A 72,089-nucleotide genomic window follows, 5' to 3' on the forward strand; every position below is an offset into this window, starting at 1 on the left:
TTTTTAGGCAGCTTTGTCGAGTTTTGGGCGAAATGCAGACAGGATGGTGATTTGTGATAGAAACCATAACTTTGTCATTTTTTAGAGAAGGAAAGGCATGTATAAATGGTTTATATTAGAAACCAATTTTAGGCCGCTAGGCCGCTGAACTGCTTGATCGACTATTTTTGAAAAAAAAAAACGTTAGTTGCTTAAGAGTGATTATTTGTGCATAAAACAGTAAATATATCATTGGTTTCGAAGAACAGGCATGTTTAATGCTTTAAAATAGCTGACTACTTTATCGACATTAAAAAAAATGTTGATAATAGCTTCAATGTGTTAATTTGAGCATAAAAACAGATACTATTCATTGTTTTAAGAGAGAATGCATGTAAACATGCTTTGAAATAGGATTCAATTTTAGGCCGCTAGGCCGCCAACTTCACGCCGCTAGGCCGCCAGGCCGCTAACTTCAAGTTGCTCGGCCGATAACTTCACGCCGCTAGGCCGATAACTTCACGCCGCTAGGCCGATAACTTCACGTCGCTAGGCCGCTAGGACGCATGGCCGCTTACTTCACGTACATGCTAAAAGTGCGCATTGTCAAGTACATGCCCGTCAGTCTGACAATAATGCAAGAATATATGTTACGTCATAGGACGTCATTTCAAACGTTTTCGCAGAAAGATCAATTGGTTTGGTTCACATTTAAACCGATCTTACTAAATCTTTGTCAAAAATTACGTCTCTAAAAGTCTAGTTCAAAGCTTGTTAAGTGGACATAAAAAAACTAAGACTGCTCTTGATGAAACTTTATCAACCACTATTGTACTAGTATATGTTATAATTGCTTTTTATGCGGTGAAAGTGTTCCTTCTAGCCCCATGAAAAAGGCGTTGAAACACGTTAATGCGGCGATGCCGCTATGCGGCGTTACACAGCTCCCGTAGTGTAGTCACTGTGCAGTCAGCTTTCAGTTTCTCGTCAATTGACGTCACGGCTAACGGTTCGAATGTTGACTTCCGTCCACAACCTGCATCATCTTCAATGGACTGTCATAACAGTGTCGATGTCACTTGAAAACAAGCGCACGGAAAACGCAGTTTTCTCCCCGTGTCAGCTTTAGTAGCTTATACGTTTCGGATCGTGTTTTCCCTATTTCTTTGCAAAATTAAATGTTTGAGCGAATTTCAAAACGTTCTTGTGACGATATATTTTATAGCATGCGTGACTGTCTAAGAGCAGACGTTGTTTATTTCAAAATGCAACGACCGATTGACGTCAAATGTTCAGATGACGTCGCGCAAACGTCGTCAAACATAATCGCGGAGTTTTTAAGATTTTCTGCAGCTGATATTTATTTCATTAAATTTTTAAATTCAGCATGTGTAAAACAAAACGTCACATGGCCGGTAGCGCGTTACTATGGTTGCATTATATTGTGTTGTTTCGTGCTATACTATGTCATGCTACTCTTATCGAGGCAGTAAGTATCATGTGTTTCCGGTACGGATAGAAAAATCCGACCCGAGGGCACGCGCGTAAGCCGGTCACGCAGCGTGCCCGAGGGTCAGATTTTTCGATCCTGACCGGAAAAACGTGATTGATATTTTTTCTTGCATACCTAAAATTATAAATTTGTGGAAAACTTGACGTAGAAAACGCAATTTTGTACATTTCAAAAAAAAGCGCGTGCAACGTTATGTACTGACGTCATAAAGCGCAGTAATTTTAAATATTTATTGACGTCAAATAGTTTGCGATTATTTATTTTCAATTTTAAGAAGAAGTATTGTCTCATCCTACATGGGGGGTGTAAGATGAGTTTTTCCAGCAACGGTCACGTGACCGGAAACACACGTCCGGTATGCAAGAAAAAGGTTTACTCTTTCAAATGGTACTAATTAGTATTTTGTAATTGGTATGAACAAAATTAAGGGACAAGTCTACGAAATTAATGACCATCCCTCGAATATGTTTGAGATTGATTAAAAGATACGTCCCCTATGCACCAGGCAATTGTAACCACGCCCCCCTCCAGGTCCGGGGTTATGCCGGGGATAGCCGGGGAATTGAACCGTGGTTTTACCTTCAGGTGGCCCTGCAGTGCCGGGTGAATGCGGCGGTTTTGTCTTCGCTCAAAATATAGCAGAGGGCCTAACCTAGGGTCCCTGGGTGTGGGGCCATTTGGCCGGGATTTTACCATCTGTTCGTCCCTGCAGTGTGGGGATTTTACCCGGGCTTGGCTGGACCGAAAGTCAAAGTCCCCGCTATTCCCCGGACCTGGGGGGGGGGGGCGTGGTTACAATTGACTGATGAACTACTGTCGTCAGCGATTGGTAAATAACATTTCATACTTCTCAGTTTAAAGGGACTTGCCACCGGATGGTCCCAAAATCGACAAATGCAAGACTTCCTCAAAACAAACCTAGAATTATCAATACGAGCTAATATGAGGCCGATTGTACGCCACTTGCAAGATTAAAAGATATTATATGATTTCGCCGTCGTTTTAATTGTGTATATTTATTATTTAAGTCATGTCATACGATACGGGTGGAGGATTTTCCTCATGGGATATTGTCCACCTAGATATATATTTCGGAAAAAGTTATTAAACACAAACTATTGACAGTTATGTTTTATTTTACGATTTTTCGTGAAAACACTTAATTATGGCATTAATGAATGCCCTATTTTCATTCAAAGCTTGTGTTACGTTTTCCCTTCATCCATATGAGTTCGACCCGGCTTGTGACTCAGTACCTTAACCTTGGGACAAAACATAAATTGAATTTTATTATAACAAACAAATATTTATGGAATTGTTCAAACATTAATTTAGTGGTGTTTAATTATGTCAGCAGTAAGCTCCCGCGTAGATTATTGTCTCAGCCAATCACCTTTGAGTTTTATCTCAAGTGGCACTGGACATCCAATCGCGATACCCTGTAGCCATTACTGATATATTTTTAGCGTTGGCGAAAGCGTCGGTCTTTTATTTTCACAAAATCCACCACCACTATCTCCACCACCTACCGTTTAATTATCTGGCACTATAAAAAGTTCGAGAAATGAGCCGATCTAACTGTTTCATGTCAATATTTGATGGTGAACACATCGTTAACGTCCATGTTTTTCTTCATATTTTCATATCATAAGTAGTGTTAAAGTTCTTTGTTTCTTTTCCCTTTACCACTTTTGTCTGGCACTATTTACAAAACAATATTTTTCTAGTAGGGTTGATTGTCCACCCTGATATGTATTTCGGGAAAAGTTTTTATACACATGCTGTCGACTCTTTATATGTTTTGGTTTACGATATTTCGTAAAAACACTTTTATGGCATTCATTAATGCCGTATTTTAATTCAAAACTTGTTTTACGTTTTCCCTATATCCATAAGAGTTAGACCCTGCTTGTGACTTAGTACCTTGACCTTGGACAATACATATATATATACAGTCGAACCCCGTTGGCTCGAACTCCCAGTGACCGGCAAAAATACCTCGAGCCTCGGGAAATTCGAGCCAAGCGTAAATGCTTACATTAAGTAAAAAAAACATCGATCCTTTAACTACAGTTCAAGCCAGCGAGGAAGTCGAGCCAATGGGTTTCGACTGTCAACACTATTTTTAAAATAACTGGTACTAACGGGGAAGACCAACCCAGTATATTTAAAATTGGAAAAATACGCCATCACTGCGAAAGCCACATATAAATATACATGTATATAGTGTCGTAAGCGATGGGATATCTGCAGTAAGTAAGATTCAATGCGTTGTACTCAAAAATCAATATTAAGATTTTGACAATTTGAAATTCTCCTCTTCTTGCAAATGTATTATATAGTGTCTTTATAAATATCTAATCTCTGATTTTTATATATTCGATTATCTGTTAGGTATCTTTATCACATTTACCCAACAAGAGCGGCGCAACAAAAACGATGCACGGCGAACGCCAACAACTGTGTTTGTATTTCTAAGAACGGGCATAGCTATAGAAAAAGCAATTTAAATATCTTGAACGATCGATGTTCAGTAACGGCACAAAGGTTGAAAATACGCAACGACGCAGATGCCGTCCGCATACGACATTACAACCGCCATACAGTGAGAAATCGGCTTATAGAGCGGGGCATACGCTGCATGAGACCTATCGTGACATGATTCCCACGTGGCGTCACCGTCAAGTTTGTCGTCAGGGGACGGTCGACAATCGTGCTCGTCGATGGCGTTTCGTGATATTAAGTGATGTATCACGATTTAATATAACCAATGCTGACAAGGGGCTGCGTTTATACAGGCGGCGCCATGAACGCAACGCACGTAACTGCATATTGCATACGTTTGGGTGGCGGCAATCAATTTAAATTAAATTTCACCTGACAGCATTATGATTAATTTGCGACTTTCTGCATAATTTGATTTCCACAGGATTGTTGTTTCATATTTTATTCATTTGTGTTTTGGTTATTAAATACAGCCTTAATTAAATCATTGTAGCGTTTTTATTTACATCCGTTTATTAGTAAGGATTTGCGAATGTGCGATGAGGCCAAATATTATTTGTTCACGGCAGATCATGCAACTAGCTTACTTTTCCTCCTGGACTGCGAATAAACCCACTCAATATATTAAGTACACTTTATCATCACCATCATCATCATCATCATCGCCATCGTTACCATGGCTTCCACCATCATAATCATCGTCTCAAGCTAAACCACCACCACCACCATCATCATCATCATCATCATCGACGTAGTGGTTGTTGTCATCATTATAATACTTATACTCATCATTCTAACACATTTTCATACTCATCGTATTAACCACTACAACCATCACCATCATCATCATCGTCGTTACCACGGCTACCGCCATCATCATCGACGTCGTCGACATCGTCTCAACCACAACCACCACAATCATCATCATCATCATCACCAACTTCTTCATCATCATCATCATCGTCGTCGGCGTCGTGGTTGTAGTCAACATCATCATACGTATACTCATCATTCTAACACATTTTCATCCTTATCGTATTAACCACCACAACCACCACCGTCATCATCATCATCATCATCATCATCATCATCATCGTAATCGTTACCACCACCGCCATCACCACAATCATCATCATCATTCTAACACATCCTCACCCTCATTGTATTAAATACAAATCAAATAATACTTTCAACGTTTAATCATATATTCTTCAATTATAATCAAATTGTGTGATATGTTAAATAATAGGCAATTATATATTCTAGCTATAATTTTGGTAACTAAATCTACTCAATGTTTGGTTATTTCTTTTGTAGCATTTGTTGATACATAATATCATTTTGTAGATTTCATAATAATGTTTAATTTATGTAATCGATTATAAACATAAAAAGTCAACGTGTTATTGGTATACTCCTCTAATACAGAATATGAAATACAGCTGAGCAAGGATGCCATTGTAAATAAAGAAAAAACTAAATATTCCCCATTAATTCATAATCCATAAGCGAAGTAAATACGTAACATTTATCAAATGATATCGCTTTAAACTAGGAAATGAGTTGCTTTATTAAGAGATTCTTTTAAAAAATGTCCAAGTTAAACCGACTATTGCACGTGTTGATTACGGACTTTTGTGTTATAATTAAAAAAGAAAGTTTTCATCCCCATCAGATATATTTAATAACGACTGCCACAACGGCATTGCTGTGTACAGTTAAATCTATTTTTGGATGCATGCAAATACACAACATAAATCAAATTAACTGAATACACATAGAAAGTGGTTGATGATAATTAGTTCCTGGAAAAAGTAACATATATTTCTATAAATAGAATGACACTTCCCCATTGATCGTTTCACTGTTTTTCATCAAATATGAATTCCCATAATCGATGCTAACATTTAACTTATTGTTCACATTTTGGTGAATTCGAAATAAAGCCCTCTACTCGTATCGTCAAATTTGAGAACCTTGAATGACGCCAAACTGTCCATATGTTCTCGGATGTCTTTCATCTCACTGGCAGGTTTCACCGTGCAGTCCCCCATGTCGCATGTAATGGTGTGTGGTATGTTCTTCATCGTCTCTATCAGACTCCGCACCGCCTCCGCTGTCATTGTCACAAACACAAGTGTAATATCGGTGATGGAGGCTGGAGGGAGGAGGTGGAGCTCACCTAGATCTGTAAACCGTATGTCAAGGTGTTGTAACGGAGGGAGACTTGGTAGTGTATCCACAAGTAACTGGACATTCTTAACTCTCTTTAACTCAACACATTGTAGTTTACTCCACCTTTGATCGTGTTTAAATAATCTAAATATGTACATTTCAACATTCGATGATACATCATGTAAGTGACATGTTGTAATATGTGTTGGATCAACCTGCACACGTGTTGTATTGTCTCCCCGTATACGCAGATCTTCCAGCCTGTGACACTGGGACAGGTCATACTGCCCATCACGCTTATACAGTTTCACTGCTATGAGGGAGTCGGAGGAGGATGTGATCACCTCCTGCAGCTCTTCCCCATTAATTTGATCATTGCATACCCAGATGTCTAGTGACTGAATACGTTCCTTGTTTATCATCATCAGCTTTTTTAACACTACGACATCCTCGTTACTATGAATAAAGAAGTGTGCGAGATAGAGCGGTATGTCACCATAGTTGTTCGCCTTGGCTTCACGGTGCCCGGAGAGAATCAGGGCCTGAAGTAGTTCAGCCTCTCTATAGTAGATTGATGGTCGGTATGGTGGTATAGAACTATTGATCCATGAAGACATTTGCACACCGAGCTCGGGCTTCATTCCACATATGAAAATAAATGTCTGAGAAACATCTCCCAAGATATTTTCCTTATTATCGTGTTCGTACTTGTTTGATAGCTGACTGTAGTCGTTTTCATTTAAACATAAATGAAGAGCCGCTAAAAACTCTTGAAGTGTTTTATGAAAGAATGAAAAGTGAGATGATCTCTTGATTAATGAGTTGGATTTCTTCTCCGTGAGTAAGCCTGACTTCAATGCAAATTCAACCTGCTCCCTGCTTAACAAAGCGTTGACTGTTTTGTTGCTGAAAACAACAGACGAATCTCTGCACTCTGAATACAAAGTTGTGTATGCTAACTTTGCCAGCGCAAGGTAAACCATGGGATTTTGCACGAAGCATTCATGTTCCTTTAATACTGATGGCAGTTCAATTTCCGGAATGTTATGCCCGCTTTGCATATCACTAAGTCTACATGATAGCATGTTTATCACGCCAGCATAAATGTCACACTTTGAATCGGTTAACGATTTGCCCTCGAACCACAGGCACACGAGCTGGGTGATACTGATAGGTGCTGACAATAATCCTTCAAGATCCTTCTCTGACACCATTTTCATGAAATCCTCTGGTGTCCGTTCATCCTTATTTCCCTCATTAAGAATGTTGATGATATTTTCCACGAGTTGCCTTGTGTCTGCAGCTCCTTCTATTTCAAGATATTTGTCGATCTTTGAATCCTGCACTCTAAACTGTGACAGTCGCCAGGGACGCGTTGTCGTGAGGAGTGTGGCCTTGTTGGCCGAATTTCGGAAAGGGGTGACTTTTTCCTCAGTTGTGCAGGTACAGTTTACGTTTTCCGGATGGGTCCATTCGTCGAGGCCGTCAGCTACGATTAAACATTTTTCACTTTCCAGCACCGTCTGCAATAGCCGGAAGCCATCATCGGCATCCTTCTCGTGATAGATTTTACGTATAAGTTGATCCTTGATCATTTGTGCTAGATCACACGTTTTACCTGAATCTCGTAGGGTGACACGAAACAAAAATGCAAACTCTTTGAAGAATTCTGGGTCGGCGAAGCTTGTTTTAATACCGACGTTTTCCTCCGCTGGTAAATACTGGTGAGTCCATTCCAGGGCACACATTACGGAGAATGTGGATTTGCCATTGCCCGGTTCTCCAACAAGGAAAACGTTTCTGAGCAACTGATCTTCTTTAAAGAAAACATCTGAAAATTTTACAACATTTTGTCCGCTTTCTTCCTTGTCAATTTTGCCGATTTTTCTATGATCTTTCTCCACAATTTTCGGTAACACGTAGAATTTGTTGAGTTTGGCGTTCTTATCTCCAAGAATGGGAGATATCGGCATGTCGGCCAAAGTGGTTCGGTAATGGTTTGCCAAACGTAGTCGTAGTCCTGTAGTAATGGAAAAATAAAACATTAAAAATAAAAAAGTTACGAACATATACGTATGCATTATCACAAAACACTTGGTGAACACTTCATTTTCCGGATTGTAAAATCCGACCGGAGGGCACGTGCGTTGCCAGGTAACGAGGCTAGCCAAGTTATCGTCTACGCAGCGTGCCCGAGGGTCGGATTTTTCTATCCGGCACGGATTCCTAGCATACCGTTAATTACATTCTTTTATGAAGAAAAGACATAAAAAGGCGTATTTTTGTACATTTCACCAAAAAGCGTGTGCGATAATGACGTCATGACGCGCAGTGTTTTTATTACGTCATTCGCCAAGAAGTTCCTACAGTATCACGTCTTCAAAGTTTTTTTTGTTTTGTTTTAAGATATATTATTTTAATGCACCAGTCAATTGTAACCACGGCCCCCAAGGTCCGGGGGTATACCGGGGATAGCCGGTGAATTGGGCCGTGTTTTTACCATCCTGGTGGCCCCGAAGTGCCGAGTGAATGCGGTGGTTTTGTATGTATAATTTGCGCCAAATATAGCGGGGAATGTGCCTAACTTATGGCCCCAATTTCTCGAAACTTCTTAAGTCCCTTATAACAGGATTAAGCTAAACTCACTATTTTTGTTTTTAATTAATTTGTATGATATTTACTTCTTTGAAAGTTTTTATACTTTAGATAGGAATTATCTATATGTTAATTACATTAAACCATTTTTCATTTATCAAAACTCAATTAAAGTATGTATTTTGGCTAATTGAAATAAGCGACTTAAGCCTGTTAAGCTTAAGAAGTTTCGAGAAATTGGGGCATGGTCTCTGGGGCGCGGGAGCATTTGGCGGGGATTTGACCATCAGTTCGTCCCCGCAGGACGGGGTTTTACCCTGTCTTGGCTAGACCGAAAGTCAAAGTCCCAGCTCTTCCCCGGACCTGGAGGGGCCGTGGTTACATTTGACAGGTGCATAAAGTCAATGATGATGGAACAACTCATATATTGTTAAATCATAATTATGATTAAATTAAGTGTATTATAAAAGAAATTTAAAGTAGTATGTCAGAGCGCGTGACTCTTCTGGCATGGAGGTGCCAGATGGAATTTTCCAGCATGGCTGAAATCACCAAAAATACCTTTTCGGTGTGCTAGATTATCACAAGACACTTGGAACAGAATATAAGAAGCAGAATTATCACGAGACGCTTAGTACAGAATATAAGTAGCAGCATTATCACGAGACGCTTGGTACAGAAGATAAGAAGCAGCATTATCACAAGACGCTTGGTACAGAAGATAAGAAGCAGCATTATCACAAGACGCTTGGTACAGAAGATAAGAAGCAGCATTATCACAAGACGCTTGGTACAGAAGATAAGAAGCAGCATTATCATAAGACGCTTGGTACAGAAGATAAGAAGCAGCATTATCACAAGACGCTTGGTACAGAAGATAAGAAGCAGCATTATTACAAGACGCTTGGTACAGAAGATAAGAAGCAGCATTATCACAAGATGCTTAGTACAGAAGATAAGAAGCAGCATTACCACAAGACGCTTGGTAACAAGATAGGCAGCAGAATTGAAGTGGTGGTATGAGTTTGAAGATGTATGAGTACATACAAAGTTTCAACACTATCTTTCATTCTTAATGAAAGTTATTGGGCGAAGGCCATGTTTCTTTTTTATAAACAGTGACCAACACCCTACTTCTCATAAGCAGACCCAAGCTAGCTACTCTACACACAGTTTCATCAATATTCATATACATCACTTTGATCAAAAAGCGTCTCTTACCTTCCTTCAACATCTCCCCTTCTTTCTCAGCAATGATCTTGAAATCGTCTGTTTGCAGCTGTCAACAAAACAGATCAAGACATAAAGCATCCCATAATTCAAAGACTATGTTATAAAATAATATACAGACAGAATTTTAACGGAAAATAATTTGACTATATTAGATTTCCTATGTACTATGTAATAGAGATGACATGTGCAAATAAAACTATTTTTATCTCGTGATCACGACTAAATTACTCGTTCAAATGACTTGTATGTTGATGCCACGACTTAAAAAATTCGCTTTAGTACGTTTAAGACGTGGGAAGGTTCGTGACCCATCGGTAAGCAACCTTGGTTTTGCCTCGCTTCTAATAAGGTCAAATAGGGACTCCCACCTACACTTAAGACCGTTGATCTAATTAGATGCAAGGTCAAATAGGGTCCCCGACCATCACTAAATTCCGGTGATCTACTAGTAATTAGGTACATGGTCAATTAATTGGTGATTCAATTAAGTGCAAAGTCAAAAAGGTATCCCACCTACACTAAAGTCCGGTGATCTTATTAGGTGCACGGTCAAACAGGGACTCCACCTACACTAAAGTTCAGTGATTTTTTTAGGTGCAAGGTCAAATAGGGGCCCCAACCTACTCTGAAGTTCGGTGACCATTTTAGGTGCACAGTCAAATAGAGACCCTCACCTTCACGAAAGTCCGGTGATCTAATGAGGTGCACGGTCAAATAGAGACCCCCAACTACACTAAAGTTCGGTGATCTATTTAGGTGCAAGGTCAAATAGGGACCCCCACAAACACAATAGTCCGGTGATCTAATTAGGTGCAAGGTCAAATAGGGACCCCACCAACACAAACGTCCGGTAATCTGATTAGATGTAAGGTCAAATAGGGACCCCCATAATAATACACTAACTTCCGGTGATCTAATTAGGTGCAATGTGAAATAGGGACCCCACCTGCACTAACGTCCGGAGATTTAATCAGGTACATGGTCAAATAGGGGCCCCACCTACACTAAAGTCCGGTGATCTAATTAGGTGGATCAAATAGGGCCCCGACCTACACTAAAGTTTGTTGATCTAATTAAGTGGAGAGTCAAATAGGGACCCCGCCTTCAATAAAGTCCGGTGATCTAATTAGGTGCAAGGTCAAATAGGGGCCCAACCTTCACTAAAGTCCGTTGGTTTAATTGTGCAAGGTAAAATAATGACCCCATCTACACTAAAGTCCGGTAATCTAATTAGGTGCATGGTCAAATAGGGACCCAACCTTCACTAAAGTCCGTTGGTTTAGTTGTGCAAGGTAAAATAATGACCCCTCCTTCACTAAAGTCCGGTGATCTAATTAAGTGGATCAAATAAGGCCCTTAATTACCTACACTTAAGTCCGGTGATCTAATTAAGTGGATCAAATAGTGACCCCACCAACAGTAAAGTCCGTTGATATAATTAAGTGCAAGGTCGAATAGGGGCCCCCACCTACACTAATGTCTGTTGATCTGATAAGGTACAAGGTCACGTAGGGTCTTAAGTCCGGTGACGAGGTCAAACCATACTATTCTAAATTGTATTCAATATACGCATACCTGATCCGCACAAAAGGTAGTCCACTCGATATAATTCGCAATCGCTCCTCTTACACAAGAGTACACACATATCTTTGCACGAGTTTATCGAATCTGATACAAAAAAGGACACTGCAATCATACCTTTTATCAGCTGTTTCACGGCCTCACACTCTCGAGTTCATACCTGGTGAAGCACTTCTACGGTTTTTTGAGCTTAGGGTATGCTAGTTTAATTGTGTCCCATAACATAATAAGTCAATTCCGGGTGCACACATGTGCAGAAGTTGGCAGTCAAGTCGTCTGCGAAGTTTCACCGTGCATAATAAAATTATTTTTAATAATCATGCCTGAACTACACAAAAAATAGTACACATGTTATAATTTAAAAGTACTCTTCCAGCAAGTTAATATGTATTTCTACATGTGTCGACTGAATTTAATACAATAAAAGTAAACGTTAACTCATACCCTTTCTCATACCTGTTCTATGGCGTGTTGTGAATTACATCGGTATGCTAGTTCAGCTGTGTCATCTATCATGTAAAGTCACACCTGTTTTTAAAATCTGTTCCACGGAGTGTGGTGCCTTGCATCGGTATGCTAGTTCAGCTGTGTCATCTATCGCGTACAGTCAAACCTGTTTAAGTTCCACGGCATGTCGTGCCTAGGGCCGGTATGCTAGTTCAATGTTGTCATCTCTCTCTTTTAAAGTCATACCTGTTTAATCTGTTCCACGGCGTGTCGTGCCTTGGGTCGGTATGCTAGTTCAATTTTGTCATCTCTCTTGTAAAGTCATACCTGTTTAATCTGTTCCACGGCGTGTCGTGCCTTGGGTCGGTATGCTAGTTCAGTTGCGTCATCTATCTTGTAAAGCCATACCTGTTTAGTCTGTTCCACGGCGTGTCGTGCCTAGGGACGGTATGCTAGTTCAATTTTGTCATCTTTCTTGTAAAGCCATACCTGTATAATCTGTTTAGTCCGCTATCATGTAAATTCGTACCTTCTTAAGCTGTTCCACGGCGTGCTATGCCTTGAGTCGGTATGCTAGTTCAGTTTTGTCATCTATCATTTAACTCTTTAACTGCATTTAATTCGTACCTCCTTAAGCTGTTCCACGGCGTGTTGCGCCTTGGGTCGGTTTGCTAGTTCAGTCTTATCCTCCAGCAGGGTGCGGAGCTTGAACAGGAACTCCACTAGTTCTGTGTCCATGACCCTCTGGTCATTGGAGTGGCGTACGCGTCGACCAATGTCCCGAACCTTAAATGTTATGTTTGAAATAAGTATTGTCTAACATAGCTTGGTGTTGTGGTGAACATGGCCCAAATGGAAATGCATTTAATATGAAGAAACATGCACATACACGTTAAGACTCCGTGGTTTATGTCATAAGTCGCAAATGTACAAAATTATCAATTAAATAGTGTATTTAATAATGCACATTCTTTAAAGCGGCATTCTCACAAATTGACCGTTAAAACAACATTTTTTATATTTTGTCTGGGAATAAGCCAATGTTTGCGTTAGTGTCTGGAAACCAGTGATATAATGATAATACAGTGAGATGTTGTATGGAAAAAAGCATTAGCAAAAAATGAGTTTCTCGGCAGTTCTTAAGTAAGTTGTCTTATATGACTGAATTAAATGTATTGATGTGCGAAATCAGCTGAATTTGAGATAAAAATATAATAAACGTCAAAACTGTCAATCTGTGAGAGTGCAGCTTTAAAAAGTCAACGGAATCGTATAATATGATCATAGTGTGATTAATATGTTTACCTCTGTTAATAAATTGTGCCGTGTCGCAACGTTAAACGACAGTTTGTTCTGGAAATCCTTGCAATTCATCATGACGCTGATCACTCCGTTAAAGTCACTGTCTTTGATGGAGGGCACGGTCTTGTAGCCATCAGGAGGCAGGAAACACTTGCCTATCTCCCAGGGAATGGTGCTCCATTTGTCGGCGTTCGTATTCTTCCATGATGGTCCCGAAAACCTGTGATGTTTGACTATTTCATCACGGACGCATTCACAAATCCCGACTGGACAAGGAACATACTGTTTTGAAGGACCGTTATGAAATTTGCAGTTTTTAGTTGTTGTGCATATCTTAGGAGTGGTGCATTTCAACACGTTTTCTGTGAAACAATGTGCACATGCTGCCCCGGATGGAAGACCCTTGGATGTTCTAACGGTGCTATAGATGTCCTGGTGAACGCATGTCAGCACGTCCTCCAGAAAATCTTTTAATCCGTCCTTGGTGATGTTGAGGGCGAGGGCGGCCTTTACCCAGTTCTGGGCTTCCTTCTCCTTTAATAATTGTCTATAAGAGGCCATTGTTTTGCCATTAGATCTTATTTAATACCTGGTAAAAGAAACAAGTCACTGAGTATTACTTACATTACAAAAGTCCCCTTCGGATTCTTAAACAAATTGAAATTACTAGCATTAAAATAAGAGCTGCACTATCACAAAGTTACTGTTTGCCAACTTATTTATTATTGTCTTGGAATGAGCCATTTTTTTGCATACATATCTGCAAACTAGTGGTATAAGACTGCTGACAAAAGATCAGAATGCAGATTTTCATACTTCCATCAAACATTGATATTTTATGGCTAAAAGAGTTAATAACGGTTTAAGAAAAACGCATAAAACGTCAGTTTTTTAACTAAACTATGAAAATTTGCGATCTGATTTTTGTCAGCAGTTGTAGACGTATATCACTGGTTTCCATTCATTTCATATAAATTGGCTCGTTCCAAAACAATAAAAAAATTAAAAGTTGTCAAAACGTTCAATCTATGAGAGTGCAGCTTTAAAAAAGTGTTGAAATAGCAACCTCATTTTTTACGACGTAAATTAAAAATATTATTGGCTTGCATAATATCCCTATTTCCCTCTGTCCGCATATTACATTACATGAAATAAGTTTTAATACTTCATTATACAGGGCAAAGATCCAGTTAAGAGACTGACATTTTTCTGTTATAATAGGACCCTTTTCATGTGTAGTAAATTGATTCTTTATGTTGCCATGGCAACCACATTTTTGTCTGGCGCGTTCGACATATCAAGTTTTTAAACACTTTTTAGTTACATATGTTAAGATCGAGTCTAAGTAACATTTTCACTATTTGTCGAACAATAAAATAAAATGATGTGCGTGATATTCGGACGGATGTCCCCTACGGTGAAATCGGTAGGGGGTTAAAATCACAGGGGTTTCTAATATATATAAGAATTATTTTTTTCGAGAGAAACCCCTGTGGTTAAAATTATTACATAATATACAGCATAAAAGTATTTAAGTAATAACCTTTGTAATGGTTCACCGTTATTATATTGTTTACCAAAATAATCAATTTAATGCGATGCAGTCGCATAGCTCTTTATTTTGGCAAATACATACTGACATAACCCTTAAAGCTGCACTCTCACAGATTTACCATTTTTACAACTTCTTTTTTTATCTTGGATACAGCATTTTTTTTGCGTAAATATCTGCAAACCAATGATTTAAGATTGCTGACAAAAATCAGATTCTAGAATTTTATATTAATGTTTTATGAACCGTTACTAACAGTTTAAGAAAAATGCATTAAAAATCATTTTTTGAACTTAAATATAAAATTCTATGATCTATTTTTTGTCAGCAGTCTTATATACCTGGTTTTTATGCATTTTCGCAAATATTGGCTCATTTCAAGACAACGAATAAAAAAGTTGACAAAACATTCAATCTGTGAGAGTGCAGCTTTAAAACAGCTTAGTATTCGAGAGAATATTTTGTCTACTGGTTCAGCTACTATAACAGCTGACTGCTAATTTTCTTAAGTGAATGTACTGCAGATTTTAAAAATACTGTATAATTTCGACCTCCAATCGCAGGTTCGTTGAGTCAGAGTATATACAAATTTATTTTAGCTCGATTGTGACGAAAGTTAAGCTTATAGAATCACTCCCGGGTCCATTTCCTGGGCAGAAACCAGTACTGTGTCCATTTTGAGAGGCCATGAGAAAGTACCCCTGGTGGGGATTGAACCCCTTGGGTGAGAGGCGGGCACCTTAACCACTAGACCACTCTCACCCTGATGGGGATCAAACCCAAAACCTCTTGGATGAGAGGCGGACACCTATACCACTAGACCACTCTCACCCTGATGGGGATTGAACCCCTTGGATGAGAGGCGGACACCTAAACCACTAGACCACTCTCACCCTGATGGGGATCAAACCCCAACATCTTGGGTAAGAGGCAGACACCTAAACCACTAGACCACTCTCACCCTGGTGGGGATTGAACCCCTTGGGTGAGAGGCGGACACCAAAACCACTAGACCACTCTCACCCTGATGGGGATTAAACCCCAACATCTTGGGTGAAAGGCAGACACCAAAACCACTAGACCACTCTCACCCTGGTGAGGATTGAACCCCATTGGGTGAGAGGCGGGCACCTAAACCACTAGACCACTCTCACCCTGGTGAGGATTGAACCCCTTGGGTGAGAGACGGGCACCTATACCACTAGACCACTCTCACCCTGGTGGGGATTGAACCCCTTGGATGAGCTCAGGCAGACACCTAAACCACTAGACCACTCTCACCCTGGTGGGGATTGAACCCCTTGGGTGAGAGGCGGACACCTAAACCACTAGACCACTCTCACCCTGGTGGGGATTGAACCCCTTGGGTGAGAGGCGGACACCTATACCACTAGACCACTCTCACCCTGGTGGGGATTGAACCCCTTGGGTGAGAGGCGGGCACCTATACCACTAGACCACTCTCACCCTGGTGGGGATTGAACCCCTTGGGTGAGAGGCGGGCACCTATACCACTAGACCACTCTCACCCTGGTGGGGATTGAACCCCTTGGGTGAGAGGCGGACACCTAAACCACTAGACCACTCTCACCCTGGTGGGGATTGAACCCCTTGGGTGAGAGGCGGACACCTAAACCACTAGACCACTCTCACCCTGGTGGGGATTGAACCCCTTGGGTGAGAGGCGGACACCTAAACCACTAGACCACTCTCACCCTGGTGGGGATTGAACCCCTTGGGTGAGAGGCGGGCACCTAAACCACTAGACCACTCTCACCCTGGTGGGGATTGAACCCCTTGGGTGAGAGGCGGGCACCTATACCACTAGACCACTCTCACCCCGGTGGGGATCAAACCCACAACCGCTTGGGTCAGAGGCGGACACCTATACCGCTAGACCACTCTCACCCTGATGGGGATCAGACCCAAAACCTCTTGGATGAGAGGCGGACACCTATACCACTAGACCAATCTCACCCGTCTCGTGATAAATCCAATCCATGGAACCCATAGCATCATCACTCAGGTGAACGAGAATGATTAAATTGATGCTGATCCGTGGTCTAGTGGTACCGCACTTAACTATCAATCTATGGGTAGGAGGTTCGACTCCCTTGCAGGCCTCAGCCTATAATATATAGTAGTATCAGGTATCAGCAGATAAGGTAAATGAAATTATAAAACTATGCTTCATTCACTTTTTTTTCAGTATATGTGTAGATGCATTGTTATAATACAGTATTATTCATTGTATTTATAGTTATCCTTCTTACCTGATTTATATGTTTGTTGTATAACATTTACGTAAAGTTTTATTCTATAAGACTGTATGTTTCTTTGTATATGTTCTGATTATCATGTGTCATGTGTCTTCATATCGGAGGAAATAAAGAATCCCTCTTTACTTATCTACATGACATGTTAGAATAATTAATGTGATTGTGTTAAAAATAAGGTACAGTACAGCCTTTTAGCTCACAGAGTCACTGTTAATATCTAAATAATCCAGGGCTTTCTCTGGCCATTTTGGGAAAAAGACCCTGGACATTTTTGGAAATTTTGCGTCGTGAAAATGCCGAAATTGGGAAATTTTACAGTTAAAAGAAAAAGCTGTGTAGTCTCCTGAGAATTAGGAAATGATTTAATATTAGTTTATTTTCCCTTTAAAAGACCCAAAATGGCTGAAATATCAATCCTTGGGTTGTAAATATCTATTGCAATCAATCATGACAGATAATATTTCATACTGACCTCTGAATGTGATAGGAAAATCAATGATTTCCAAGATCTATTATCAAAAAAACTTTACATGACATGACTTATTAGGATGTTGCAAATGAACCAATACAGATAAAAAGACTTTCTAAAAAAAATAAAAAATTCTTTAATTGGTATTTTTTTCTGAAGATTGGGAAAAATACCTTATATATTTTGCTTTGGGAATGGGTCTGATAGTTGGACCCTTGGGTACTATAGAAAAAGCCATGTAATCATACACCAAATTGATGATTATGTGTTACTAATTTAGTGATGGGCAATCGGTTGAATTTTACAATCGATTATCGGTTACAATCGGAGACCATCAACCGATTAGACATCGGCTATAATCTGATATTATAGAGCAGTGGTTGCTAGTGACATACTTGAAGGTAATGGTTATCACTTCGCCTCTCAGGCTCTGTAAGCTGAATTTAATGTATAAACCAAAGAATAGAACTTAAATTTTTTTTTTTTCAGGGAACTAACAAACATAAAACAGAAAAAATATATGGGTGCTTTTCAAAATAATGAGGCTTTTTCTTTTATCTCTCCTAACTTTTATTCCTTTCACATTTGGGAAGTATTTTCAGACACATTATGGGCCAATCAATCTTGTTAAGAAAATTGTTGAGTTTCAAATGGATGGCTCAATCAGCAAAAAAGTTGTGTAAGAATATGTTGCTAAATTTGTCCCCTGTGCACCCAAAAAAGTGTGACATTTTACATGAAGACCTTTATTCAAATGAGTTTTATTTTTTGAAACTGAATGATATAGTATTTTGATATTGTTTTTTTATGTAACTGAACCCTTTCTCATTTTAAAAAACATACTTTAAATAAAAAAATATGTATTAACTTAACCTAATTTTAATGTCATATGGCGGACCCCCATTCATTTAAAAAAGAAGATAGAATATTCAATTCACATTGAGAACACTACCATTCCATTTAAGCACTATTTATATTAAATTACTATGTTATTTTAATAATTTTAACCTGTCAGCTTTATATAAATGACATAGTTTTATTATTTCATATATATATATTATTTTGTCTGTAACTCAGATGCATGTCTTATTACTCCAAAATGTCCCCTGTGCACCTTTTCGGTTGTTAGTCGTCAGATTTCTATGATTTCTTCAATAAAATGATATTTTGCTGTATTTCCCAGAAAAGAAAGTTACAACAAATGCAAAAACAGTTTTCAGCCTCTCACATACAGAGATGTGAAGCATCTGCATGGTTTAAAGTAATGTCCTCTGTGCACCCTGTTTTAGCAGTTCAATAAAATGTCATAACTGACAAATATGGTGCTATTTCCACACTCTGAGAAGTGTGTATGTTATATTTAGGCATCACTTGATAGTTTAGCAACTTGATTGTAAGTGTGTTATAAATACTGTTTGTTTATTATTTAATTATAAAGCCATTAAATGTTTACTTTTAAAGGTTTATTAAATTAATTTAAATACAGTTTCAATATTGAGGCACATAAGATAACATATTTTGTTTAAATATTCTATTTTGATTTTATCATAACAACTAAATAACATTGAATCAAATTGAAATTATTCATGTAATGCTTTTATATGTGCAAGGCATTAAATGCTTCAATTCAGTGCACAGGGGACTTTTTTATATGGATAACACATAAACCAGATTATAATTCTGTACAGGAAATAAGTACCCTAATGGAAAAGCTTGTAGTTAAGCTTCCTTTTCCATAGAGATCACATAGAAAATATGAAAACAAATGAAGAAAAGACTGTTGAAAACATTAAAACAATGAAGTCTAGGAAGCGCAGAGAATGACTTAGGAAAGATCAAAAGTTGCAGAAATTGTATGACAGAGATCAAGATACTCAGAGAAAAAGAGCAGAATTTGCCAGGTATTGCTCAAACGCTAAGAAAGAGGACAAATAGATCCTATATATGATTTACAAATAAAAGAAAAGGAGAAACTAAACAAGCAGAGGCAGAGAAGAAATAAAATGAAGAGAAATGAGGAAACAATAAAAGTCCAGAAAATGACAGACAAAATAAAAGGAGAATGATTAAAATGAGAAGGTATGTCAACACACACAGTTGAAGCAGCATCAGTTCAGAAAAAGCACAACATGCAAAACATAACCCCTTCAAAGGGATTCCATGGCATGGGCCTCCACAATTAACCGTCTGGTAAACCAAAGTGAAGGTCTTAAAATAAGTCATCATCATGTTGTAGAAAATTACACAATTGGTGAAGTCTGTCAGTCCTAGTCATAAAAAAAGTAGGCACACCAACTAAATCAGGAAAAAATTAAAAAGGCAGCTAGTATACACAAGTAATGCTAAGAATATGTGGAGTTGCAAGAAAAGTCTTTGGCAATTTGAGCACCTAAAAATGGACAAAAGTAAAACCATGTCAAAGTCAGGTGAACTTAAATCCTTGTGGAAACCACAAGTTGGGAATTTTCTTGAATTTAATTCTTGAATAATGCCTAATAAAACAGATGCTATTCTATTGAGTAGGATCCCAAAGACAAAGAGGCATCTTTTAATTTAGACATGTTCACAAAAGTGTTTAATGGTAACAGGGGCATTGAGACCAAAAACTTTATTCCACTCTGTGAACATATTTTATTCCATTGATTAGAAATTTAGTTTTGAAGGCTCTAATGTAATCTTTCAAACATTTACAGTATTGTTTCAAGCTTTACTGAAAGTACAGTTTCTCTTATTGTAAAAATGTTTACCAGGAACAGTTCAGTTACAAAAATAATTACATTATCAAAAATATTACTTGCATTATGATTTGTCCCCTGTGCACCCTTTCCATTACATAACAAAGAACTTAACATGTATAAATTCTTAGTGTAGTACTTTATATTACCATTGATGATATTTTCTTATTTTTGGACTCAATTTGAAGTAATAAATGTTATATATGTGACTGTTTGCTGTAAGTTGTTCTCTTAGCCACTATTTTCCATTTGCATCATTACATGCTGTTGAATTTTGAGGAAATTGTTGTGAAAAATGTGATACTGAAGAAATTTTGAGGAATACACTCTAACATATACACAGAAATGTCTTAAGTTGATCACAAATAATGTTTTTATTAACATAAAAGTGAATATAAATGCATATTATATTGGCTTTCAATATGTGTCCCCTGTGCACCGAAAAATAGTTCAATTTTGAAATGAAAAATTCGGCAATTGTAAATTACAATACATTCTTGAAATTTGGTATGTGGTCTATAAAGACGCATAAGGTGAAGTAAATGTAGATCTTTCCCTTATTTGATTCTTGTTTTAATTACAGCAAAAACATTGTGAGGTAACAAATTACTTTTGGTTTCAAATTTAGACAAAATGTGTTGATTTTTTTATTTTTCTTAAACAACTGAATTATTATGCACATGACTACACACAGGTACCAATTACTGATTATAAAATTCAGAAAAAGCATCTGATTTATGCTAGGTTCTTGTCATAAGACACTTTTATAGATCACCCATATTGTTAGAAATGTTTGCAATATTTGGATTTAAGGTCAAAATATTTTTTTTATTTGTATTTCCTGATACTTTCCCAAAGTTATTTCCATGTAATTTGAAGTATTTACTTTCATGTAAAATAGGTGACAATCATGAAATCTGGGTTTGAATTTTCAACCCCATGTCACATTTTTGCCTCATTATTTTGAAAAGCACCCATATATTAAAGTTAAAAAGAAAAACATTAAACTGAAATGTATACATCAGAAATTTCAAAGTCACCAGTATGAATCTACCAGTAAATGTTTGTTTATAAATATTGTCTGATCAATGAGATATGGGTTCATTCTACATCTCTTCTTGCTCATCACCTGTGATCTAGTTACCTTTTTTGCGTAAGCCTTTTTGCAAAGGCAACAATACGCCTTGCTTATGTCAAGGTTTTTTTTTGGTTGGAGGTCCTGGTTTGATTTTTCTAAATGCAAAAAAGAGCCTGACTTTGGATTTTGCTTTTCCACCCGGATAATTGTACAGCATATCGCCATTGACGTCTGCCATTCTTACGTATTGTACCCAAAGAAAAATGAGCAGAAATGTCGGCAAGATAAAAAATCGTAAATGAATACTGAGTAACCTCCCTTGATAAATTTGTTTGATATTCCGCGATAATCGATTATGATAATTTACAATCGATTATCGCCGATTTTGAAGCTTTCCGATTAATTTTCGATTATAATCGATCATCGGCCCATCACTATGATTCACAGCCTATAAATAAGTATGCGCTGGGATACCAGCATGATTTTTCATAAAGCTTATGCACCAGTCAATTGTAACCACGCCCCAAGGTCCTGGGAATAGCGAGGACTAAAGTAAATTCAATTTTGCCACTTCCCTTGTTTCGTTTTTAAAAATTCGGAGCACTTCGTCCTTTTTTATCGAAACCATCTCGGATGTTTGCTGGTACATTAGTAGAGAGTAATTCCATTTTTTATCATTAATTAAATGTAGTGTTTAAGCTTGTATTCATTATTCTTTGTTTAAATTGATTGCCAGTGAAGTGTATTATCTAGAGTTTAGTCATTAAGTTTAACTGCTAAATTAAACTACGAAATGATCTACTTGCAGCGGACTAAACATATGGATTTCTGAGTTGGTAAACCGTCCAGGTTGTTTACGAAAACATAGCCGAGGAGTTCCGGATGTCAACACGAAATAAAAATACGCCGCCCTAATACCCCACACTGGTTATCAAACACTGTCTAGCATATGTTCCTAAACTGCTTTTGCTTTTGCCTCCCTTAAGGGATTTACTTATTTATCTGTCCAATCAGATCAATGAATTGGGATTATGTAGTAAACACATGATTTTACAGACGCCAAAATTTGATTTTAAGACAAAAATTAAATTCACGTTCAAACGTTCTACGGACGTACCTATGCATACTTTAGTTTGCCCGGGGGTTATTATGCGCACTCCGGAACGCCCGGGCGTACCTATGCACACTCCAGAACGCCCGAGCGTACCTATGCACACTCCAGAATGCCCGTAAGAGCGCATGTACACACCGGATCGCCCCTTGCGTCCCTATGAATACGCGAGAACGCCCGGCGTCTATATCCATTCTCCAAAGAGCCCGGGCGTACCAATGCATACTCAAGAACGCCAGGGCGTACCAATGCATACACCAGAGTATCTATGCAAACTTCAAAACATCCGATAGTACGCATGCATACTCCAGAGTGCCCGGGCGTACCTATGCTTATTCCAGAACGGCTGGACTTAACTATGCATACATCAGAGTGCCCGGGCGTTCCTATGTATAATCGAGAGTAGCCAGGCGTACCTATGCATATTCCAGAGTAGCCGGGCGTATCTATGCATACTTCAAAGTACCCGGGCGTACCTATGCATACACAAGAGTACCCGGGAGTACCCTAGGCATACTCGAAAACGCCCGGGCTTGCATATCCATACTTCAGAGAGCACAGGCGTACCCATGCATATTCCAGAACGCCCAGGTGTACATATGCACACCACAGAGTGCCCGGGCATACCAATGCATACTCCAGAGCGCCCGGGTATACCCATACATATAACAGAACGCCCGGACGTACCAATGAATGCTCAAAACGCCCGAGCGTACCTATGCATACTACAGTACGATCGGACGTACCTATGCATACTCCGAAGTGCCTGGGCGTACCTAGGCATACTCAAGAGTGCAAGGATATACCTTTGCATAATCCAGAGTGCCCGAATGTACCTTTGCATACCCCAGTACGCCCGGGCGTACTTTTGCATACTCCAGTACGCCCGGAAATACCAATGCATTCTCCAGAGTGCCCGGGCGTACCAATGGATACTCAAGAACGCCTGGATGTATCAATGCAAACTCCAGAGTGCCCGGGCGTACTTTTGCATACATCAGTTCACCCCGAGATTCCTTTGCATACTTCACAGTGCCCCGGCCTACTCCAGATTGCCCGGGCATACCTTTGCACACTTCAGAGTTCTCGTGCGTACATATCCATACACAAAAGCACCTGGGCGTACCTATGCACACTCAAAAGGGCCCGGGCGAACTATGAATACTCCACAGTACCTGGGTGTACATATGCATACACCAGAACGCCCGGGCATACTTTAAAGTGTTCGGGCGTACCATGACATACGCCACAGAGCCCAGACGTACCTATTGATACTTCAGAGAGCCCGGGCGAACCTTTGCATAATACAGAGTACGCAGGCGTATCTTTGCATACACCAGTACGTCGGACGTACATATGCATACTCCAGAGTGCCCGAGTGTACCTTGCATACTCCAGAGTGCCAGGGCATACCTTTACATACTCCAGAGTGCCCATGATGTACCTGTTCATATTCCAATACGCTAGGGCGTACTTTTGTATACTACAGAATACGCGGGCGTATCTATGCATACTCAAGAGTACCCGGGTGTATCTATGCATACTCCAGTACGCCCGGGCGTATTTCTGCATGCACCAGAACGCCCGGGCGTAGCCGCGTATATTGCAAAACGCCCGGGCGTACCTATTCATTCTTCAGAATCCCAGTGCATACAACAGAACTACCAGTCATACCTATGCACACTCAAGAACGCCCGGGCTTACATATGCATATACCAGAACCCCCGGTCGGGAGTGCCCGACCGTGACTATATATACTAGAATACCCGGACCTATCTTTGCATACTACAGAGTACGCAGACGTATCTTTGCATACTCTAGTACGGCCGGTCGTACCTATGCATACTCCAGAGTATCTGGGCGTATCTGTGCATACTCCTGGGCGTATCTATGAATACTCCTGAACGCCGGACGAACATTTGCATACTCCAAAATGCCCGGGTGTACCTTTGCATACCCCAGAATAAAAGGGCGTACATGTATATATTCCGGAGTGCCCGGACGTACATTGGCATACTCCAGAGTGCCCGGACGTACCTATGTATACTCCAGAGTGTTTTTGGCGTGCCTTTGCATTCTCCAGAGTTCTCAGGCATACCTTTGCATACTCCACAGTTTCGGGGCGTACCTATGCATAATCCAGTACGCCCGTACATACCTATGCATACTACAGAGCGCCCGGGCGTATTCCAGATCGTCATGTTGAACCTAAGCACACTCCAGAGTGTCCGGGCGTACCTTTGCATTGCATACTCCAGAGTGCCCTTCGTACCCTTGCATACTCCAGAATGCCTGAACGTACCTTTGCATTCTCCAGAATGCACGGGCGTATCTTTGCATTCTCATGAATTCAAGGGCGTATTTTTGCATTCTCCAGAATGTCCTGGCGTACCTTTGCGAACTCCAGAAAGCCCGGGCGTATCTTTGCATTCTCTAGAGTGCCCAGGTTTACCTTTGCACACTCCAGAGTGACCGGGCGTACATATACAATCTACAGAGTTCGCGGGCGTACCTTTGCATACGCCAGTACTAGCGGGCGTACCTATGCATACTACAGAATGCCCGGGCATACCTATTTATAATCCAGAGTGCCCGGACGTACCTTTGCATACCCCATAGTGCCCTGGCGTACCTATGCATACACCGTAGTGCCCTGGCGTAACTATGCATCCCCCATAGTGCCCGGGCGTACCTATGCATACTCCAGACTACCCGGGTGTACCTCAAGAATACTCAAGAACAAACGGGTGTATCTAAACATACTCAAGAGTACACGGGCGTACCTTTGCATACTCCAGTACTTCCGGGCATACTCTAGAGTGCCTGGACGTACCTATGCATACTCCACCGAGCCAGGCGTTCATATACATATTACAGAGTGACCTTTGCATACTCCAGAACGCCTGAGAATATCTATGCATTTTCCAGAACGCAAGGGCGTACCTTATACATAATCCAGAGTGACTGGGCGAACCTATGCATACTACAGAGTGACTGCGCGAGCCTATGCATACTCTAGAGTGCCCGGGCGTACCAATGGATACTCCAGAATGCCCGGGCAAACCTATGCATACTCTAGAGTTCTTGGTCGTACCTATGCATACTCCAGAGTGCCCGGGCGTACCTATGCATACTCCAGAGTGCCCGGGCGTACCTATGCATACTCCAGAGTGCCCGGGCGTACCTATGCATACTCCAGAGTGCCCGGGCGTACCTATGCATACTCCAGAGTTCCCGGGCGTACATATACATACTCCAGAGAACCCGGGCGTAATATGGATATTCCAGTACGCATGGGCATAACTGTTCTTACTACAGAACGCCCGGGTGGACTAATGCATACTACAGAACGCCAGGGTGTATCTTTGCATTTTCCAGAGTGATTGGGCGTACCTATTCATATTCCATAGTGCACGGGCGTGCCTTTGCATATTCCATAACTACAGTGCGAACCTGTGCATACACCAGAAAGCCTTGGCGTACCTACGAACACACTAGAACGCCCGGGTTAACCTATGCATATTCCAGAATTCCCGGGAGTACCTATGCACACTCAAGAACGCCCGGTCGTACCTATGCATACTCCAGATTATCTGGGCGTATCTATGCATACTCATGAACGCCCGGACTTACCTATGCATTCTTAAACGAACCCGAGCGTACCTTTGCATACTCCAGTACACCCGGACATACCTATGCATACTCCAGAGTGCCTTGACGTACCTATGCATAGCCCAGAGTGCCCGGGCATACCCTTGCATACTCCAAAGTGCCGGGGCGTACCTATGCATACTCCAGTACGCCCGTACATACCTTTTCATACTACAGAGCGCCCGGTCTTACCAATGCATATTCCAGATCGTCCGGTTGAACCTAAGCATACTCCAGAGTGTCCGGGCGTACCTATGCATACTCCAGATTGCCAAAGCGTACCAGGTGTATCATTGCATTCTCCAAAATGCCCGGGCGTATATTTGCGTACTCAATAATGCCCGGGCGTATCATTGCATTCTCTAGAGGGCCTGGGCATACCTATGCATACTCCAAAATGCCCGGACGTATCTTTGCATACTTCAGAGTGTCCAGGCCTATCAATGCTTACTTCAGAGTGCCCGGGCGTACCCTTGCATACTCCAGAATGCCCGGGCGTACCTTTGCATACCCCAGAGTGCCCGGGCGTACATATACATTCTACAGATTTCGCGGGCGTACCTTTGCATACTCCAGTACTAGCGGGCGTACCTATGCATATTACAGAATGCCCGGGCAAACCTATGCATTTTCCAGAGTTCCCGGACGTACCTATGCATACTCCAGAGTTCCCGGACGTACCTATGCATACTCCAGAGTTCCCGGACGTACCTATGCATACTCCAGAGTTCCCGGACGTACCTATGCATACTCCAGAGTTCCCGGGCGTAGCTATGCATACTCCAGAGTTCCCGGACGTACCTATGCATACTCCAGAGTTCCCGGGCGTAGCTATGCATACTCCAGAGAACCCGGGCGAACCCTTGCGTACTCCAGAATGCTCGAGCGTACCTATGCATACACCAGAGTGACCGGGCTTACGTATGAATACTCCAGAGTGCCCGGGCGTACCTATGCATACTCAAGAACGCCCGGTGTATCTAAACATATAAACATACTCAAGAGTACCCGGGCGTACCTTTGCATACCCAGAGTGCCCGGGCGTACCTATGCATACACCAGAGTTCCCGGACGTACCTATGCATACTCAAGAGTACCCGGTAGTACCTATGCATACTCCAGTGCTCCCGGACGTACCTATGCATACTCCAGAGTGCCCGGGCGTACCTTTACATACTCCAGCGTACCCGGGCGTATATATGCATACTCCAGAATGCCCGGGCAATTTTATGCATACTCCAGAGTTCCCGGACGTACCTATGCATACTCCAGAGTGCCCGGGCGTACCTATGCATACTCCAGAGTTCCCGGGCGTACATCTGCATGATCCAGAGTTCCCGGGCGTACCTATACATACTCCAGAGTTCCCGGGCGTACCTATACATACTCCAGAGTACCCGGGCGTACCCTTGCATACTCCATAATGCTCGGGCGTACCTTTGCATACCCCAGAGTGTCCGGGCGTACATATACATTCTACAGATTTCGCGGGCGTACCTTGCATACTCCAGTACTAGCGGGCGTACCTATGCATACCTCAGAATGCCCGGGCAAACCTATGCATACTCAAGAACGCCCGGTGTATCTTAACATACTCAAGAGTACCCGGGCGTACCTTTGCATACTCCCAATTGCCCGTCCAGTATGCCCGGGCGTACCTTTGCGTGTGCCTGGACGTACATATGCATACCCCAGAGTGCCTGGACATACATTTGCATACTCCAGTATTCCCGGGCGTACCTTTGCATACTCCAGTGTGCCTGGACGTACTAATGCATACCCCGGAGTGCCCGGGCGTACCTATGCATACCCCAGAATGCCCGGGCATACCTTTGCATACTCCAGAGTGCCCGGGCGTACCTTTGCATACTCCAGTGTGAATAGAGTACCCGGGCGTGCTTTTATATATCCTAGAATGCCCGGGCGAATCTTTGCATACTCCAGAAGGCCAAGGCGTACCTTTGCAAGCTCCAGAACGTATAAATAAGGGTGTCCTTTTCTCCCACCTCAGATAGGTAGATCCAAAAATTTAGCCATGCCAGTAATTAATTCTTGCCCACAGGCAAAGATAAAACATGACCCCGTATGGAACTCCTTTTTATTGCCATCACACAATAACCACCTCCCTTTTTGAAGACCGTCGTCTGTAGCCTCATTGAAACATTATTATGGGGCAATATTAAAAATCCTCATTAATGATTTTTCACTTCAAATGGCTCCATTAATAGTCCCGCTCCACTGGCGCCGGATTTTCAAACTCAATCGAGTTTTTTTAAATAAAAAAAGATCTTATAATTCAGAACTTAAAAATTTAATTCCGAAAATGTGAAAAAATATTGAAAAAGGTTCTGCAATTAAAGTATATTGTTTGCGTAAATGTAAAAATAAAGTAACAAATTGAGGAGAATTTAAACATTAGCAAACAAACAAAAATATAACTTACCAACATTAGCATCGGCTGCCCAAATGAATAATGAATATGAGAAATATAGCGTGTGTGCAAACATAATCAGAACACTCTTTATCTCTTGAAATACATCCAGTTCAAACTTGTCAAATCCAGATAAAAATACTCGTGATTTTAGTTTGCGCAGAGACAAGAATAGATAAAGAGTTTGGATTTTTGTGGGTGTCATCCATTTCCATTGGTCACAAGTATGGCATAGGTACAAGGACACTAATTGGATGTTAAAATGGTGAAATAAATTCATATTCCGATAATTCTAAATAATCGATCAATCGAGAGAAGCAAATATAAGTTACAATGTAGCTGACTATTGTGCCTCTCATATTAGTTCGTTTTACACTTTACTTTAATATTGTATAAATCACTGCTGCATTTCTATATTTCAATATAATAAACACATGTACTTTAAAAAGAGTGTATGAGAACTTATCAATCGAGTGACCAACGACTGCGCTAAGATGCGATGTATTTCATTAAAACTGCATCTATATACATAAAAAAGAGTTGATAATTTGTTTTCTCCTTCAATACCTTGATGTTTGTTGGCACGTACAGTTAAAATGACCTGATTGTTAGGACAACACACTCGTCCGTAAGATAGGCTTGAAAGTCACCTTCAAATTCAGATATCAGTTTTCATGGTCATATCATAAAGAGCAAACACTTCAAACACTTGTTACGTGCGAATTCCCATGTTTGTCAATGTGTTTATACGCTGTAAATGTACTACGATATAGCAACATCTAAAGAACAGACACGGTGTATATAGTGTATATAGATTAGGCATTTGGATAAGGTAATAAATTAACTCGTAACAAATACGGTTTTATTCTCGGAGTCTACGAAACCATCTTTTGAAATCTAACGCGAAAAGGCATACGAGGGATGATCCAAACAGCATTGTTATAATAAAAAAATGGTTAAATAACATAAATCAATATACATTTACAAGACGCGGATATTTTCCGCTATAAACACTGAAAATATGTTCGCGATAATATGTACGGTGCAAAAGTTACAGGGGTCTGGACAGGGTCTCTCACGCAGAAACGGCGCACGTCGGGTGCATTCGAACGACGTTAACGTCAAACCAGTGTTTGTCAAAATACTTGCCGTCATATTGAATACTACGTTAGTGGGAATAAATCCATTGGTGTCGGAATCAAATCATTTACCACCCAGAGTCATTATGTTAATTTGTGATGTTTGCCGTGCAGGAGAATGTCAGCAAATCAAATCGAATTTCTTTGAATTAGGAAATGCTTGTCGGAAGATGGCAACCTCAAAAGGTGTTAAATTTAGAAAATATGGTAAGTGGGAAATTGTCTCGAATTCGAGGACCCCGATCTCTTAACGTGTCGTCACTGCAGTATGGGACGTTTTATTGTCCATTTGCAATATACCATTTGCGAGAAGAATCCCCGGTAAATCATCAGCTGAATGTCTAAAAACATGATAAACATGTATGTTCTGCATCTCTTTGACATCTGGACCTTCTTTTAAGGTGGGGATCCGCTTAGTTTTCATACAGCCGACTGTGACTTAGTTTTGAGGAAGTCTCGTCTGTTGCTATTATTCTATTCCATGTATCGTGCTACCGCTTGAACCACCGAAGGAAAGCCGTAGCTGGAATCACGCATACGGCGTTCTTTTTCATGATCTTTAACAGACGTGGGACCCAGCGTGCATGAACCTTCAAGCAATATTTGTTTAATGTAAAACTGATTTTTGTTCAAATGCATGTAATAAAAAACTATGAATTAATACAATAAAGTTTTTACAAATCCTTAACCTTGACAAGTTAGTTTATTAAATAACTTTCGATTTTTTCCTGACCTTATCGCGGATAGTCTAATCAAAGCACTGAAAGTGCTGATGGACGGTGACATTGTTCGGTCTGCTGCAAGTATAGAACTAAGTCCTTTCTCTTATAAACACAGAAAATCATCGGAACCTAATCTTGAATATAGAAGCATAATTTGAACACTCTTAGGTGAGGACAATTAGACAATGCTTCAAACCAAATATCTAAGCTTGATATTTATTTTCCAAACATAATTATTCATCTTAATGCTGTAGCTTTGAAAAGTTGATGAAAAGGTCACCTGGCAATATCATCGTTAATGTTTGTTTGCAGAACTACTTCATGGACAAAATTTCATTCCAGTTGCATAACAAATACGCCAAAAGGACACAATCAAGATAACTGAAGCATAACATTAACAGATGTTTTTTTAAAACAGTATACATGGTCCAAAGTTCAATGTTGTACTCAAAATTAAAAACGTAGGCCTTAGCTGAAGCAACTGTGCACAAGATGATCAATCTGCAAGAAAAACAATTGTCGAAAACTGACATAAACTTGGTATTAATGTGTACAATGCATTGAATCTTACTAACTGAGGTACCACATAGTTTACAATTTATTTTAGCTAAGCAGTGATTTTGTATTTTTCCATTAAAATATTACTGGGTATGTCTACGAAGGTATATAGCTTAAAAATACCACCCGTTTGGAGTAAGCCTTTGTAGCACAGTGGATACAACACTGGACTGCTATTTTTTTTACATACTGCTATTTTTTTACATTTTGGTCCTTTCTCTATAATTATGATTCAAAGCTTAACACATTCTATTAAATAATTGTCCTGAGTTGCGTTACAGGAAAAAAAAATTGGTGCCAATCTGGTGTACAGTCCCTTTAAAGTAACCCGAGAACAACAATGATGATTTGTTTTCCAAACATAGCAACATTTTATTGCAGAGGCCACAAAAATAAAAAAGTAAGTGAAAATGTCACAATCATGGTTAGCCAAACACAACATTTATAATTATTCTTAAAGCAGTACATTTTATGAAAGAGGGTCAAAAGGTCACAGTAAAGAAGATCTGAGGACAACATTGATACTTGTTTTGCAAAACTTACTGAACTTTCGTTGCAGTACCTTAGAATAGAAAAGATGGTCAAACGGTTATTATCAAGGTTATCCAAGTACAATATTGATATTTGTTTTAAAAGTTATACACATGGTCTATATTGTTTTGCTATTGCTTCAAAAATAGAATGTATGTCAAAAATCATATTCTATGTCATGAAAGCACAACATTGCTTTTTGTTTTGAAAACTGTACTAAAAAACTTTCATTGAAGTAGCTTAAAAATAGGAAAGTATGTCGAAAGGACAACGTTATCAAAGCACAATTTTGATTTTTGATTTCGAATCAATGGTCTTAATTTCATGGCTGAAACTTCAAATTTTAATGCGCGTCAAAAGGCCACAATCTAGGTCATCAAAAGACAACATTAAATATTGTTTTCAAAACTGTCTAAAATGCTATAGCTCTAAAAAATAATTAGGTCAAAAAGGTCCCAGTCAGTGTCATCTGAGAACGACATATATAAATATATGTTTGTTTTCAAAACAGTACTGATGTCAAGTTTTCATTGATGAAGCTTTAAAAAACATATTCAACAACTTCAGGAAATGTGTAAATAACTTAGCCTTTGTCGATCTTACTAACATATTTCCTTGACGAGTTGTATAATACAGTCTATTATATGATGAGGCCTAAAAAAAAAATTGTTTGGTTAGGGTTACATCCTTAAAAAAATAGGTAGGGTAGGTAGGCTTTTTTTTTTTTTTTTTTTTTTTATTAGGTTTTATATAAGAATATAATTTTCATCATTGGAGAATGGTGTTAAAGCTATCTTCTGTACAAGCATTTAAGGTTTAAACTTAATATTAAAAAGCAATTAAAAAAAAAACGAAATATTTTTTTTTTTTTTAGTTTTTCATTTTTTTTTCAAACTGACTATAAAAACGGTAGGGTCGGCGCCTATTCCGTAGGTAGGGTCGGGTAACCCGAACCAAATGAATTTTTTTTTAGGCCTGACGAGTCTTAGTATCTTTTTATCAAAATATTCTTTAAGTAAAGACAACAAAAACAACTTACCTGTTTTACTTCTCTAGTAAACAAGAGCTGTCACAGAGACTGCGCGCTCGACTATTACGCCGCTGTTCAGTGTAAGGATTAAAAAGTTTTGGCAAAACATGGATCACTGTAAAATTAGATTAGATTTCAATGCAATACATTATGTATTTGTTGAGATATTAACATGAATGTGGTTACATGGAAAATTTTAAGTCCAATACTTGAAACTTTAAACAGTATTTTTAAGTTGCATAATAAAGGGGCAAAAATGATAAAATATAAAAGATAGAGTTATCTTTCTTGATTATTTAAGAAGGTTGAATAGTTGGGAGCCTGTGTATAAAGTTTCAATGCAATACATGCTGTATTTGAATTTAAATGTAAAATAATAAAGCAAAACCTTAACCAGAATTTTTAAGTCGAATAATAAAGGGTCATTATTTGCATTAAATGCAAACTAGAGTTATCTAACTTGGTTAATTAGGAAGGTTGGATGGTTGAGTACCATTGTATAAAATCTTAATGCAATACATCAAGTAGTTGCTGAGATATCAACCTATGTATGCTTACATGCAAAACCTTAACCAGAATTTCAAAGTCAAATAATAAAGGCCCATTTTTTGCATTAAATTCAAATAAGTGTTATCTAACTTCATTAATTTAGTAGGTTAGATAGTTGGGAATACATATCTAAAGTTTCAATGCAATACATGATGTATTTGCTGAGATAATGACTAATAGGTGCTTACATGCAAAACCTTAACCGAGGTGTGACGCCGACGCTTGGGTGAGTAGTATAGCTCTCCATATTCTTCGAATAGTCGAGCTAAAAACAGGATACATGTACCATTAAAGCGATGCTATTCTCTGCACTACAAGCATGCATTGCAAAAATTTGTATTAGGAAAAATTTCAAACCAAAGAATCATGCGATCATTCTCACACTGTTTGTAAGAAGAATACATATAAAGGTGATATCAAGTACAGCAGAAAGGAATAACAACAAAAAACTAAACTCTTTTTAATTGTGACATCATAATGGTCATCGGTAAGATGAAGTCATAGATTACTATGTGTTCATGACGTCATTTCCTATTTAAACCAATATATAGTACCCCATTCAGTACCCAACGTGATTGAAAGTTTTTATCAGGAGATAAGATAAATATCACATTCTCCTCTTAAGAATTGGTTGGAAATTTAATTTTACATTTTTTCATCACAATGAAAACAAAATGACAAATTGTCATTTGAAAAAACAGTCTTGTCTATGAATTTGTTTAAAACATGTGGAAGGATACTATAAGTTCCATGGTCAGTAGGTAACCCGCGATATTGGATATTCAATGTAAAGGAAACCAAATTGCGGTGGAGTGAAGCTCGAACCTAAATATGGATTCTTGCCCCCCATATTTCCAATACTATGTCATCTACTAACCCCGTAATGTAAGTATAATGTTGACAACCTTTTCTCCTGTTTAAATGTTTTATTTATTCATTGAAATATTCATCAAATCCGAATAAAGACGCCATTTTGTTGTAATTTAAATTTGGAAAATGGAAAAATGTGGTGTCACCGCGTGACCTGTCCTTGACCAACAGCGGTGTTTCATAAATATTGGAGTCGTGACATTTTTTTGACCAATAGAAATAGACCAATGTTATATTGATATCCCCATGTGTATTTAGGAGAGAAAAAATGTGTGATGGCTGTATTTAACTGGATATAAAGTATACAAGTAAATAAAAAAAACACGAAAAAAATAAAATCTTTATGAATAAACATTATTCAGAATGGGTGGAGTGATTGATGATAATGAGCCCTTCTTAATCATTAAGCTAGTAACTTTAGGTCATTTAATTGACTTAGAAAACAACCTCATTGTCTAATTCATTGTCGACGTAAAATCTTATGCAGGGATTGTGCATCAGGTGAGTGACAGTAGGCTGAGGAAAAACCAAACTTGAAGAATGAAATTGTTAATGATTAAGGATAGCACTTCATTTATGCCTATCTGAAATTTCATTTGCTTAATTGTAGGTTTATTCTATTTTTGTTGTTAAAGCTGCACTCACACAGATTGAAAGTATTGACAACTTCTTTATTTTTTGTCTTCGAACGAGCCATTTTTTTGCGTAAATCCATGAAAACCAGTAATATAAGACTGCTGACAAAAAATCAGATCATAGATTCTTATACTTAAGTTCAAAAATTGATGTTTTATGCATTTTTTTCTTTAACCGTTAGTATCAGTTTAAGCCATTAAGCATCGATTTTTGAACATATATATGAAAATCTAAGATCTGATATTTTGTCAGATATCTTATTATTGGTTTGCACATATATATTTACGCAATAATTTGCTCTTTCCAAAACAAAAAATAAAAGAAGCTGTTAAAATAGTCAATCTGTGGGAGTGCAGCTTTAAGGGCTCATTATTTCTTAGTCTAAACAAGTTGATGTTCAAATTAAGAGTCTTCTTATCCATAAACATCTATTAAAACAAGTTTTTAAAAAAGAGGGTGTTTTGAAAATATCAAAATTGAATTAAGGAAAAGAATTTCATATTTATCAGGTTTGAACTTACATTTCCAAATGCTTTACCCTTTGGAACAAGCCATGTGGTAACTAAGAAATATGTCAAGTCCAAGATATACGCATTAGCACAAAATAAACCAAGCACAATTTTGATCACAATTCACACACTGTGCAAGCATGTCAAAACATGGCCATGTTAAAATTGCAAAATTTCCTTCTGATTGAAAAAAAATCACAGGCTGTCAGACTAAATAACTGACACTCCTTTTCTATAAAAGTTCAGGCTGTCTTCAGAAATAAATTGAAATAACGCATAAGGGTAATGTAACATTCTGCCAAAGGGGGAAGTGCATTCATAGTATGTGGATGTCCTGGATTAAATATGCAAATTAACATACCAGGTCTCTGTTTGGAGGAAGAATACATGTATATGTATATACAAGGGTTATGCATGATTTTCTCTGAAGGGATCTGTTGGCCTTGAACATTTCAGTAATATGGCTTGTTTTTATTGATCTTTTTTAGACATACATGTTTGATGCTTGATAGGCATACCAATGAGAATGATTTGCCCAAAATTGCAACAGAACAATTTCAGGGGCGTAGCCAGCGTTACACACTTACGCACATGCGTAACACCAATTTGAAAAACGAAAAAATGGCCAAACATGGCATCAAAGTCGAGGGTTATGTTTTGACATCATAATAAAACCTTAAAGGGAAGATCAGCTATAGAAAGCATTGTTCCTCTGTGCTAGATATCTAACACAGCCTTAAAAATCACTTAATTTTTTTCCGTGGGGAGCAGCCCCCCCTTAACCTCATACGGTTACAGGAATTCCCCATCCCATAGCCTCTCACATTTAGTACAGCCTGGCTACGCCCTTGAATTTAATTAATTGCCAAAAAATGTCAAAATCCTGTCTACATTCTAGTATTTTGATTTTTTTTCATAGAGTAAGACCCTTTTGAGCTATTTAAACACTGTAAATATCCGTAAAGCTATATGCATGTATACAATATTGATATCCCCAGCATGCACAATTAAGTTATGCATTATCTTTTACCATTGTTAATTTTAACATACAAGAAAATACTGTAATTTACACTTACCTGAAAAAATGTAGTAAATGATAGAGAATAATAAGTGGCAGATTTCAAATCAAGGCATTTAAGGCTCACCAGGGGCTTAGCACAATCCAGATAATACAGACAGGCTAGCCCCGTGTCCTAATGCCAGGATCATTTATAGTAACTTTATCTTGTTGAAAAGTTTAATACTTGACGAGTCCAAATAAACAGCAACTTCAGAGTCTTGGACAAGTTTTGTTTTGGCGAGTCTTCATGTCCACATCCAACTTTTTCTCCTAGCCAAGAATGACATTTCAAGCACTAAGTTTATTTAGTTCAAAAAATTGTACATTGAATGATTTTTTACCATTTTTGATATGGCACATCACATAGTGAACACATCTATAATTTTCGACTTGATGCATATTGAGCTTCAAGATGACACGCATCAGCCAGATAGGTCCAAAATGGCAATGCTATGTTGACAGAAGCTGATCGGAATTTAAGTGTTTAATGAAACACTTGTGTAATTATACACACTTGTGTGATTAAACAATGATATTGGTTCAAGATAAATTATGTGAAACTTTCATGTTCCTGTTTTGCAATGCAATCTTTAATATTGAAGTGTTGTTACAGTTGAAGAAAATATTTTACTATGGTATGAATCAGATCAACATGGCATAAAGGCAACCAAATTATGCACTGGTCAGTCAATTGTAACCACGCCCCCACCCCCCCAGATCTTGGGAATAGCAGGGACTTGGACTTTCAGTACAGACAAAACCGGCTAAATTCCATACCATGCGGAGACGAACAGTTGGTAAAATCCCCACCAAAGTCCCTGCACCCCAGGGACTCTAGGCAAGGCCAATTACCCGCTGTATTTAAAACAGACAAAACCACCGCATTTACCCGGCAATGTGGGGCCACCTGAAAAGCATAAACACGACCCATTTCACCGGCTATTCCCCGTATATCCCCGGACCTGGGGTGGCCGTGGTTACAATTGACTGGTGCATTAATATCACAATTTTAAAGAAAATCTGAAATACCCTACTGAACTATGCAGAAAGATGACAACTGTGACGCAGATGCAAATTGTTTCGAGTTATTTATATACATGTAATCATTATTTTTCACATCAATATTTGCAACAATTATTAACATCTACTAATGCTAGTAATGGCACGAAGCAAAACGACGTCATTGTTTTTTGGATTTTCACTTAGTTCGTATTTCCGTGTTTTACTGCAACTTACTTTTAGTGGTGGGTGACCTTTCACCAGATGTATTTCAGTCATTAATTGTATTGCCTTAAATTCAGCCAATTTGACCACAAGGTGATGATGTTATTCAATTATTTATTTTAAATTCTCGTTTTTAGCACTAACAATCCATTGTAAAACTCGAGTGTGATGCCTTAAATCCGATTTGACATCGGAAATTCCACGGACATGTGTTGATTCATCCGCCATCTTGGATAAACCGGGTCATTTTGGGTCATGCCATTAACACATCATATTTTGATGATTCTACTAAAAGAGTCTATAGTATGATATATATTTTAAAATATTTCGATAGTTCAAAGTATTGAATTAATTATGTTTAGCAACAATGTACTTCAGTATTCAGTTCGAAACATTTACGGATTTAATTTTATCGATACAGTAAAATGGCCGAGGAGTTCCGAATGAAAATTTGTAGTAATGTAGTGGAACGGGTCACGGACACTACGGACCATGGACATTACGGACCAGATTTAGGGACACTACGGACCAGATTTAGGGACATTGCGGACCATCTTCAGAAACTTACGGACCATCATTTATTTGGAACTATTTCCATGTAGTAGTCAATATTGGCGAAATGATTTATCAATATAAATATTTGATTTCAGTACTTTTTATACATGACCCACTTCTCTCACTATTCGCCCAGACATTTTAGAAAAAAACTATGTAACAACCACTTTAAATCAGCTGTGTATTCAAAACAATGATGAAAACTATTTACTGAGCGCACTGGCGTTCTTTGGCTTGTAGTTTGCTCGGCTGATGTGCCTACTTAGGACGGGCCCTGAGCAGGGGCGTAGCTTCCAATAGGCCGTGTAGGCCGCGGCCTACACAATTCTCAGGATTTAAAAAAAAATGCCAAATCTTCAATAAAAACTTAAAAAAATATATCGGAAACCAGGTATTTCAAATCTATCGTTTTCTTTTTCACTAAAATACATATCCATACGACTGTACGTATATAATTTATCGAAAATTGCATACCAGTAGTCAGCGCTTTGACGCCGTTCATTACATAAAACATTTATTTAAGGTAAAACATATTGATATCGTTACTCTCATTAATGTTTTAACAACAAAGAAATATACAATAAAACGCACCAACGACCACCTTTCTAAAATGAAATCCCGGGGATGCATGCCCTCGTACCCCCCCCCCTCCCCCAGAAAGTGGCCTACACATAAATTTTCGTCAAGCTACGCCCCTGCTGAGGGGCACCGTCCAAAAACCAGAGCAATCAATTTCTATATTGATTATATTGAAAGAACATTCTATCACTACTTAGTAATGTGTGTTACACAAAAATAGGTGTGTATTCCTTACATATCCTACATGTATATTCCTACAAATATACATATTCCTTTCATAATCACTTGCTTATATCTTTTGTAAATATAAGGACATTAGCTTAAAACTTTCAGCTCAAAAATGACTTCATAAACGTAAACAATATATATTAAAATACAGCCTCTATGTTATGTGCAAAAGTTATGAGTTATGGCCAAAGGTAGATTCTACACACCGACATGTCTGACATCAGTGCCACCAATGTTATGGTTTTTGAGGTATGGCCAAGGGTTGTTTTTGCACACCGACAATTAGTGTTAGAAAATCGTACTCAATTTGCTATCGATAATCGAATGGAATCGGACCAAGCATTTGGATTTACTATCTGACCATAATCGAAAGTTCAAAATATATTTTGGGAATACATTCATATACATAGTATCATCATGATCATTTAAATGGTTTATCCAGGAGTCAGTAAGTGTGATACTATAGTCATTGGAGCAGTTAAAAAATGTCCCTAAACTTGTAGTGACTTTAATACCTTCACGAATAAGCAAAACAACAAAACACATATATCAGATGCAAAATGATGCACACCGCATCAAGAACATTTTAAGTTACCGCTTTACAAAAAGATAGGTTATTACAGGAAGCAACATTAGCGACATCGATTTTGGACAACCACTATCGATTGTCGCAGACATTACATTGTCGCAGACATTACATTGTCAGCAACTATTTATCGATTGTACTCAATAATCATTTCATCACTACCGACAATCCTTCGATTTTCAGCAACAGGTGCTCCATTCCATACAAGGCAGATGTACGTTGTAACATTAAACTGTAGAAAATAAAAGCTTAACTCCTGTTTGTCTTTTAAGCCTGGATTTAAATCTTAGACTTATATAAAAACTGATATGATCTAACAAGTACTGCTGTAGCACAAGGAATTCCAAGTTAAAGTTTGATGGGAGATCTTCGGGCGAGTCTATATGGGTTGTGGAAACCTCCTGTTTCTTCCAGGCCTGTAACAAAGCATAGATATGTATATCATAACTGAATATAATGCTTCCCAATGGTTTACAGAGATTTATCAGTGAAATTAAACTGCATGTTCAAAGCCTGAAAATATCTACTTCTTATCTTTCACTGTTTTAAACTTTAGCCCAGACCATTAACTAAATCAAACTCCACCCTAAACAGGGCTGGCACATAATATCAATGCAGTACTTTTTCAGATGAATTTACATTTGCATACAATTTGGCATGCATTTCAGATAAATCCGAGTAAATGTTATTTTTTTAGCATTTAATAAAAATAATCCTAAAAGCAAGTATGTAAATTCAACCATGTGAGTTTCAACAATGTTCCTAATGTTCAAAAGTTGTCAAACTATGTCATTGAGAAAAAGAGTGGTCTAGTGGTATAGGTTCTGCCTCTCACCCAAGAGGTTGTGGGTTAGATCCCCACCAGGGGTACTTTCTCATAGCCTGCCCTCTCAAAAAGGACACAGTACTGGTTCCACCCAGGAAACAGTATCGAGAGTGATTCTATAAGCTATCAGCTTTTGTCACAATCGAGCTTAAATAAATTAGTATAAACCAAAAAGAGTGAAAATTAGATTCAATGATTCATAAAACCACTGAAATCAGAGTTCAGTCACACTAAAACTGTCATTATTACAAACACAAGCCAACACCTGTAAGTTATTCTCAGTCCATCCTACACATGTGCTTCTTGTATATGTGAAAACATTTTTTAATATGGTTTACAGCCGAGGTAGAAGTTTCTGCAGGATGATGGAGCACCAAGGGTATGCCATTACATTAGCTTTTTTTCGAGGAAGAAGAGAAGCTAAAAACCAAGTTTTTCACTTCCAAAAATGTATTGTTTCTACTACGAGAAAAAAGAAATCACAGTACCTGCCAATCGCTTTTAAGAGCATCTTGTGTTGACTGCGGTATGCTTCACTTGCGAGGGAGTTGGATGTCAATCTTCCTTGACAGGAAGTTGGCTTGCTGCGCGCAGGCGTGACTGGGTTGGGTCAAGCTGGGCGACAGATCAACAGGTCAATAATATGCGTAGAGGTCACATAGCTCTGATAAAGAGCAAGGAACCGGCTTGTGATCGCTGGGTCGTACTGGCCAAAACATTCCACCAATTCAAGGGAAGCAACTCCGGCCAAGTCCTGTGATAAATTTGAAATGTTACATAATTTATTACGGTACACGAATTTCATTTACTTAACTGAGTAAAATTGTGTTTTTGGTCATGATTACTTGTGACACAGCTTATATGTTTGAAAGAGGGGTTTAAAACAGAAGAATATCAGGACGACCTGCAGTCAAAACAACTTATCGGGTGTACATTTACGTAGTTTATCCATGTTGATTTTATAATTAATTAAAGTAAGATGTGTGATACTTTTTTTCCGATGATCAGACGGAGAATACAACTATGTTAGAATCATGAAGGGCCATTTTGTTGATTGCAAGAGAAATGGTACCAATTTATTTTTAGGGATATTGACAAAATTTATAACAAGATAAAACCATTTTTACCATATATTTCTTGTTTAGGGCCTGTGAAGGACCAGAGTTTGTACGAGACTCTCTGTTCCTGCACGAGATACTTGTGTGACACTTTGTAACAAGTCTGTAAAAGAATTATCAAAATCAATTAAAGAGTTTATTATATACAATTCATAAATCCACACACAAAATAAGGTAATCCGTATTCCACTCAAGTGCAAAAGGCCGTATTCCACTCTTTTGATGTCACATCATAACAAGTATTAGTGCACAATGTTAAATGATTTCATGAAAAAAAAAAGAATACAACCTACATTTTGAGCCAATGAAATTGCATGTAGGCAAAAAATTAAGTACAGGTCTTAATCATGAAGAATTACAACTTTCACAAGTGTTTAAAGGTCTGCCTTCGGCACTCATCTGGTACGTTGCTAGATGTTGAGTCGACAATGTGTCAGCGCATGAGTTTGTATTCTACATCAGTTAGATGACCTAAAGTAATATCTTAATGATTACGAAGGTCTTCTTTGCTACACTCACTCCAACCATTCTTTATCATTAAGATTTTACTTCATGTCATCTACCTATTACATACTGCCTCATTAAAATGACTTTTATAATGAAATCATAAGTCTTATCAATGATATTTAACAGTAATGTATTATATAATAAAAGGGTTATTAGTACTTTCGATTAAGTATGTCATATGACTCTCAGAGATTTTTTCAGTTTTTGATTTTACTTGGTTTAGACCTCGTGCAATTTGAATCTGTAAAAATCCACTTGAGTTGAATACAACCTCCTGGGTCAAAATACAGTACTTATATTCCTATTTCTTATTATAGATGATATCGCCATCATGAAATAAATATCAGTTAACATTTTACATATACTCATGTAGTGTAATAAACCTTCAACAACATTGAATATATTTAAAGGTTTCTCTAGAAAGGCTGAACAAGTATGTACCTTGATGTTACATATATCAGTTGGATGTACTTCAAGAACTATTTAGGATGAGGGTCAAATATGTCTAATATATATTGTCACCATAATGCACAAACTCAATTAAAAATGCTACGTTTTTTGTATGTGATAATTAAGTTCTTACACAAGGATGACGATTAATTTAATATTTTATGTCTGTCGCATCACTTGAAAATTAGCCCAAAGAAATCTTATACAAATTTAGACATCTGACTTGTGGACAAAAATCCAGTGTAAGAATCTGTCAGCAAGCTAAAGAAGTAAGTCAATACCTTGATGTTATGTATCTTATAGGCGCTCTTGAGGAACTGTCTGGAATAAGGGGGCAGCTCTTCTTCCCCACCCTCATTTCCTCAGCGATGCTGGACAACTTTACAAGTTCCTGTTACAGATAAGAGGTTTTTTTTCAATTATGTGCAATTCTTCCTAATGCTATCACAACTATTATTAATACCTGATATATGTCATTACCGGTAAGTTTATATTAACATTTTCAAATATCTATTGTGACAAAGAAGCTAATAGCTTATGACTTAAAGCTGCACTCTCACAGATATATCATTTTGACCACCTTTTTACTTTTTGTCTTGGATAGAGCAAAATCTTGCGTAAATATCTGCAAACCAATGATATAACTAAAGATTGCTAACAAAAAATCAGATTGTAGATTTTTATATTTCTGTTTCAAAAAATTAATGTTTTATGGCTTACACTGTTACTAACGGTTTAAGAAAAATGCATAAAACATTAATTTTAGAACTTAAATATCAAAATCTACGATCTAATTTTTTATCAGCAGTCTTATATAACTGATTTCCATGTTTTTTGCGCAATAATTTGCTCGTTCCAAGACAAAAAATCATAAAGTTGTCAAAAGGTTCAATCTGTGAGAGTGCATCTTTAAGAATTATGCTTGAGTCTGTTTGCTAGGAAGTCAATAACCAACAAGTACAGAGGCCATAAGGAAGTTCCCAAAGTACAAACAGAAGCCCAGAATCTTTTTACTAGTTAGATGTGTAACCTTTACCACTAGTCCATTCTTACCAAAATATATTACTACATAATTTTATAACACTTTGGCCATAATCATTATGGTTGTTTGTTGCACCATGTTCTTTAAAGTGACAGATTAATATGGTATTTTAGCATGGTTGATATAATTTTGAGGTTTTTGAAAGAACATTTAAGGCCAATTTGATATAATTTTGCGATTTTTTAAAAGAGCTTTAAATAGCGGTAGTTTTCAACGGTAAAACGGTATGGCGTTAGAAGGGTCTCAAAAGCGGTATATTTTACCTACCGCCGGTAGAGTTCACATGTATGATAATGACGGTCATGGTACAATTAAACTTAATTCTCACAAAGGTTCCATTCAAATTGTTGTTATTTCTACTGAGCTTGCAGTTCCGTTTACTTCCATTGGCCATTTTGGTAAGATTACAAATTGAGAAATTTCGCATGTAGAAATTGATACCGGGAAATTGACTCAGGAAGTGTACTGAAAGCCTAGACTAAAAAGAAACATTTGAGTTTAAGGTAGCACACCCCTAATGAAAACCTCCACTTGAAACTCTTCAATTTTAATGCTTGAGTCTTTGTTGTTAAGCACAGGACTACAGATCTTTTGAGGGTTTCAAGGTAGTGGTTCGATTATCCAGCCAGAAGCACAAATGTTTTTTTACCTTTTTCTTCATTGTTTCATTAGCTAACATTTTTCACAGAAGTTAATATTGTTTTTTCATTAAAAAGTAATTAAATACATTTCTACACATAAATATTAGCTTCAGTGAAGATCTTATAACTTGCAGGCATGGCTGAAATAGGTGGTTGGGTATTACAAACTTAATTTTCTTTAAAATGAGACGGTAAAACATTTTGATTTTTTGGCCTAATGTTCCCAAAAGATTAAAGATAATTATTGATAAAGAACAGGTCATAAGTATTTCTAAAACTAAAAATGTTGCTTTTGCTTTTAAACGTCGATGTTTCAATTTTACGAGGTCAAAAAGTATGTTAAATTGAAATACCATATGGCTATTTCAGTACAGTATGATTATATTTGTTGGTGTTGTGATCAATAATGTATAATTTCTGAAAGCAAATATATATTTCTTGTTACTCTGATACCAAATTATTACCAAAATGTTGAAAAATAAATGAAATAAAGGATTGTTCTTCTCTCTCGGGTGATGTCGTTTTTATCGACAATTCTGAAATGGGGTAAATTTCTTTTAAATTTTGTTTTTGAATCCAGGAAATGATACAAATTAAGAAATTATCAAGCTGATCATAGTTTGAAATGGTGCCCATTACTTACCTTAATGGAAACATAGCTAAATAACAGCTTTAAAAATAACTGAAAAAGCCTGTGATCGATTCACAAGATTAACCAATCTACAGTAATAAAGATCAAGTTAATTTAAGGGAGAAATCGTATCTTATAATCATTGAACTTCATGTTATTATTTTTTTTTAAAGAAAATAGAAAATGGATATTCAATCACGATACATGAAACTTTTACTTCATTACTCTATTATAAATAAATGCTAACAAGCATACAAACAAATTGCATCATACGCTGGCTCAGATCCAAAAGTTCTGTCATATTTGTCATTGAGTGCTCGGCCAATATCAAGCAAACTCGGCCAATATGAGTTTCCTTGTACAAACCTATTTGGAATACTTGAACCTATTTAATGCTTGAACCGCTTTGTACGGTTTGATATTACAGTTGTATTTAACCCGTTGGTGGATTTTAAACTATTATGATTTTGTACACCGACAAAATAGACGACAAAGGTGAAACATTTGACGTTTTGGCAAACGATTTGCCACCGACGCGTTCAATTTTGGGTGTTAAGTTTGATAAACAATAAGTCAATCTATGTATTTGTACTGAACATAAAACAACAGCACAATGATGTTTCCAGAAGGTCTCAAGTCTGAGTTAAGACTCAAGACTGCACATGTTCATTGTATTCATTCTAGCAGAGCATTGATTATGAGAAAAAAATGTATATTGTTATTAAAATAGAGCTTAATCTTATCTTGGAAAAAAACAAGGAAAAATACATTTAGTTTAGACCTATTTATTTTACAACGATTGTGAAACAAGCTTTTGCAACTTATATTAATCACTCTCGTTGGCACGATGTTGCGCGAGAGGGTGGTCTTGTGTTGTGGGGGAAACTGGACTACCCGGAGAAAACCCACTTGTCTGACTTGATGACCACAAACCAAACTAACATGCACCCAGGCCGGGAATCAAACCCAGGTCACCAAGGTGAGAAGCAAGTGTGCTAACCACTGCGCTAACCAGACAACCATAAATTCATTTAAATAAGGACTGCATGAAAGATTTCTCTAGCTTAAGAACTTAGTAACCTTTACTCAAATGTATCGACCCATTCTCGTTCCATGTGTGTTAATAATGATCTAGTGTGGCACAGATAAAACCTTCCACCATCTTGAGCACGAAACCTTCACGCTGGTCCTCGAGCTGTAGCGCGCTGGTTTCCCGGGCATGAAAGCGGAATATCTCCAGCAGAAGTTCCCCCCATGCAATTTTAATATCTCCAGTCTTGCGTTGTACAGGAAGTGACATGCCACGAGTCTGCAAATGAAATTGTAGATGATAGTAGCATATTTTTTTTCAAGCACAAACTATTTTTTTTGTTATAGTGTGCTCATATATTTTTTAAAAAAAGAAGAAAAGCTGAAATGTTAGAAAAACTGCAGATTTTATGCATTTCCATAAAATATAGTAAGGGCTATTCCATTTAAACATTTAACCCCAAGGGGGAAGACACTTTTAAAGTATACCACCCCCTACAGAAGCAAATTTACCTTTTAGGGTCCAAATTAGCGAAAAAAGACACCCACCCATATACTATTTAAATAATTGCCTTCCCCCCATGGGTTACATGTTTTACTGGAATAGCCCTAAAGATTAAAACGTTAAAAAATGATGATTTAAACATCACTGTTAACTTCTTTAACACAAAGTTCGGAACAATTAGCCCTTTGTTTTTATACAATTTTCCACAATTGTTATCGATGTTTTATTATTTAAGGACAAAGTTGAGTCAATCCATATTAAAGTTCATAATTCAGAAAAGAAGAATTGTAGGAAAACATGTACTTTTATGACAGCTTCAACTTGATACATAATTGCACATAGGGTTACCTTTATGGTGTTTAAACCATGTTGTTGTTTTTTTCCATATTATACTTCCTTGTAAAATAATATCATAATTTGAATCTGCTGTTTTCATTTAATTTTATTAAACAAACGGTTGACAAGGCCCATTTAGTTTTTTTTTTTGTCACATTTCTATGATAGCCCATGGTTTAATATTTTATTTGTGCATCTAATATGGATATAAGAATGCTACCATGTACCTCTTGTAGGGAGGTGAGTTTCTGTACATCTTGTAGAACCAGATCCGCAGCCGATACGGCCTCCCTTAGAATAATTGCCGTCTGAAATAAATAGAACATTTTTTTTCAAATGATATGAAATTTTCGTTTTAGAATTTTGTGATTTATATTCTTCTTCTGTTGTTATTGGTTTCCAGTGTTATAATTACAAGCCTTTTTTTTGCACCAAAAATTGTTAAGATGTGACAAATGTTGTCATTTTCGGAAGACCTGCCGGACCCGTACTAAATTTGCCGGATATGTCCAGCGGACCGGCACATTTTGGGATGACTGCAGGTATCTTCAAATATTTACAATACCTGAAGATAGACTGTGTCGAATCTCAGGTTCAGAAGAATCGTACGCCATACGTGTGAGAATAGCTGCATGTTCAGGCATCAATGGTAACGCCTCTTGTCTATAACCCAGCCGAACATTAGTGAGCCTATACACTAATCATATTTCTGAAATGCAGCTTTTTCTCGTTATAATTTACAATTTGCATCGGTTTAACACAGAAGGTCCAAAATTTCTTACTGATTTTATTTTTTTAGAAATTTCATTATTATTATCATTATAATGATTATGATGATGATTATCATTATTACTGTTAGTATTATTATTATTATTATTATTATTATTATTATTATTATTATTATTATTACATGCTTCATTGAAACAAAGCTAAAAACATATTTTAACAAATTATTTTCATTTCCAATATGAATGAAAAAAAAAATCATCAATGACAGATTCAAAGAAACTGTTTTTGGTCGTTTCAATACAGTGCAAACATTTTTGCTGTTTAAAGGCTGGGAAGAATCAAATTAAGTACAAAAAACTCACCTCGCAGATTTCATGAACCATTTTCATAATGGAGGGATTGTTGATACCTGGATGCTCTTCTAGAATGATCCCCAACTGTAAACCAGCAAGACTGTAAAATAGCATGGTGATATATAATATAGCGGATTGATATTGAATATTTACACCTCAACTTCCATTCCTTAAATGAACTGCCTTTCGATGAATGCAACATTATCTGATATGTTCGGATCAAATTGCGAGTTCAAACATAAACAACATTGTTATGAATTTACCTTCATAAATAATCTAACCATGACAGGATGAATTGAATTTTACCTCTTATAAGAATAAAATTAATTAGAATATGCTTTTAGAAATACCTAATACCATTTAGAAGTTGACTGTTAGCCCATACTGGGCTTCCTCTAGGAAAAGTTTCCCCAGCCAACAAAGAGCCTGGGCTAAAAGAGGAGCACCACCCCAAAACACATCCGCATGTACATACCTGTGCTCTGATACAGAAGTTGATGGCCTGCCTGTCCAGGGAAAGTTTCCCCCGCTGATATAGGGCTTGCAGGGGAGCATCACTGAGAGACACTCCCACATCATGGGCTTCCCAGAGAAACTCTCGGGCTGTCTGGTGTAAGTGACCCTGGAACAAAGGAAAACATATTTAATGTATGAGGAGATGTTTGTTTGTTGTAACATGACTCATATATGGCTCATATAAACAAGTCCACATTTTGAATAATTATGTATATTCCACAGTTCCTAGATCCAAGGTTTATTTTTTCAAAAAGATTTGCATGTCATATAATATTTTACAATGAGATTTTGAGCAGAATCGTAATTTTAGACCTTGTTACTGACAATCAAAAAAATGAATATTTTTAAAGCAAAATATTAATTATGGGTAACATTTAAACAAAACAACATTCTGTTACATCCATACCTGTCTCATGAGGAAGTCCGCAGTTTCTATCCAGATGTCTTGGAACTGTACTGAACTCCCAGTACCTTGCCGAGATGAGAATCAATGGGCGAGGACGAATTGTCGGTTGGCTGATCGGTCCGGTGGGAAACATACGAGGCTCGAGATGATTGTTTGTCCCGGACCGCAAGCTGCGCCATCTCCTCATGAACACAAGCTTCTTCCTTTGCAACCTGTGAATGTTTCTCCCGCCAATGGGCAATCTCATCTCGTGACCTGCAATCAGACAATTGGGTTTTTGGTGGGGGTTTTTACATTATCACAAGCATATTACTCACTTTAGTGTGCAATAAATATTAATGTATTTTAAAAATCCATATTGTTGGCTAAAATAATGGACTAAAAACAATCTAAATTTAGTTATACCCTGTCAAAAATATATGAATTTCATTCTTAATATGTATTTCTTTTCCTTTAAATTATCAAGTATATTCAACAACAAAACTATGTGTCAGGGCCTTTTAAATCTTCTTTGCCGTAGCACCCGACTTCTCCCCAAAGGGTTGGACGTTTTTCGCTAAAAAGCCTCTTGTAATTTCCCATTTATTTATTTATTTTTTTATGCTTACATAATGAGAATCTCACGATTCATTAAATGTTGTTTCTGAGTGATATATTTACTGCTTAATTGATATTTTACTCCATTTGGAAAACTAAATCGTCCAAATTGTTGAAAGAGTACTCTGAGAATTTTTCCCAAAACTGAAAAAAACAACATGCCCCCACTACAGCTACAATGTCTTCCCCATAATTGGTTAAATGGCCCTGTATGGATGAAATTTAATATTAGTTTAACCCAGCAATTGTGCATTTTTTTTGATGACCTAAAACTGTCGATCATCTTCTGACCAAATCAGAAAAAACCCCATCAGGAATGCACCAAGAAAATCTTACTTTGCTAAGTCAAGCTCATTCAGCGCGATCGGTCCACATGCCTTTTGGTGAAAAGCGTAACCCTGCATGAGATTTAACTCTAGACAGACCTCAGTTGCACGAGCATGCACGAGAAATCTGAGTGAGTCATTGTGCAGCAGGTTGCATGACAGGACGTCTTGGAGGGCAAGAATGGGGAGGGTCATGTGCGTATAGCCGACCAGCCGAAGTTGGCTTATCAGTGAATCCATGTAGTGGAGTGTCAACATCTGAAACAAATATTCTTTTATTCTTAGTTTTATATGACATGATGGCAAACCACCCAGATGTAAATATTTGTAACTGTTAGACCAATGGAAAGATTTTCTTGTCACATGATGACCCTTAACAAACAAAAGCACATGGACTTTAATTCAAAACATATATAAATAAAAAAGAAGGTAAATATGGAGGGAAGTCATAATCAGATTTAAGCATAAAAACAAAAAAAGGAGCTATTATTGCATGACTAAGGGTCTGTAGTAGTATATTTCTTTGTCTTGCATTGTATGTGACTTCAAATTTCATAAAATATATCTTTGCTGTTTCCTAAATTAGTAAAATGTGTGTATACTTATGTCATGATTGAAGTTTTGTTGCCCATTGTAACATACAACCTGTTGTCCCATCTTACACTTTGTAGTTTTTGACTTAAAATTTCAACACCTGATTCTAAACAATGAATTTGAGATTCAAACTCCAGGATATTTAAAGTCTTAAATTGCTGCGATCATAGAAAGAATAATTTTCAAATTATAAGATGGGAGTACTAATGCTTTGGTTGAGCAAATTCAGTGATAGACCCAGTTCATGGCGGATGTAAATATCAGCAAGAATAGAATTCAGACTCAAATGTGTTGGGTTTGGAGCTACATTTTTGGTATTTTGGTTGTGTTGAATGTTCGTTTTCTGAAAGTAATTCCCGAGGTCCCAACAAATTCAACATAGAAGGTTTCAACTGTAAATAGATCATTAAAAATTTAGTTAGTTTTATTGTTTATTTGTTTTACTTCTTATACTTGTATTTAATATTTTTGGCCAGTCACTAACTTGATCTGTATCTACTGATGTTACACCTGTGTACCAAAAATTGTTCAAATCCGTCTAGCCTTTCATGAGTTATCGTCCGGAAACTGTTTTTTTTTTTTAATAACAGTGACCTTGACCTTGGTCCCACCAGCCCCAATATCGAACTTGACCTGTTTCTTCTGATGTTACACCTGTGTACCAAAAGTTTTTCAAATCTGTCTTGCCTTTCATGAGTTATCGTCCGGAAACCATGAAAACCGACAGACCGACCGACCGACAGACAGACAGACAGACAGACCGACCGACAAGCTCACTCCTATATACCCCCTCAAACTTCGTTTGTGGGGGTATAATTATTGCATACATGCAGAGATTATACATGCACATGCGGCGACAATACTATTAGGTTATACTAGAATATGGTCTGGATATTGAGTCCATAATAGCAAATGCAAGTTTTATATGCAATAATTTTTAACAATAAACGTTGGATAAAAAAATACTGTGAAATCAGGTATATTTGTCAGAAGGAATTTTTGTGGTTTTCCAAAAATAGAAATCAGCGTTAGTACTTATTTATGAAATTTGCATTTTTATTGTTAGTGTAAATATGTCATTCTTGGGACAAATTCTTTGTCCATATGTCCAAATGTGTAGTTTTTCCCCATCCATAAAATCCATGAAAATTAGGTTGTTGTTTTTTATTTCACAGTAGGTTACAGGGAACCTACCCATCTATTTTTCTCGTCTTTGGCTGAGTCCGAGAGGCAGCTAAGCGCAAAGCCTTGGCGCTACATCGTAACACGAGGTTGTGCATGTGTTGATCATAAGCCAGGAATGTTAGCTGGGTCCATTATAAGCTGGAGTTTGACAAACTTCTCTGACCATCGGCACTCCTCCACCATTGAAGCAACCTGTATTAAGGTTGGGGTAATGGTTTTAATATTGCTCTAACTTCGAGTTTATAGACGAAAGTCAACAAAGGAGAAACACATTTTTGGTGTCTATCTTGAAAACAAATTATGAAAGTTTTGTAGTTGAAGCATAAAAAAGTGGTCTTATTTGTCATATTATCTATCATTCATGATCAACGCAGTTCCTCTTGTCTATCGTAAAATATTATTCTTGAAATGTTGAACTTTAGCCGTTTATCCAGATTTTTTCTTATTATCTATCGTAAAATATTTTTTTTTTTTTAAATTTATGATAGACAATAAGAATTATTTATATTTTTCTTATTTGTCCTATAATTACATGAAAACACAAGTAGTAAGTTTCTTACAGTCAATCATGATTTTTGCTTTACTGTAATTATGTATAATTTGTTTTCGTATTGTCCATCATAAAATATATTTATTAAACTTTATGATAGACAGTAAGAAAAATATTTCATGATAGATAATAATGAAAATAATTCCTGATAGACAGTAAGAAAAAAATTCATGATAGACAATAAGAAATATTTTAATTTAAATATATGTATTAAAATTTATGATAGACAGAAAAATATTTCATGATAGACAATAATAAAAATAATTCATGATAGACAGTAAGAAATATTTTTCATGATAGACAATAAGAAATATTAAAAAAAAATTCTTATTGTCTAAAAATATGATAATATTTATGATAGACAGTTAGAAAAATATTTCATGATAGGCAATAATAAAAACAATTCTTGATAGACAGTAAGAAATATTTTTCATGATAGACAATAAGAAATATATATTTCATGATAGACAATAAGAATATTTTTTCTTAGTATCATTTACAAGAAAGGGCATACCTAAGGGGCGTACTCCGCTCCCCAAGGGAGGACATACCTAAGGGGCGTACCCCTCCCCCCCAAGGGTCCGCTAGACGTAAGCAATTTGTGAAGAAATCAGAAAGACATACAAGTGAACATAACACATCAGTGGCCTTCAAGTAGTGGTGATATTGACTTCATGGCATATCTTGCACATGTTCAAGGATTGCGTTCTGCTACAAGACTGGAGAAAATAACTTTTCTCAGTTTTATGGCATGTATGCTTTTCTTGTTTTCAACAAATATCACACGGATGATGGATACATTTTCACCAGTATTGGAAATTGTTGGAAGACGTGGAAACTGTTGTTTATATACAGATGAAGAAACATCAAGAGGACATAATTAAAGGAAGTTGCGCTGTTTGAATTTGTTGTTTTTATGAGTTCACATCGCCTGCACATGATGGCATTTGAAAGGTGTAGTTTATTAATTTCCACTCCTTTGAGATAGAATGCAAACTTTGACGACTTCAGTGATGGGGCAGGTGCCGGGTGTGCCATCCCCCCTCCCACGGAAGCGTTTGTGTTAACTGTTGGTCATTGCAATTGCTCATTGATCTGTGATAGACTGCAGACTGTGAGCAGAAATTATTGATTGGCAATAGCCAATTCTATTTCTTTCTCACTTACACTTGTTTGATCAATGTACTTTTCTTTATATTATCAAAGAATATATTTGATGCAAAAATTAAAATATATCGATTGATTTTGTTAATATGTACCTTCAAATGTCCATAAAAGAAATGGTATATGATAGGGTTATTTTTGTGTGACATACATAAATATCAATTAAAATATTTCTTTGATAGACACTAACAACTTCGTATTAAAAGGTACATATTATTGAGATGCGGACAACAGTTTCATAAACGTGATACTTTTAAGCCTAAAATCTGTTTGCTCAATAGCCTATTCGTCAAGCTAAATAATCTGTGATAGACAACAGTTTCAACGTATTTATAAACGTTGCATTAAAATAGTTCATGATAGACTCCTAAAAAAGTATGGAATATACTATAATATAGTAATATTGCCATTCCTTTTATAACATAAAAGTAAACAAAATATCACGACAAAGATGAACGACATTAATAATTCTGATGGCCTCAAGCAGGTCCGATCATAATTTAGGATAGACAACTGGGCCGACCACGTTTTAAATGATCCACTATCAACATATTCTCTACCTAAATTCAATACTTTTTGTAACCCATTTAAAGTATACGATATTTATTAGTTTATTTAACGAATATTACCTTTTCATTCTTTGTTTTTACGAAGAAAACTCCGTATATTTGTCGTTCAAATGCATGGAGTTGCACAGTCTGTATCGCATAGACGCATGACAAGCATCTATAATCATCAGTGCGTTCAGTCAGGCGAGCGTTTACAAAACGGTCGCAAACGTTTTGTTTTGTATCCCTGTTGCAACGCAGCGCATACACGTTAAGCGGGAAACCAAACAGCAAACGTTCGCCGCAAACACCTTTACTGAACGCGCTGCTGGAGTTCCTTCCCCTAACACTATCGTTATGAAATATCAGTAAGCATGGAACCAGACTAAAGCATCTAATGATCTTGATTGTGACGTCACGCCAAGTAAAAAGCCGGGAGTTTTGACTGCACAGGTGCTCGTCACATCGGCTTGATACTGTAATACATTTTTTTGGTCGAGATGGTGAATTTATGTCATTTTAAAATATATTTATTTTCTTTCATAAAAAAATGTGGAATAATTTAAAAATAAAAAAGAAATAAACTTTTTTTTATATATGTATTACTTTCTCCAGGCCATGTGACGACCACCTGTGGGGTGGTGGATCAGTGGTCTAAGTGGTAACACACTTGACTGTCAATCCAGTAGTCCCAGGTTCAACTCCCTGTGCAATGCTATAAATACATGCTTGTCATCCTCCAGGAGGGACGTTAAATGGTGGTCCCCTGTGACGGTGCTATACATTGGTGCACATTAAAGAACCAGGGTAGTCCTAGCCAGGATAACATTCTGTCTGTGCACTCAATCAAAGCACCTCAGCCAGTATGAAACAGAATTGAGGATTGGTGGAGACGGCCGATTGTTATGATTGACTGTGCACTATGGTCCAAAGAAACTGAAATGACTAACAATGCTATTTTAGCTATTGCTGAATGGGCTTTGCGAGTGCATGCATAGCAATAATACTTAAACACCACTTAAGCTCTGTTATTTTTACTGCCCAGATAGTTGATTGGTAGAGTGTTCACTTTGGGTGTGGAAGGTCAGGGGTTCAAACCCTGGCCATGTAGAACGCAAGAGGTCAAAATATGGTACCAGTAGCTACCTTTCCTAGCGCTGTGCATTTTAGTTCGACCCAGGAGTTTTATCAAGTGTATTGGTGCTTTACAATGAGCATGTAAAAGAACCAAGATGTCTCTTTGCAAAGATTAAGGATAATGCACCCTGATCTCTTGTATCTCACTCTGTTTCTTCTCGTCTTCCAATGTCTGGATTTGACTACAAATAGTTCTATTTCATGTAACATATGGCATTTAAAAACCATTTAAGTTGTTATAGCATCAAAGTAGGGTCAAGCCATAATGCAGCCAGCGGGTGCAGACAGACCTCAAAACTGACCTTGATAAACTAACATAAACAATGCTGTTATTTTTTTTAAGAGTTGTCATCTTAAAAATTGTCCCAAAAACAGCTGCTGTCACTTCTCATATCAGTTTGAATTTGTGTAACACCTCTTTTTTAGAGTCATTGCGTTTTTCGTGTATTCTGATTAATAAAATGGCATGTTATCTTGAGTGCACAACATATGTGCTGGGTAATTATGGATGGATGGAGGCGAGAACGAAGATGCAAACATACGAAGGCCAAGATCATCATACCAAATCATATAACCTTGGGTTTTCCGAAACATGAATAAAAAGAACAATTGGCCATGAGTTTTTGTACACTACTCTAGTCCAAGATAACCCTGCTGACAACATGAATCATTACGCCTTACACGATAGAGTCCAGATTTGGCCAAAGGTTTTGGACATGGAAACCTTGATGATGGAAGGCACGATAATGGCATAGTCTTTATGACAAATAATGTAAAGTTTTTTATATGTGGCGAATTTTAGAGATAATAATCCAAGAAAACGTGTTTTTTCATGTCTTTATATATTTTGTAGTTAAATAATTATATCATGTATATACACAAAATAACATAATCTAAAGTGGTGACAAATTCTAGAAATATCATGATAATACTTTCATTGATATTAACAATGTTACCATTGCAATAATTTCATTGTATTAAAAATGTTACCGTGGCAATGACAATAAATAAAATACAATATGCAACACATTAGGGATCAAACTAGATGTCTTAAAAAACTACTCAACAAAAATAAAGGCATTAAAAAAATACTTTAATTACAAACATGATCGCCCCATTTTATCGAAACTTCTTGTCCCTTACAACAGGACTATCTAAGCTCACTATTTTTGTTTTTCAATAATTTGCATTATATTTACGTCTTTTGAGTTATCGTTATACTTTAAATAGGAATTTTCATTTACAATAAACCATTTTTTATGTATCAAAATCCAATTAAAGTATGCATTTTGGCTAACTGAAATAAGCTACTTACGTCTTTTATGCTTAAGAAGTTTCAAGACATTGGGACTAGCTAGGCATTAAAAACTACTCAAATTTCTCAAGTATAGCAACTAAAATCTACTCAAAAGACAAAGGTAATGGTATTTAAAAACACTCAAATTACAAAAGTATAGGCATTAAAAATCTGCTCAAGTTAAAAAAGTATAGGCAGCCATTTCAGAAATACCTTCTAAAAGGTTAGAGCATGTGTAATAATACTTATATTGTTATGGTTATGTCTTAACACAACTATACACAAACACTTTTCTTGCTTTAAGCATAAGACTTGCGGTCAATTTATGTTTTTCCGGAAGACTTTAAACAAATTACAAATATACATATTTACAGAATATTGTTACAATACAACATCTATATACAATGTTTGAATAATACAATGTTGTACAATTTATGATATTCCAAGACAGGGTAAAAACCAGAGATCAAAACTTCAACTGTTTGTAAAATAACTCTGGAAAACTGTACCTCAGAATACCATAATGCTTCAAAATTCACGAGATCAAAATGTATACATATTTCATTCATTATTCATCAATACTTTTTGAAATATTTCAATTTCATGACCTAAATACTTTTTTCTAATTAATGATTAACATGATTATGTAAATGTTCCCAATGAACTTAACAATTTTCCGATTATAATAATAACATAAAATGCATAAAACATCTTTATGCCAACATTAAAAGACTCAAATTTGAATAAAATCAAGTTAACTGCTTCAGTCAAGCATAGAAATGATCAATATAATTAAACCTGTGCATATTCCCGCCTTTCCCCTCGACTGACCATACATCACATATTCCCGCCTTTCCCCTCGACTGACCATACATCACATGACATAAAACGCTTCAATAACACACATGTGTTCAATTATGTCAGGAGTGGATCATTGTTGTACCAAAAAAATACATTCAAAATATTCAGAAATTGTAATACAATAAAGGTTTATTCTGGTATTTATGAATTTTGTAGCTATCCTCATCATACACAACATTTATTTTTTTACCAAACTTAGTAAAATAACAATACACTTAATACCTTTCCGAATTAGTCAGTTCTCAAATTTCAACAATTTTAAAGACAAATATAGAAAAGCATATATGAATTTAATGATAAAGATGGTGATTTTATTTCACTGATTATAAAGATCACCCATGGCCGAGAGTGTAAGATAGGTTCATTCCAACCCCAGAAAGGGTGTTCATTCCGACCCTGCGCGAGGGTCGGGATGAACCTATCTTACACGAGCGGCTATGGTAGATGCTTTTTCTCCCTCACCAGTAAAAAAAAATTAAGTGAAAATGTATTTTTTGTTGGAACTCTTTTGTGCTTAGTGGATATGCCATAATTCATGGTTGTCATGAATATGCGCGCAGTGATTCAGATTATGTCAATAGTCAGATCGGTCTTTAAATAGTTCTAAGGAGAGTGAAGCATTATTTCTTGAAAGGTGCGTGAAAACTAGTTTATGGTGACATTTGAAGCGAGAAAAAAATAATTAGCGTTCTAAATATTGCCGCAAGACAAGGTTTCCATGATGCTACAGACAACATTGTCTTCAACAAGGGAGGTAATTACAATGTGGTGACCATTAAAAAGGAGTTCGATACGGGCATTTTATATTCGCCAGTGGACAAGATAAGAATTTCTAGCATGGTTAAATTTTTGGATCTACTTATCTGAGGTGGGAGAAAAATCTCTATCAACTACAGGAAAGCTTATAATAAACTGTGTTCTTTTGTAACATACCTATAATCTGTTTGACTAAGATACAAAATTATAGTAAATAATACTTTTGATAAAGAAAACAAACTGAAATATTACCATGACAAAACTAAAAACACATTTAAATATATATTACATGTTTTGTTTTGACATTGCAGTTCAGCATTCTTATAAACCTGGTCAAACATTGAATTTTAAATTGATGATTCAGACAGACATTAAAGGTTAATATAAATTACTTTTAAGTGACACACTTATTAAAACTCTATTCATACACATGAATATCATAATTATTATGTAAATTACTGTATACTACATAATGCATTAATGGAAAATAATAATTACTGACAACATTATTATACCCATGTATTAAAGCAACTGTGCACCAGATGGTCAATTTGCATGAAAAAAAGAAAATTGTCGAAAACAAACATAAACTTGGTATTAATGTGTACAATGCATTGAAACTTACTAACTGAAGTACCACATACATGTTGTTAACAATTTATTTAAGTTTAGCAGTTATTTTGTATTTTTCCATTAAAAAAGATTACTGGGTATGTCTACCTAGTAGAATTAATTCCTTATGCGTGATTGGCTATAAAAGTCAATGTTATCACGTGATATTACCAAGTTAGGTATATACATGTAGCTTAAATATACCACTCAGTTGGAGTAAGCCTTTGTAGCACAGTGGATACAACACTGGACTGCAATTTTGGCGACACGGGTTTGAACCCGGTCTCCGACATATTTTTTATACATTTTGGTACTTTTTTTACAACTATGATATCAAAGCGTAACACATTCTATTAAAAAATTGTCCTGAGATTCGTTACAGAAAAAAACTTTTTTGGTGCCAATCTGGTGTTCAATAGCTGAAAAAGCAAAAATTCTAAATTTCTGGTGAATGCTAAAAGATTGTGATCTACTATCCACTCATAATGTATAAAGCGTGTTTTCTGCACGTACCCTTAACATTTAATTGTGTATCCTTCATAAGAACTATATAACTGTTTTTGACATGTATTTGTCCTGTATGGTGTATGAAAACATTTGTATTAATTGTGGTACATGTGTACATCTTATATGGAAGTGAGAGAGCATCTTTAATGTAAAGCTATCAAGAGAATTTTGTAAAAAGATCACAGGCGAATAATACAATGAATGTCAATTGCTGATTACAATAGACAACCTTCACTAGAGAACCCATATTATAGTTGAAAATATATTTCACCCTGCCATACATCAGTTGTATGACAGATATATCTAAACATATTGTAAGAAGAAAAGGTTATAGTGTGTTCACTGCTTTGGTTGAGATGGTCTAGGGTAAGCTAATTTGTCTCTATTAACGTCAATTCTGAAGTATTTCCTTATCTTCTCATGTAAATATCACTGTTATCAAAGTCCACGCCCTTGGTGCAGATTTCACATGGGAGTTCAGGGAAGACAACTCCTCCAATTTTCAGCAATGAAGCATTAGTTATACTCCACAACATCTGATTCAGCAATCTCTCTGCACTGCACAAATCTGGGTTCATCAGCTGAAATCATTGATTGATAAAACATATTTAAAACCAAAGATACCCACAGAAGAATAACAAAAGCTAGTGTTCAGTTTACAGTAATTTCAGTAGTTTATTTGGGTAACTGTCAAAACTATTGTCCCGAGGTGAAGGGGGTGACATCTGAAATGTTGCCTGAAGCCGATAGGCTGAATGTCATCCCCAACACCAAACTACCATGAAATATCGGTAAGTCTTCTTACTTGGTAAAAAGTTTATCAAAACAAAAAAGCAAATATTAACTGTTTTACAAGCTTATCCAAATCTTATTAAAAAGTGTTAAAAAAACATAAAATTTTAATGAGATGCTGTTTTGAAATAAGATTTGGAAGGTCCAATGACGTCTTAGGGCGAGAGGAAAATGGCTCATACTGTTGATTTAGGAAGAGTTCAATTCAAGACAATTTGATCATTTTAATGTAAACAGCAAAATATTACTTGTTTGTATTTATATACTGAATCAGGTACCGTAAAAAAACAAAAATCATGGAATTATTTTTGACCAGGTGAGATGACTTGACTAGTTATAATTAAATGATGTTAAACAGAGTATGTTTATTTACGAGTACTCTATTTAAAGTATGAGTTGAGTTCATTTGTTTCGAGTAATTAACAAACCAGGATGGAAATTGAAATATGTCATTAAATGACATATATCGTTACAAACGAACAATATAAATGGCTGACAATTAAAGGGCTGTACTCCGTATGATGAAATAGCCGAAAAACAGAAATTTTCGGAAACTGACATAAACTTGGTATCTTTTTGTACAATGCATTTAAACTTACTATTAAATTGAAGTACCACATATATTACTAGGTATGTCTATCTAGTAGAATTCATTCCTTATACGTGATTGGCTAGTCGATGTTATTACGTGACATTACCAAGTTAGGTATATACTGGTAGCTTAAATATTCCATCTGTTTAGGGTAAGCCTTCGTTGCACAGTGGTTACGACGCTGGACTGCAATTTTGGCGACACCGGTATCGAACCCTGTCTCAGGCTTGATTTTTTTATTTACATTTTGCTATTATGATACTAAACAGTAAACATTTTATTAAATAATTGTCCTGAGATTTATAACAGAAAAAAAAACTTTTTTGGTGCCAATCTGATGTACAGTCCCTTTAAACATTCTTTGGAGATTAAAATCTAATATTGAATGCTTATAAATGTATGCTTAAAGAAATGGTGATATGACATATCATGTCATTATGGTTATCATACCTTCAAGTACAAAATGGTGTTACTTCGAGATGTTTTTCAATGGCTTGAAGAACAGTTGAAGGTAGTGTTTCCAATGGAAGAGCTCGACTGGTTTTCAGGCATCAGCTACAAGTTGGAGAATGTTATGGCCACTCCTTGATGAGCTGGTCACAGTCGCAGCCACTTCTCCTATCATCTCAGCATTTGATTTTCCATCTGAAATCATAGGAGGGTTTGCTTATTTTGTTCATTTCAAGAATTAAACTAACACAAAAATTACTTAAAACACAATTACGATTCTTGCTACACATCAACATAATTCCTCTGGCAACATGTCAACAAAATAGTATTCAAATAATTTCAACAATATTTAAGTTATGGCCAAGGTTAGTTTTCTACATGACACTAATAACCATGACACCAAGGCTAAAACAAAAGTGAATTCTTTTCAAAATCTTAAGCTAAAGTCATTTAGGGAATTATTCAGTAAGTATTACTATTAACCTACTATGGACTGCAGTGCCCCAGTGAAGATCCAGGTGGAACTTTGTATTTCCTGCTATCATTGCATTTGGAACTTCTCTGCCATTTTCAATCAAAAATAACCTTGATGTTTGCCATACATCTGTAGAAGAAGTTTGTAAACAAATAACATAATAGTTTAAATGGATTGTAGTGTTTTAATGTGTATTTTGTACATCTACGTTTAAATTGATTAAAGTGCATAAAAATATTGCATTAAGAATTATGATTCCCATAAGAAACATCATAAAATATAACTGCTAAATTGAAAATTTAAATTACTGTGTGATCTTATTGCAGGATAGTTAAATGTCAAAATATCTGACCTTGTAAACCGTCCATAAACATCTGAGGTTGTTTTTGATGGAAAATGGCCAAGAAGCTCCTAATGGCTATCCTAGATATCTCAATCCGCATATGTAGTCCTACAACAGATACATGCGCATGTCAATTAGAAAAAAAGTTATTCAAACGTTACTACATTAAGATAATGGCATTGACCTATGGTACTATACAGTGAACAAAATGTTTAAAAGTATGTTAACATTACGACATAAATCTTTTGAACTGCACTGCGCACATGTATTTCATCTCAATTTAGGAACAACAGGAAGGAAGTAAAAAATTGACTCAAAGTAAATGAAAAGTTGAAAAAAACATGTCTATTTACACAGTTGAATAATACATAAACTCAGTTTTTAAGATCTACAATGTACCTGAGCCATATGAACATACTCCAAAAGGCAGCCAATTTCCAGGCAGCACATTTCTGTGGAGTTTGAAAAATGTTGGACCAGTCTGCTGGGCATGATGGGGGAAAAAGAACTGCTGGGTCAAGTCCCAAACTGTAATGGAGTGTGTGGAATTTAAAAATGAATTATGCATTAAAAATTTACCTATTCCATATTCACAAACAACAGATGATGCATTATGATATTCTTAAAAAAGATCAGTCTTTAAAGGCAACGGTCGAGGTCAGACATAAAACATACTACAGAAAATGGTAGACCATCATCATCATCATCATCATCATCATCAGCATCAGCAGCAGCAGCATCATCATCAAGCATTGCCACTTATGGTGTATTTTCAAAGAGGTGCCATAACAGACCTTCATATCATCAGTCTGGTTTCTTCTCTCGGATAAGCTGGTCCATATCCTGCTCCTCCATCGTTTTCCTCCTTGTCGTACTAGCCTGTGGCGTAGATTATTCATGTTGACGTTGGCCCTGCACACCCTGTCGTATTGCTGTGCAAAAAACATTTATATGATTGAAAGTGTGAGTCATGGTGGTACAATCTATAATGCAATGGAACATATTTAATGAACGGTGCCATGTCCCCAACACAATATCAAAATACTTGTAATTCACATGCTGGACGACTAGAGATTTCCATCTATTTGGGTAAATATTTTTGGTAAAAAACTTAAGCAAATGTGTTATGGAAATATTATAAATTATTATGTAGTATCTTCATTAACCTACTTTTCCATAGATGGAAAAGCTAATGTCCATCAGCCTGGTCCCACCTCTTGGATGACCTTGTCCACTTCCGGGTCTTTCCTCTCCTTCAACAGTAAATTTCAAAAGTTCAATGATTATAGAATTTGTGAAAAATTATAAGATGAAAAAAAATCATATTGTAAAAATTGTACTTAAATGTGTGTTTTCTAAAAACATTCACATTTACTTTTGTAAAATCAAGTTACTGTATACAATCCAAAAATGACAGAGCAAAATATTAGAGAAATACAAAATTAATGTGGTCTAGCACTACAATTGATATCTGTCTTTCTTCATATATGTACCTGAAGCGCTTCCACGAGGACGTCCTCAATAGTCACAGGCCGCCATTGACGCAACAACACCTCTACAAAGTCGGCTTCCGTCCCATATCCAATATCTGCACATGAATTAGGATATATGAACAACTGTTTACAAACTTATATTTTCGAGAAAGAGTGCAATGCAAGGAATACACAAATTATTGGGAATGTAATATCTTTCAATTAATTTCATTTTGATCACAAGGCCCTCTTAAGGGCACTCCTCCTGGTTTAAAATTCCGATCAAATTGGAGTGTCAAAACTAAAGAAACAAGTCAGAAGGCTTTTTTGGGGGGTGGGGTGGGGGTGGGTGGGGGGGGGGGTTTCTAAGAGCAACTCAATTCTGTGGAAATCTGCAGACAATCATGTTTCTTAAGTTTTTCACTACAATGATGTCACCAAATAGATCTTTAAACAGCCTGAGCTTTCTTTAAAACAAACAACACAAAAGCTTGGTGAAAAAGGGAATGGCTTAAAAGACTCTCTGGCATGAGACTTTAAACACTTCGGCTACCGACATTTGTAACAATCAACGCTACCATCAGATGTACCAGTTATCTATGTTTCCTCTGCATCAGCTTATGGTCTGGACCCTTAAGATGGGTTATCTGGACAGTGTTGACTTTTCTGAAATTCATGAAATGGAGGTGCACATAAAAGTTAAACATTACAATAACATTTAAGACATTTCTGAAATGTTTGACCAATGGTTGAAATCTAAATACCTGTCAGTGATATACTGAGCATTTAATAGTTAAGACTGAACAAGTCTTGCCTTGAGTTAAAGTTTGACAGCCTATGCAATTGTGCAAAGAGGACACAACAGGCACCTCTTTACAAAACTCACACAAGTTCAAACACACACCATATTTTCGATCCATATTTGAAGGGCTGCACCACAAGCGCTGCAAAGTATGAAAACAAAAACACGATCATAAACAACACCCGCCACCAACAAGACATGATTATATATAAACAACAGTTAGAAAACAAAAGGCTGTGTTCTTGTTTACATAATAACCCAAGCATATTATGTAAACAAAAACACGATCATAAACAACACCCGTAACCAACAAGACATGATTATAAATAAACAACAATTAGAAAACAAAAGATTGTGTTCTTGTTTACATAATAACCCAAGCATATTATGTAAACAAAAACACGATCATAAACAACACCGTAACCAACAAGACATGATTATAAATAAACAACAATTAGAAAACAAAAGGCTGTGTTCTTGTTTACATAATAACCCAAGCATATTATGTAAACAAAAACACAACCATAAACAACACCCACTACCAACAAGACATGATTATAAATAAACAACAGTTAGAAAACAAAAAGCTGTGTTTTTAATAAACCAAGCATATTATGTAAACAAAAACACAACCATCAACATAATATGTTAACAAAAACAAGACATGGTAAAGTGAACAAAAATAAGCAGCAAAACCTATGCCCAGATACATTCTGTTAACATAACAAAACAAAGTTAAAAGTGAACAACACAAAATAACAATACTCCCGCCAAGGAACATTCTGCAAACATAAAAATACATAGTTAAAAGTAAACAACACTAAACAATAAAATCCCTGCCAAAGCACATTCTGTAAACATAACAATACATGGTTAAAAGTAAACAACAGCAAACAATAAAATCCCAGCAAGGGCACATACTGTAAACATAACAATACATGGTTAAAAGTAAACAACACTAAACAATAAAATCCCAGCCAGGGCACATACAGTAAACATAACAATGCAAGGTAAGAAGTGAACAACACAAAACAATAAAATCCCGGCCAAGGCACATACTGTAAACAAAACAATGCAAGGTAAGAAGTGAACAACACTAAACAATGAAATCCCAGCAAGGGCACATACTGTTAACAAAACAACACAAGGTTAAAGGGAACAAAACTAAACAATAAAATCCCGGCCAAGGCACATACTGTAAACAAAACATTCATGATTAAAAGAAAATACATGATAATAAGTGAAAAACACTAAACCATAAAATCCCTGCCAGGGTACAAACTGTAAACATAACAATACATGATTAAAAGTGAACAACACTAAACAATAAAATCCCGGCCAGGGCACATACTGTTAACAAAACAAAAGATGGTTAAGAGTAAACAACACTTAAAAATAAAATCCCGGCGAGGACACATACTGTAAACAAAGCAACAAATGGTTAAAAGTAAACAAAACAATACATGGCTAAAAGTAAACAACACATAAAAATAAAATCCTAGCAAGGGCATATACTGTAAACAAAACAATACATGGTTAAGAGTAAACAACATTTAAAAATAAAATCCCAGCGAGGGCACATACTGTAAACAAAACAATACATGGTTAAAAGTAAACAACACTTAAAAATAAAATCCAGGCAAGGGCACAAACTGTAAACATACCAATACATGGTTAAAAGTAAACAAAACAATAAATAAACAACACATCAAAATAAAATCCTAGCGAGGGCACATACTGTAAACAAAACAATACATGGTTAAAAGTAAACAACACTAAACAATAAAATCCCGGCCAGGGCACATACTGTAAACAAAACAATACATGGTTAAAAGTGAACAACAATAAACAATAAAATCCCGGCCAAGGCACATACTGTAAACAAAACAATTCATGATTAAAGGAAAATACATGGTTTAAAAGTGAACAACACTGAACTATAAAATCCCGGCCAGGGCACATACTGTAAACAAAAAAATACATGGCTAAAAGTAAACAACACTAAAAATACAATACCAGTGAGGGCGCATACTGTAAACAAAACAATACATGGTTAAAAGTAAGCAACACTAAACAAGAAAATCCTGGCCAGGGCACATATTTTAACAAAACAATACATGGTTAAAAGTAAACAACACTAAACAATAAAATCCGGCCAGGGCACATACTGTAAAAACAATACATGATTTAAGGAAAATACATGTTAAAAGTGAACAACACTAAACCATAAAATCCCGGCCAGGGCACATTCTGTAAACAAAACAATATATGGTTAAAAGTGAACAACAATAAACAATATAATCCCGGCAAAGGCACATACTGTAAACAAAACAATTCATGATTAAAGGAAAATACATGGTTTAAAAGTGAACAACACTGAACTATAAAATCCCGGCCAGGGCACATACTGTAAACAAAAAAATACATGGTTAAAAGTAAACAACACTAAAAATACAATACCGGTGAGGGCGCATACTGTAAACAAAACAATACATGGTTAAAAGTAAACAACACTAAACAAGAAAATCCTGGCCAGGGCACATACTGTAAACAAAACAATTCATGGTTAAAAGTAAACAACACTCAAAAATAAAATCCCGGCCAGGGCACATACAGTAAACAAAACAATACATGGTTAAAGGTAAACAACACTCAAAAATAAAATCCCGGCCAGGGCACATACTGTAAACAAAACAATACATGGTTAAAGGTAAACAACACTCAAAAATAAAATCCTGGCCAGGGCACATACTGTAAACAAAACAATACATGGTTAAAGGTAAACAACACTCAAAAATAAAATCCTGGCCAGGGCACATACTGTAAACAAAACAATACATGGTTAAAGGTAAACAACACTCAAAAATAAAATCCTGGCCAGGGCACATACAGTAAACAAAACAATACATGGTTAAAGGTAAACAACACTCAAAAATAAAATCCTGGCCAGGGCACATACTGTAAACAAAACAATACATGGTTAAAGGTAAACAACACTCAAAAATAAAATCCCGGCCAGGGCACATACTGTAAACAAAACAATTCATGGTTAGAAGTAAACAACACTAAACAATAAAATCCCGGCCAGGGCAAATACTGTAAACAAAACAATACATGGTTAGAAGTAAACAACACTAAACAATAAAATCCCGGCCAGGGCACATACAGTAAACAAAACAACGCAAGGTAAGAAGTGAACAACACAAAACAATGAAATCTCGGCGAGGGCACATACTGTAAACAAAACAATACATTAGGTTAAAAGTGAACAACACTTAAAAATAAAATCCAGGCAAGGGCACAAACTGTAAACATACCAATACATGGTTAAAAGTAAACAAAACAATAAATAAACAACACATCAAAATAAAATCCTAGCGAGGGCACATACTGTAAACAAAACAATACATGGTTAAAAGTAAACAACACTAAACAATAAAATCCCGGCCAGGGCACATACTGTAAACAAAACAATACATGGTTAAAAGTGAACAACAATAAACAATAAAATCCCGGCCAAGGCACATACTGTAAACAAAACAATTCATGATTAAAGGAAAATACATGGTTTAAAAGTGAACAACACTGAACTATAAAATCCCGGCCAGGGCACATACTGTAAACAAAAAAATACATGGCTAAAAGTAAACAACACTAAAAATACAATACCAGTGAGGGCGCATACTGTAAACAAAACAATACATGGTTAAAAGTAAGCAACACTAAACAAGAAAATCCTGGCCAGGGCACATATTTTAACAAAACAATACATGGTTAAAAGTAAACAACACTTAAAAATAAAATCCCGGCCAGGGCACATTCTGTAAACATAACTATACATGGTTAGAAGTAAACAATACTAAACAAGAAAATCCTGGCCAGGGCACATACTGTAAACAAAAAAAATACATGGTTAAAAGTAAACAACACTAAAAATACAATACCGGTGAGGGCGCATACTGTAAACAAAACAATACATGGTTAAAAGTAAACAACACTAAACAAGAAAATCCTGGCCAGGGCACATACTGTAAACAAAACAATACATGGTTAAAAGTAAACAACACTCAAAAATAAAATCCCGGCCAGGGCACATACAGTAAACATAACAATGCATGGTTAAAGGTAAACAACACTAAACAATAAAATCCCGGCCAGGGCACATACAGTAAACAAAACAATACATTAGGTTAAAGGTAAACAACACTAAACAATAAAATCCCGGCCAGGGCACATACTGTAAACATAACTATACATTAGGTTAAAGGTAAACAACACTAAACAATGAAATCCCGGCCAGGGCACATACAGTAAACAAAACAATACATTAGGTTAAAGGTAAACAACACTAAACAATAAAATCCCGGCCAGGGCACATTCTGTAAACATAACTATACATGGTTAGAAGTAAACAACACTAAACAAGAAAATCCTGGCCAGGGCACATACTGTAAACAAAAAAATACATGGTTAAAAGTAAACAACACTAAAAATACAATACCGGTGAGGGCGCATACTGTAAACAAAACAATACATGGTTAAAAGTAAACAACACTAAACAATAAAATCCTGGCCAGGGCACATTCTGTAAACATAACAATACATGGTTAAAAGTAAACAACACTCAAAAATAAAATCCCGGCCAGGGCACATACAGTAAACATAACAATGCATGGTTAAAGGTAAACAACACTAAACAATAAAATCCCGGCCAGGGCACATACAGTAAACAAAACAACGCAAGGTAAGAAGTGAACAACACAAAACAATGAAATCTCGGCGAGGGCACATACTGTAAACAAAACAATACATTAGGTTAAAAGTGAACAAAACTAAACAATAAAATCCCGGCCAGGGCACATACTGTAAACAAAACAATTCATGATTAGAAGCAAACAACACTAAACAATAAAATCCCGGCCAGGGCAAATACTGTAAACATAACAATACATGGTTAGAAGCAAACAACACTAAACAATAAAATCCCGGCCAGGGCAAATACTGTAAACATAACAATACATGGTTAGAAGCAAACAACACTAAACAATAAAATCCCGGCCAGGGCACATACAGTAAACAAAACAACGCAAGGTAAGAAGTGAACAACACAAAACAATGAAATCTCGGCGAGGGCACATACTGTAAACAAAACAATACATTAGGTTAAAAGTGAACAACACTAAACAATAAAATCCCGGCCAAGGCACATACTGTAACACTAAACCATAACATCCTGGACAGGGCACATAATGTAAACAAAACAATACATGGTTAAAAGTAAACAACACTAAACAATAAAATCCCAGCCAGGGCAAATACAGTAAAGATAACAATGTAAGGTAAGAAGTGAAGAACACTAAACAATGAAATCCTGGTGAGGGCACATACAGTAAACAAAACAATACATGGTTAAAGGTAAACAACACTAAACAATAAAATCCCGGCCAGGGCACATACTGTAAACAAAACAATATATGGTTAAAAGTGAACAACAATAAACAATATAATCCCGGCAAAGGCACATACTGTAAACAAAACAATTCATGATTAAAGGAAAATACATGGTTTAAAAGTGAACAACACTGAACTATAAAATCCCGGCCAGGGCACATACTGTAAACAAAAAAATACATGGTTAAAAGTAAACAACACTAAAAATACAATACCGGTGAGGGCGCATACTGTAAACAAAACAATACATGGTTAAAAGTAAACAACACTAAACAAGAAAATCCTGGCCAGGGCACATACTGTAAACAAAACAATTCATGGTTAAAAGTAAACAACACTCAAAAATAAAATCCCGGCCAGGGCACATACAGTAAACAAAACAATACATGGTTAAAGGTAAACAACACTAAACAATAAAATCCCGGCCAGGGCACATACAGTAAACAAAACAACGCAAGGTAAGAAGTGAACAACACAAAACAATGAAATCTCGGCGAGGGCACATACTGTAAACAAAACAATACATTAGGTTAAAAGTGAACAACACTTAAAAATAAAATCCAGGCAAGGGCACAAACTGTAAACATACCAATACATGGTTAAAAGTAAACAAAACAATAAATAAACAACACATCAAAATAAAATCCTAGCGAGGGCACATACTGTAAACAAAACAATACATGGTTAAAAGTAAACAACACTAAACAATAAAATCCCGGCCAGGGCACATACTGTAAACAAAACAATACATGGTTAAAAGTGAACAACAATAAACAATATAATCCCGGCCAAGGCACATACTGTAAACAAAACAATTCATGATTAAAGGAAAATACATGGTTTAAAAGTGAACAACACTGAACTATAAAATCCCGGCCAGGGCAAATACTGTAAACAAAAAAATACATGGCTAAAAGTAAACAACACTAAAAATACAATACCAGTGAGGGCGCATACTGTAAACAAAACAATACATGGTTAAAAGTAAGCAACACTAAACAAGAAAATCCTGGCCAGGGCACATATTTTAACAAAACAATACATGGTTAAAAGTAAACAACACTTAAAAATAAAATCCCGGCCAGGGCACATTCTGTAAACATAACTATACATGGTTAGAAGTAAACAATACTAAACAAGAAAATCCTGGCCAGGGCACATACTGTAAACAAAAAAATACATGGTTAAAAGTAAACAACACTAAAAATACAATACCGGTGAGGGCGCATACTGTAAACAAAACAATACATGGTTAAAAGTAAACAACACTAAACAAGAAAATCCTGGCCAGGGCACATACTGTAAACAAAACAATACATGGTTAAAAGTAAACAACACTCAAAAATAAAATCCCGGCCAGGGCACATACAGTAAACAAAACAATACATGGTTAAAGGTAAACAACACTAAACAATAAAATCCCGGCCAGGGCACATTCTGTAAACAAAACAATTCATGGTTAGAAGTAAACAACACTAAACAATAAAATCCCGGCCAGGGCACATACAGTAAACAAAACAACGCAAGGTAAGAAGTGAACAACACAAAACAATGAAATCTCGGCGAGGGCACATACTGTAAACAAAACAATACATGGTTAAAAGTGAACAACACTAAACAATAAAATCCCGGCCAAGGCACATACTGTAAACAAAACAATTCATGATTAAAGGAAAATACATGGTTAAAAGTGAACAACACTAAACCATAAAATCCCGGCCAGGGCATAAACTGTACACATAACAATACATGGTTAAAAGTAAACAACACTAAACAATAAAATCCCGGCAAGGGCACATATTGTAAACAAAACAATACATGGTTAAAAGTAAACAACACTTAAAAATAAAATCCAGGCCAGGGAACATACTGTAAACAAAATAATACATGGTTAAAAGTAAACAACACTAAACAATAAAATCCCAGCCAGGGCACATACAGTAAACATAACAATACATGGTTAAAAGTAAACAACACTAAACAATAAAATCCCAGCCAGGGCACATACAGTAAACATAACAATGCAAGGTAAGAAGTGAACAACACAAAACAATAAAATCCCGGCCAAGGCACATACTGTAAACATAACAATGCAAGGTAAGAAGTGAACAACACAAAACAATAAAATCCCGGCCAAGGCACATACTGTAAACAAAACAATGCAAGGTAAGAAGTGAACAACACTAAACAATGAAATCCCAGCAAGGGCACATACTGTTAACAAAACAACACAAGGTTAAAGGGAACAACACTAAACAATAAAATCCCGGCCAAGGCACATACTGTAAACATAACAATACATGGTTAAAAGTAAACAACACTAAACAATAAAATCCCAGCCAGGGCACATACAGTAAACATAACAATACATGGTTAAAAGTAAACAACACTAAACAATAAAATCCCGGCCAGGGCACATACTGTAAACAAAACAATGCAAGGTAAGAAGTGAACAACACTAAACAATGAAATCCCAGCAAGGGCACATACTGTTAACAAAACAACACAAGGTTAAAGGGAACAACACTAAACAATAAAATCCCGGCCAAGGCACATACTGTAAACAAAACATTCATGATTAAAAGAAAATACATGGTAATAAGTGAAAAACACTAAACCATAAAATCTCTGCCAGGGTACAAACTGTAAACATAACAATACATGGTTAAAAGTGAACAACACTAAACAATAAAATCCCGGCAAGGGCACATTCTGTGAACATAACAATGCCAGATTAGAAGTGAACAACACATAAACAATAAAATCCGGGCGAGGGCACATACTGTAAACAAAACAAAGCAAGGTTAGAAGTAAACAACACTTAAAAATATAATCCCGGTGAGGGCACATACTGTAAACAAAACAATACATGGTTAAAAGTAAACAACACTTAAAAATAAAATCCCGGCCAGGGCACATACTGTAAACAAAACAATACATGGTTTAAAGTAAACAACACTTAAAAATAAAATCCAGGCGAGGGCACAAACTGTAAAAATAACAATACATGGTTAAAAGTAAACAAACCAATACATGGTTAAAAGGAAACAACACTTAAAAATAAAATCCCGGAGAGG

General features: G+C 36.7%; 1 protein-coding gene and 1 long non-coding RNA gene across 4 annotated transcripts; both read right to left on the bottom strand.

Moving 5' to 3' along the window:
• Positions 1-5,181: 5,181 nt before the first annotated feature.
• LOC128203370 (uncharacterized) lies at positions 5,182-29,091 on the bottom strand. Of its 2 annotated transcripts, none has more exons than XM_052904771.1 (5): positions 28,649-29,091; positions 13,334-13,919; positions 12,656-12,814; positions 9,989-10,046; positions 5,182-8,192 (listed from the first exon to the last, which is right to left on the bottom strand). In XM_052904771.1, exons 2-5 carry the CDS (start codon positions 13,889-13,891, stop codon positions 5,917-5,919), a joined length of 3,051 nt encoding a protein of 1,016 aa, XP_052760731.1. In that variant the 5' UTR covers positions 13,892-13,919; positions 28,649-29,091; the 3' UTR covers positions 5,182-5,916. The 2 variants fall into 2 exon arrangements, with proteins under 2 accessions (XP_052760731.1, XP_052760732.1); XM_052904772.1 differs by lacking the exon at positions 28,649-29,091 and adding an exon at positions 21,510-21,864.
• Positions 29,092-39,125: 10,034 nt separating this feature from the next.
• On the bottom strand, positions 39,126-53,612 carry LOC128203250 (uncharacterized). Of its 2 annotated transcripts, none has more exons than XR_008255902.1 (13): positions 53,547-53,612; positions 51,213-51,395; positions 49,435-49,682; positions 48,502-48,756; positions 48,055-48,201; positions 47,589-47,679; positions 47,063-47,206; positions 46,725-46,805; positions 45,708-45,936; positions 42,595-42,704; positions 41,366-41,459; positions 40,727-40,992; positions 39,126-39,828 (listed from the first exon to the last, which is right to left on the bottom strand). It is a non-coding gene; the product is annotated as an uncharacterized LOC128203250 (long non-coding RNA). The 2 variants fall into 2 exon arrangements; XR_008255901.1 differs by lacking the exon at positions 53,547-53,612 and adding an exon at positions 53,013-53,295.
• Positions 53,613-72,089: the final 18,477 nt, after the last annotated feature.

The sequence above is a fragment of the Mya arenaria genome, chromosome 9, assembly GCF_026914265.1.
Source record: "Mya arenaria isolate MELC-2E11 chromosome 9, ASM2691426v1".
Classification (NCBI taxonomy): domain Eukaryota; kingdom Metazoa; phylum Mollusca; class Bivalvia; order Myida; family Myidae; genus Mya; species Mya arenaria.

Coding starts and splice junctions, on each gene's coding strand:
- LOC128203370 (XM_052904771.1), bottom strand. CDS start 13,891: ATGGCCTCTTATAGACAATTATTAAAGGAGAAGGAAGCCCAGAACTGG. Junction 10,047..12,655: donor CCGTGGAACAGCTTAAGGAG/GTACGAATTAAA, acceptor TTTTGTTGACAG/CTGCAAACAGACGATTTCAA. Junction 8,193..9,988: donor AGGGGAGATGTTGAAGGAAG/GTAAGAGACGCT, acceptor CCATTACTACAG/GACTACGACTACGTTTGGCA.